We start from the raw sequence: 72089 nt of genomic DNA on the forward strand, positions 1-72089 counted from the left end.
GCCATCGAACTTTGCAGCTCCTCCTGTGGAGGGTCAGACACCCTGAGCCAATGGGCTGCTCCTGGACTTATTTCCATCTGGCATAGTTTGCGTATTGTTGTTTGATTGTTTGTGGTTTTGTATTGAAATATTTATGCTCTATTCTTGGTTGGTGCTGCTGTAACGAAACCCAATTTCCCTCGGGACCAATAAGATATGTCTATTTTATGCTATGGAGCCTTATCATTAACCAAAGGGTCCGTGGACCCCAGCATGAGAACCCCTGACTTGAGAGAAGAAGTTGTTCATACCAAAAGGAGCAGAACAACCTTTAAATGGATAGATTGTTCATGAAGAATTCTTTTTGTTTTCATATACAACATATGTGGTCAAGTGATTGGTCAAATATGCAGAATAACAATAAGGTGAGCTACAATTATCTGCACTAAAACTACAAAGCAATAACCCAATAAAGCATCAACAGGTACATGTGGAGAAGAAAATAACTGCCATATTCTTCTCCATGCCCCTCTTAATATGTTCATTTTCATGTGAAAAAATTACCAGACAGGATACATTTAGATTTTTTATTTTAAAAAAAGGTTCATTTCTGGATCCCGATGGAGTGGATATTGTAAGAAAATTGCAAACTTACTTTTCTATTCCTATTTCCAAGACAGCCAGTGTCTTGTCACATCATAATCAATTCACAAAAACATTCATATAGTGCCACAAATATTTAAAATAGAAGAAATTAAAATGGTTCAATAATAAAATAGACCATGATGTAGGCGAAAACTTTAAAGAAATTCTGCCATCTTTCTAGTTTTCCTGATCTTCCATTTCGATATAGCCATCCAATGAGGTCTGAAACAAAGGGAAGTAGAAGAAATTAGTTTAAGTATCCTTAGAACACCACTGACAAAGCAGGAACACTTGTGGCAATAAGAAGCAAGTGATTAAAGATGTTGGCATGTTACTATAGATCCTCTGGAAAGGTTCAAGCCGCAGCTGAAGTTTGGTCATAAATATTTTGTCCATTTCAATTCTTTATTAAAAACTTAGTTGCAGAATCAGCAAGGAATGTACAAAATCTAATATATTGCAGTCCATTCTTGAACTCTGATTTCTGGTGCTAATGATAAGAGAACTTCTGAATGGCTGGATGAAGAGGACAATACATCACCAGACCATCTAGCTGTCTTTGGTGCCTCATATACATTGAATACAGGTTACACAGAAATCCATTAGCTATTTGCATTCAGTGATAGATTGCAAATGATCGTATGTTCAGACCACAAGACATATGAGCAGAATTAGGCCATTTGGCCCATCAAGTCCGCTCCACCATCCCATCGTGCCTGATTTATCATCCCTCTCAAACTTTATCAACTTCCATTTTAAATATACCCAAGGACATGGCCTCCTCTGTTGTCTGTGGCAATGAATTCCACAGATTCACCACCCTCTGACTAGAGAAATTCCTCATCTCTGTTCTAAAGGGAAATCCCTCTATTCTGAGGCTGTGCCCTCTGGTCCTAGACTCCCCCATCAGAGGAAACATCCTCTCCATATCTATTCAGTTCTAGACATTTCAATATTTGACAGGTTTCAATGAGATAGCCTTCATTCTCCTAAACTCCAGCAAGTACAGGTCCAGAGCCATCATATATTCCTCACACATTTACTCTTTCATTCTCAGAATAGTTATTTTAAACCTCCTTGGACTCTCTCCAATTGGACTCTCTCCAATGCCAACACATCTTTTCTCAGACAAGGAGCCCAAAAATGCTCACGATACTCCAAGTGCGGTTTGCTCAATGCCATATAAAGCCTCAGCTTTACATCCCTGCTTTCACTTCAAGAGCACTGGAATCTAAATGCCTTACACTATATTCCATCTGCTGCTTCTTTGCCCATTCTCCTAATCTGTCTAATTCCTTCTGCAGACTCACTGCTTCCTCAACACCAATTGCTCCTCCACTCATCTTTGTATCGTCTGCAAGCTTGGTCACAAAGCCATCAATTTCATCATACGAATATAACAAAAACAAGTGGTCCCAACACTGGCTCCTGTGGAACACCACGTATCATCAGCAGCCAACCAAAAAAGACCAACTTTATTCCCATTCTTTGCACCTGCCAGTCAGACGATCTTCTACCCTTGCTAGTCTCTCCTGTAATACCAAAGGCTTTTACCTTGTTAAGCAGCCTCATGTGTGGCATCTTGTCAAAGGCCTTCTGAAAATCCAAGTAAACTACGTCAACTGACCCTCACAAACAAGAGAAAACCTGCAGATGCTGGAAATCCAAGCAGCATAAACACAAAATGCTGGAGGAACTCAGCAGGCCAGGCAACATCTATGGAAAAAGAGCACGGCCAATGTTTCAGGCCAAGGCTCTTCATGGGAAAAAAAACGATGAGGAGTCAGAGTAAGAAAGTGTGACGAGGGGAGGAAGAACCACAAGGTGATAAGTGAAACCAGGAGGGGGAGGGGAAGAGGTGAAGTAAAGAGCTAGGAAGCTGGTTGGTGAAAGGGATACAGGGCTGGAGAAGGGGAAATCTGGTAGGAGAGAACAGAAGGCCATGGAAGAAAGAAAATGGGGATGAGCACCAGAGGGAGGTGATGGGCTAGCATGGAGATCAGGTGAGAGAGGGGAATGGGAATTGGGGAAGGACAGGAAAGAGCATTACCAGAAGTTCAGGAAATCAATGTTCATACCATCAGGTTAGAGGCTACCCAGATGGAATATGTGGTGTTGCTCCTCCAAGCTGAGTATGTTTTCACCATGACAGTAGAGGAGGCCATGGACTGACTTGTCAGAATGGGAAGTGGAATTAAATGGGTGGCCACTGGGAGATCCCACTTTTTCTGACAGATGGAGCGTAGGTGCTCGGCAAAGCGGTCTCCCAATCTGCGTTGGGTCTCACCAATACACAGGAGACCACACCATACCAGGGGCACCGGATAGAGTAGATGGCCCCAATGGACTCACAGGTGAAGTGTTGCCTCACCTAGAAGGACTGTTTGGAGCCCTGGATGGTAGTGAGGGAGGAGATGCAGGTGTAGCACTTGTTCAGCTTGCAAGGATAAATGCCAGAAGGAAGATCAGTGGGGAGGGTCAAACGGATAAAGGATTCGTGTAGGGAGCGATCCCTGTGGAAAGCAGAAAGTTTGGGGGGGGGGGAATGAGGGAAAGATGTGCATTGTGTTGGGATCCCACTAAAGATGGTGGATGTTACGGAGAATTATGTGTTGGACACAGAGGCTGGTGGAGTGGTAGGTGAGGACAATAGGAAGCCTAATCCATGGTAGGGTGGCAGAAGTGTAAGGTGAGAGCAGACATGTGTGAATAGAAGAGATGTGGTTGAGGGCAGCGTTGATGGCGGAGGAAGGGAAGCTACTTTCTTTGAAGGAGGACATCTCCTTAGTTCTCAAATGAAATCCTGAGAGCAGATGCGGTGGAGACTGAGAGAAGATGGCAAATAGCAGAGTGGGATGCAGTATAGTCCAGGTAGCTGTGAGAGTCCTAGGTTTATAATAGACATCAGCAGATAAGCTGTCTCCAGAGATTGAGACAGAGAGATCGAGAAAAGGGAGGGAGGTGTCGGAAATGGAGCAGGTAAACTTGAGGGCAGGGTGGAAGTTGGAGGCAAAGTTGATGAAGTTGACGAGCTCCACAAGGGTGCAGGAAACAGCACCAATGCAGTCGTCAATGTAGCGTAGGAAAAGTTGGGGAGTGATACCGGTTTAGTCTTGGAACGTAGACTGTTCCACGTAGCCGACAAAAAGGCAGGCATAGCTGGGACCCATGCGCATGCCCATGGCTACACCTTTTGTTTGAAGGAAGTGAGAGGAGCCAAAGGAGAAATTATTAAGAGTGAGGACATTCCACCAGATGGAGGAGTGTGGTGCTGGAGTGGAATTGGTTGGATCTGGTGTCCAGAAAGAAATAGAGAGCTTTGAGGCCTTCTGGTGGGTGATAGAGGTGTATAGGGACTGGACATACATAGTGAAAAAATAAGATGATGGGGGCTAGGGAACTTGAAATCACTGAAAAGATCAAGAGCATGTGATTTGTCATGGATGTAGGTAGGAAGGGACTGGACCAGGAGAGATAAAACTGAGTTGAGGTATGCAGATATAAGTTCAGTGGGGCAGGAACAAGCAGAAATAATGGGCCTACCTGTACAGGCAGGTTTGTGGAGCATGGGTAGGAGGTAGAATCGGGAGGTGCAGGGTGAGGTTGGAGGCAGTGGGTAGGAGATCCCCAAAGTTGATAAGGTCGGTGATGGTGTGGGAGACAATGGCCTGGTGCTCATTAGTGAGGTCCTGTTTGAGGGGTAAATAAGAGGTGGTGTCTGACAGTTGTCGTCAGGCCTTAGCAAGGTGGTACAGGCCAGTTCACCAGACTACTACAGCACCCCCTTTATCTGCTGCTTTGATGGTGAGGCTCAGATTGATGCAGAGAGAATGGAGAGCAGTGTCTTCAGAAGAAGTGAGGTTGGAATTGGAGAGAGGAGCGGTGAAGTCAAGACTGTTGATGTCCCATCAGCAGTTAGCAATGAAAGATCCAGAGCAGGGTTGAAGATGGGAGAAGAGGTCATTGGTGCTGAATGGAGAGTTCTTGCCAAAGAGGTAGGCCAGAAGCTGACTATCCTATTAATTCTGCTTGTCATTTCTTCCAAAAAATTCACAACGAATTTCTCAGGCAAGATTTCTCTTCAAGGAAGCTATGCTGACATTGGCTTATTTTATCAATGTGCCTCCAAAGATGCCAAAACTGCAATCCTTAATAACAGACTCCAACACCTTCCCAACCACTGAAGTCAAGCTAATTGGCCTATAATTTCATTTCTTCTGCCTCCCTCCCTTCTTAAAGAGTGGAGTGACATTTTCAATTTTTCATTTGTCCGGAACCATTCCAGAATAGAGTGATTCTTGAAAGATCATTACCAACAACTCCACAGTCTTTCGGCTACCCTGGTCCAGATGACTTACCAACCTTCAGACCTTTCAGTTTCCCAAGCACCTTCTCCTTATTAATAATAACACCGCTCTCTTCTGCCCCGTGACACTCTCGAATTCCTGGCATACTGCTAGTGCCTTCCATAATGAAGATTGATGCAAAATTCTTAAAAATTCCTTTGGTATCCTCTTTTATATTATTGCCTAACTTCCCCTTGTATTTCATCTTTTCTCTCATCATCGCTTTTTTTTTTGTTGCCTTCTGTTGGTTTTTAAAAGCTTCCTAATCCTCTAACTTGCTGCTAATGGTTGCTGTATTACATGCCCTCTTTTGCTTTTATGCTGCCTTTGACTTCCCTCATCAGCCATGGTTTCCTCATCCTCCCTTTAGAATACTTCTGAGATGTATCTACCCTGCACCTTCAAATTCCCCAGAGAAACTCCAGCCGTTGCTGTTCCACCATCATTCCTGCTGGTGTCCCCTTCCAATCAATTTTGGCCAGCTCCTCTCTCATACCTCTAATTCTCTTTTCTCCATGGTAACACTGATACATCTGATTTTAGCCTTACCATCTAAAAGTGCAGGTGAATTCCATTGTATTATGACCACTGTCTCCCAAGAGTTCCCTAATCAAATCTGGATCAAGTCAAGATGCTGAAATGTGGATGTCACCAGGACAATTTAAACTCTGCTCCCTCCTTTGAATGGTGCCCCACGCTCATTAACGTCCACCCAAATGAACAAATTGGATCAGTGTTTTGCATCGTTTCCAAAAAATCATATACTTTCAATAATACCGCACTGGAATGTCCACCAACCTATCAGCTAAAAGTTCTTCTGCAAACTCAAAAACTGTATTTTTGATCAATAGCTACCAATTTTACCACCGTATATCCTGGTACAATTTATCAACATCCACAATGAGGAAAAAGTAATGGAATAAATCAAGTCACAATTATCAGAATGATGTTCTCTGCTGGGTTCACCTTAATTCCCAAAGCCAATCCAGAAATATTCTTGTTTCTTAAGTCAGACTGATGTGTGCTGATTTAACCTTTAATATTAGGCAGTTTTCCCAGTGAACTGGTTAACTCTAGGTTCCTTGACATCATTTTGTAGCACATTCCGTACTGTAATCTTCTCACCAGGATAGGTTGATTGAGATTTTCTTTATCCTATTGCTTTAGCCTGGATTCTAAGTGAAGCCAGAGAAGTGAAAAAACCATATCACATCAGTAGCATTTTGTAATGCACAAATGCACACAAGTGTTCACAAGAATAACACTACTAATAAAAATTCTGTTCCAATTCATCAGATGAATCTGTTAAACAATGGCAAAACTCAAATAACCAGTCATAAAATGTCACTTGACAGGGAAATTTTAATTGCTTTGATTGCCAAAAAAACTGCAAGCATCTATTAAAATAGAACAGCTCCATTTCCCACTCCTTTGCACAAACATCTTTGTTCAACTAGTTAAAAGTTGCTGTGCCTTCAACTCATATGCCCCTGCCTGAGTAATTTTTTTTGTTTTATAAGTTTAGATTAATCCCTGGTTTCTGAGCATAAAAAAAAAGAGTTCTGTGTGAAGATTGTGCTGGGGATCCATGGAAAAGTGATTTCAGGGATAACTAGTAATATAAAACATGTAAAAATTAGGCATTGTTAATATTAGAGCTGTTCCCTCTTCTCCTTCTGAAGGTATGCTGCTTGTTTCTGCAACAGATTATCTAATTCAGTAAACTGGAAAAAAGGTCTGAAATAAACTCCATTCCATCCTACTTACCTGCATCAGCATCTGTTGTTTTTTCAATCTGGAGTAAAAGTGCAAGACATCATGATTGGCATGGACTACTCTTCTGTCAAAATCCAACACTCGGAGCCCTTCCAGGTTTCGTGCACGAGAGAGAGCCACATACGCCTGACCACTTTCAAAGACTCGTGCCAGTGAAATTTCCACACAGTCTAATGTCATACCCTGAGAGAGAAGGAATGAAAGAATAGAAAATTAAATACACACACAAACGCCCTAAAGCAACCAAGTGCAAATTCTCATGAATAGACAAATATTAAAATTGAGAATGACAATGCAGCTCTTTAGAGACAGTGTTAAGGAATGACCTTATGACCTTAGCCTCATTTGGGATAATGGGGAGGTGATAGATAGGAGTTACAGGGAGGTAGTCACCTCTAAGTTTCAGGAGGCGGGTACCTGGGTGACTGTCAGGAGAGGGAAACAGAATAAGCCATGAGGACAGAAAAGATAAATTATGAAGGGAAGCTAGTCAATAATATAAAAGAGGACACCAAATGCTTTTTCAAATATATAAAGAGTAAAATGCGAGTGTAAATATTGTACCTCTGGAAAATGACACGTCAGGAGGTAGTAATGGTAGACAAAGAAATAGCAAAGGAACTTTACAAGTTTTTTGTGTCAGTCTTCACCATGGAAAACACTAGCAGTATGCCAGAAATTCAAGGGTATCAGGGGGCAGAAGTGAGTGTTGTTGTTATTAATACGGAGAAGGTACATGGGTTGCTGAAAGGTCTGAAGGTAGATAAATCACCTGGACCAGATGGACTACACCCAGGGCTCTGAAAGTAGTAGCTGAAGAGATTGTGAAGACATTAGTAATGACCTTTCAAGAATCACTCGATTCTGGAATGGTTCTGGAGGACAGGAAAATAGCAAAAATTACTCCACACTTTAAGGGAGAGAGACAGAAGAAAGGACATTATAGGTTAGTTAGCCTGACTTCAGTAGTTGGGAAGATGTTGGAGTTTATATTTAAGGATGAGTTTGAGTTTTTGGGGTACTTGGAGATGCATGATAAAATAGGCCAAAGTCAGCGTGACTTTCATTGATCCTGTTACAATTACTATTCTATAGATAGAGTATGGCCACAAAGAAAATAATCTCAGGGTTGCTTTATGATGACATACATGTACTTTGATAATAAAATTTAGTTAGAACCTTTGGATGTTGAAACACAAGATGGTGTTCTTTCAGTCCAAAGTAATTCATGGACGTTAGTAAAATAGAGGGATATGGGTAAGCCTAGGTAGTTCTAAGGTAAGGACATGTTCGGACATGTTGTGGGCCAAAGGGTTTGTATTGTGCTGTAGGTTTTCTATGTTTCTAATTCACCATCTGGAGTAATTCAGCCTGCTTAATTGGCATCCCATCAATTTATACCCTCTATTATCTTGAGTAGCTTGTATCATTACAAAATATACTGCAGTTATAGACCTTAGTTAGACCCAACTTGGTGTTCACCTCACTACAGGAAGGATGTGGATACTATAGAGAGAGTGCAGAAGAGATTTCAAGAATGTTACCTGGATTGGAAAGCATGCCTTATGAGTATAGGTTGAGTGAATCTGGCCTTTTCTCCTTTGAGTGACAGGGGATGAGAGGTGACCTGATAGAGGTGTACAAGATGATGAGAGGCATTGATCATTTGGATAGGCAGAGGCTTTTTCTTAGGGCTGAAATGGCTAACACAAGTAGCATAGTTTTAAGGTGCTTGGAAGTAGGTACAAGGGGGATATCAGAGGCAAGTTTTTCCACATAGAGAGTGTCATCAATGGTGGTGGAGGCAGACACAATAGGGCTCTTTTAGAGAATCTTTAATAGCTACATGGAGCTTAGAAAACTAGAGGGCTATGCGATAGGGAAATTCTAGGCAGTTTCTAGAGTAGGTTACATGGTCAGCACAACATTGTGGGCCAAAGGGCCTGTAATGTGCTGTAGATTTCTATGTTCTGTTATATTTTTCCCCTTCTTTTCCAGCCCTACTAAAGAGTCTCAGCCCAAAATATTGACTGTCTATTCCTTTCCATAGATGCTGCCTGAGCTGCTGAGTTCTTCCAGTATTTTGTGCATGTTGTTCTAGATTTCTGGAATCTCTTGTGTTTAGTTTGCCTAGGCTGCTCAAACAGTATCTTATAAAACTGTGTAGCGAGTGCGCAAGCACATCAGCACCCATAGATTCTCCTATCCAAGCTGATTTGAAAACACATTGCTTCTCATTTGCCAATGCTGCTTTCACATAGAGTTTCCTAATCAGCAGTATTTTGGGAGTGGGAATACATTTTGTAGAAATGATTGCAGCAATGTAATTCTGACTCACCGCTATCTTCTTAAGGACAACTAGGAATAAGCAATGACTGCTGGCTTTGATAGCAATATCTTTTTTTTTTGTAAACTTCCACTTCAAGGAAGCTCTACAGCCAAACTTGCAAGGTCATTATCAGAATATACTAGATGTTTGCACGCATTTTTCACTAACTTTTTCCAACTTTAAATTCTGGTAAGCAGAAGCTGATGTGAAGCACGTTAAACACCTCAAAAGTTTCAAGTTTACACATAAACATTGTTGAAAATACTTCCCAGTACAAGTGCCTCAGTTTGCTATGTTCCTTTCCGGTAGTGGAGAAACTTCCACAATGATCAGACCCAGTTAGAATCAGAGAGCAATATAGCAGACATACAGGCCTTTCGGCCCAACAAGTACATGCTGACCAGTTAGTCCCAATATTCTGCATTCAGCCCATGTCCCTCTAAGCCCTGCTCCTCCATGTACCTATCCAAATGCTTCTTAAATAATACTGCTGTACCACCCTCAGCCACTTCGTATGGCAGTTTGTTCCATGTACTCTCTGCATGGAGGAAAGAAAAGTTGCCCCTCGAAATCCCCTTTAAATTTTTCCCCTCATATCCTAAATCTGTGCCCCCAGTTTTGGGCTCCCCTAAACTGGGGAAATTACTTCATCAGTCACGTGCAATGAAGCAGATATCTCCAGGAGGGTCTGCATAATTTCCTATTCACCTCCCAGTCTGAGGATGTACATTGGTAGGCCCTGGGGGATTTATTCATCTGAATGTACTGGATGTCTGCAAACATCTCTTCCCTGGTAATGTTAACGTCCTTTAAACCATCTGCAACCATCTGCACTTACATCCTTTCAGAAATTACTCAGTTAATCTTGAGCAACCATTATTTTCCCTTTAGTAAACAGAAGTATTTGTTAAAAACCTACCCACCTCCTACAGCTCATAGAAACATAGAAAATAGGTGCAGGAGTAGGCCATTCAGCCCTTTGAGCCTGCACCGCCATTCAGTACGATCATGGCTGATCATCCAAATCAGAACCCTGTACCTGCCTTCTCTCCATACCCCCTGATCCCTTTAGCCACAAGGGCTATATCTAACTCCCTCTTAAATATAACCAATAAACTGGCCTCAACAGTTTCCTGTGGCAGAGAATTCCACAGATTCACCACTCTCTGTGTGAAGAAGTTTTTCCTCATCTTGGTCCTAAAAGGCTTCCCCTTTATCCTTAAACTGTGACCCCTCGTTCTGGACTTCCCCAACATTGGGAACAATCTTCCTACATCTAGCCTGTCCAATCCCTTTAGGATTTTATACGTTTCAATAAGATTCCCCCCTCACTACCTAGCTCAAGACATAAGCAGTGCTGCCAATCTCAGATTTACCTTTCACACTAACAGGAACAGGCTGCTCCTAGACACTTGCCTTCTTACTGTTAAGTGCCCCCCACTTGCTCTTCTTTCCGTGGCTTTCAAACAAGCTCACCCTTCTGCTAGATCATATCCAATTCCCTCAAAATTAGCCCTGCAGTAATTTAGGATCCTAACCGGTGGACCTGACCCATCTTCCTCTATCAGTTGAAGTAGATTTGTAACAAGAAAATATAAAAACATTAAATAATAATAGTATCATTCAAAATAGGCATACTTGGAAGAAACTTTGCGTTTCATTCCACTAAGAAGCAAAATAAAGAATAAACTAGCTCAAAGTCAATTGTTTTCTTTAAAATTCATAGGCATGGCTTTGGAGACAGGAGAGTTAGGGATCAGGTTAGGGTTTAATTTGAGGTCTGCCTTTTGCTCGTGTTCGAAGGCCAGTGGGACATAGGACATTAGCAGTTCGTATTGGGTTAGCAGACCAGCAAGGATGAAGGCTGGCGGCTCACCAACACCCCACTCCCCCCTCAGTCAGCGAGTCATTGGCAGCTTCCAGAATCAGATTCCCTTGTGGACAGAAGGCATGAGTGATGGTGAATCCCCCCCCCCCAACCCCCTCCGGTTTACAAACGGGTGAGACTGAAGTCCGAGGCCTAGTATTTGGGATTCCATCATTGGCGTGTCTGCAATTGAGATATAGTGTTCAGGGTTTCATTCATTGCCATCAGCAAATCCTGGGCTCAATACCAATGACTGAAGCCCAAAGGTCGATTAGAAGTCTGGAATTTGAGGCCTGTTGGCTGGAGTCCTGAGTCTAGTGGGTAAGTAAATGGCGTGGTGTCTGTGAATTCACGGCTCTGCTGGAAGCCTGTCCTGGTGTTGGAGGACTGTGTGCGCGCGGGAGTAAAGAATGCAGCTTGCTTTGCTGCTACTTTGTTGCTTGTTGTGTTCTGCCGAGCATTGTGGGCGTGACAGTTTGACTCTGGAATGTGAGGCAACTGTAGCAGCTGACATCACCACATCTCTAGGTATGTTGGTTGTTAAGGCAAACAATGCATTTCGCTGTATGTTTTTATGTACATGTGATAAATAAGAATGAAACTGAACCTGATCTGTGCACACATAAAGGCTGAAAATCTACCAAGCATAACTGAAATCAAGATTCAAATTTGCAATATCAATTTAAAGACAATTGAGTAAAATTTGAAAAAGCCCAATGACCTCAGTCAAATGAGACTGCATACCTGGCTCTTGTGAATGGAGATGGCCCAGGCTAACTTCAGAGGCAGCTGCTGTCTGGTCAGGTAGGTCCCACCAAGGGCTTTAACCAACCATCGTTCTGGCTTTATTGTCACCGTTACACCAGATATAAAACGGACTTGGGGCAATGCTGTGAAGAATGAAACAAATCGCTAAATATAAACACAAAATAATCTGCAGATGCTGGGGCTAAAGCAACACTCACAACAAGCTGGAGGAACTCAGCAGGTCGGGCAGCATCCGTGGAAAAGATCGGTCGACGTTTCGGGCCGGAACCCTTCATCAGGACACTGCTGAGTTCCTCCAGCTTGTTGTGAGTGTTGCAAATCACTAAATATGTTTTATAGTTCAATTATCACGATGTGATGACTATATGTTAAACATCCAATAGTATCAAGACTCAAAATGTACAGGCGTGTGCCTGCTGGGAGGTGGAGAACACAAGAAATGGGTTATACAAGCAACCACAATAAAAGTAATCAATCCCTCACACTATCTGTAGCCTGTGAACACGAAATCTGCTTCGAACATCTCTTCACCATCACTCATCTAGGTGAGAAGACATTTCTGGTTCTATTTCCCCCAGGTAGTTTTTCCCAAAGACCACCTTCTGCAGCTTCCCGTCCCATTCTCTGATCAGTGTATTCACAACATGCACTGATCTACACCACATTCTGGTGAATTTTGAAGCTGTAACTATCATATTTCTTCAGTCTTCCCTCAATGCCTTGAAATAAGGAATCTTTCTCCAGCCTTCAAAACTTCACTTTGATATTGGAATGGTAAGAACTGGGACCACAGAAAAAAATACTTTGTCTACTGCATTGTAAATTTTAAGTGAGATTTCCTGTTAATCAAACAGAATACAGAGCATTAACAACAATGGTGTATAGAGGGATCTTGGGGTCCAACTCACTTTGCAGCAATATCAAACTTTGGTTAGGCTGCACTCGGTGTGCAATTCTGGCCATTAGAGGATGTGGAAGCTTTGGAAAGGGCATGGAAGGGGAGGCTGCCTGGATTAGAGGGGCTGAGCGATATAGAAAGTTGGATGAATTTGGGTTGTTTTCTCTGGAGTGAGAGAGACCACAGGGAGACCAGATGAAAGTTTATAAAATTGTGGGAACAGTAGATAGGGTGAACCTTTCTCCCCCAGGGTAGAAATATCAAATACATCTTGGGGTACAAGTCGATACCCCTCCAGAGGACATGCACTTGATGTGAGAGGTAAAATGTTTAGGGGAGATGTAGGGAATAAGTTTTTTTTTGAGATGAGGGATAATGTATTTTTGAATTAAGATGAAATAACAGTCATTTGTAAAAAGAGTAAAGGGTGAATAAAAGTAAACTTTCCACAGGACAGGGGTTTCAACCTGCGATCCACAGACCCTTTGCTTAATGGTATTGGTTCATGGCATAAAAAAGGTTGTGAACCCCTGACTTAAGTCCTCGAAACATAATCAAAAACTTTGATCAAGCCAAATTTTTCTTCAAAACAGGGTTGACTTACTTAGTAGATTATGACTAAAAATAACTTGTTCAATCAACAAATGCAAATTTCTTATGTGTAAAATAAGTTCTTTCTCAAAACCTTCCTACTTTCACATTTTATTACTTTCAGTCCCCTGATCATCTAAGCAACACACACAAGATGCTGGAGGAACTCGGCAGGCCAGGCAGCATCTATGGGGAAAAAAAATACAGTCAACACTTCGGGCTGAAACCCTTCAGCACAACTGGAGAAAGAAAGTGAGGATTAGATTTAAAAGTTAGGGGGAGGGGAGAGAGAAACACTAAGCAATAGGTGAAACCTGGAGGGGGAGGGATGAAGTAAAGAGCTGGGAAGTTGATTGGTGAAAGAGACAGAAGGCCATGGAAGAAAGAAAGAGGGAGGAGCACCAGAAGGAGGCAATGGGTGGGCAAGAAGATAAGGTGAGGGAGGGAAAAGATATGGCAAATGGTGAGGGGGTGGGTGGGGGGGGGGTATTACCAGAAGTTTGAGAAATCGATGTTCATGCTATCAGTTTGGAGGCTCCCCAAACAAAATAAGGTGGTCCTCCAATCTAAGTGTGGCCTCATCATGACAGTGCAGGAGGCCATGGATGGACATATTGGAATAGGAATGGGAAGTGGAATTAAAATGGGTGGCCAGGCGATCCCACTTGTTCTGGCAGATGGAGCGTAGATGCTCAGCAAAGCGGTCTCCCAATCTACATTGGGTCTCAATGATATACAGGAGGCCACATCAGGAGCACCAAACACAGTAAATGACCCCAACAAACTTGCAGGTGAAATGTCGCCTCACCTGGAAGGACTGTTTAGGACCCTGAATGGTACTGAGGGAGGATGTATAGGGCAGGTGTAGCAGTTGTTCCACTTGCAAGGATAAGCGCCATCAGATTTCTTATTGCGCTGCTTGGCTAGGTTTATGTAAGTACATATTCCCAGTCTCTTTTTCTTGAAATAATTAACCACTTTCAGCTACCTTACATCTGCATTTCATTGCATGTGTTTGAACACTTACGTTTGTTTCCAGGTTCAAAGCCTACAACAACACCTCGGGCACCATTTACCATCCCTCGCTGTACGTCCAGGTTTTTGGTCAGCATCACCTGCAAACAGAAGAGCCTGGTTAAGTGGATTCCTGCACTTAGCAGTTTTTACAGCTCAAAGTCGAATTATTATCAAAGTACATACAATACATGTTACCATATAATACTCTGAGATTCATTTCCTTACAGGCACACACAGGGAAAGAGAAATACAATAGAATTTTACAAAAAAAAATATGCACAGACAAATACCTCTGTGCAAACAGAAGACAACGCATACAAATAAAAATAGTACTGAAAACACAAATTGTAAAAAAAGTTCTAAAGAGTCCTTGAAAGTGATCCTGTATGTCATAGCATTAGTTCAAAGTCGAGATGAATGAAGTTATTCAAGTCAATGTTTGGACACTGACATACAAAATCTTCCGGACATCACTGGCCATTTGCAGTTAAACAAATCTTCAACCGAGTAATTCTGTGCAGCATTGTGTTCACCACATAACATGTCAGTAATGCACATCTTCAGCGAAGACAAACCAGGGATTCATTCTGTGCTTTGTAAAATGTACCATTTGCTCATCAGGTTTTGGTGAGAACCAGCTTGGGGAAGGCAAGTATCTGGTAAGCTTCTTGACTCTTCCTCTGTTTGTGCAGAGTTAGAGCAGTGAGGAGGACTCCAGAGGATGTGTTGTGTACTTTGTGTGCGATGTGCGAATTCTGGGGGACCTCCTGCCTGGCAGGTAACCATATCAGCAACAGGTGCACTGAGGTGCAGCTCCTCAGAGAATGTGTTGAGGAACTGGAGCTGCAGCTTGATGACCTTTGGTTCAATTGGGAAACTGAGGTGATAGATAGGGGCTACAGGGATTTAGTCACCCCCAAGTTGCAGGATGCAGGTACCTGGTGACCATCAGGAGAGGGAAGGGAAATTGGGCAGCCAGTGCAGAGTACACCTGTGGCTGCTCCCCTCAATAATAAGTACACCATTTTGGATACTGCTGGTGGGGGGAACCTACCAGGGGGGAGCCGCAGTGATGGGTCTCTGACACCGAGTCTGGCAGAGTGGCTCAGAAGAGGAGTGCAGTAGTGATAGAGGATTCCATAGTTCGAGGAGCAGCCGCAAGATTCAGTGGACGCGACACAGACACCTGGATGGTATGTTGCCTCCCAGGTGCTAGGATCAGGGACGTCGCCAATTAGACCCACAACATTCTAAAAAGGGGCGAGGATGAGCATCCAGAAGTTTTGATACCTATTGGCTTCAATGACATAGGTAGGAGCCCCCCAAGAGAATTTAGGGAGCTAGATAGAAAGCTAAAAGCAGGACCTCCAGGGTAGTAACCTCTGAATTGCTCCCTGTGTCACATGCCTGTGAGGGCAAGAATAGGACGATTTGGCAGATGAATGTGTGGCTGAAGAATTGGTGCAGAGGGCTGGGCTTTAGGCTTCTGAATCATTGGGATCTCTTCCGGGGAAGGTAATGACTTGTACAAAAGGGATGGATTATACCCAAACTCAAGGGGGACAAGTATCCCTCTGGGCAGGCTTGCAAGGACTGTTGGGGAAGGTTTAAGTTTATTTGGGGAGATGGAAAAGTGGGTGATAGGGCTGAGGATGGGCCAGTTACTATTCAAGCAGAGGCAGAGTGTAGTGAGACTGTCAGGAAGGACAGACAGACAAATAGGGCAAAATGGGATGAGTTGCAGTGTAACAGGGGGACAAAATCAAAGAAGGTGATGAATAAAGGACTGAAGGTGTTATATTTGAATGCAAACAGTGTACAGAGTAAGGTAGGTGATCTAGTAGCACAGTTAGAGTTCGGCAGTATGACATTGCAGGCATCACAGATGTGGCTGAAAGAAAATTATAGTTTAGAGTTTAACATCCAAGGATACACATTGTATGGAAAGGACAGGTAGGAGGCAAATGGGTGGCGTGACTCTTGGTAAAAAATGAAATCAAATCCATGGAAAGAGGTGACATAGGATTGGAAGATGTAGAATCCTTGTGTACAGGGTTCAGAAACTGCAAGGGTAAAAAGACCCTGATGGGAGTTATATACAGGCCTCTGAACAGTAGCCAGGATGTGGCTACAAATTACAATAGGCAATAGAAAAGACATGTCAAAAGGACAATCTTATCATAGTCATGGGGAATTTCAAAATGCAGCTAGATTGAGAAAATTAGGTCGGTGCTGGATCCTGAGAGAGAATTTATAGAATGCTTACAAGATGGCTTTTGAGAGCAGCTCATGATTGAGCACACTAGAGGATCAGCTATTCTGGATTGGGTGGTATGTAATGAACCAGATTTGATTAGTGAGTAACACACACATCTGCAGCATCCTCCAGTATCTGCAGATTTTCTTTTGCTTTTTTGATTAGTGAGAAACCCTGAGGAGACAGTGTCCAAAATATGATGGAATTCACCCTGCAATTTGTGAGGGAGAAGCTAAAGTCAAATGTATTAGTATTACAGAGGCATGAGAGAGGAGTTGACCAAAGCTGATTGAAAGGGAAGTCTAGCAAGGATGACGACAAAGCAGCAATGACCGGAGTTTCTAGGGGCAATTCAGAAGGCGCAGGATAGATACGTCCCAAAGTAGTATTCTGAAGGTGGGATGATGCAATTGTGGTTAACAACATAACAGAAAAAGGGAATTCAAAGACAGTATTAAAACAAAAGAGGACTATAGCAAAAGAGGACTATAGCAAAAACTAGTGGGAAGCTAGAGGATTGGGAAGCTTTTAAAAGCAACAGAAGGCAAATAAAAAAAGCAATAAGAATAAGGAGAGAAAAGATTAAATTATGAAGGTAAGCTAGACAATAAAATAAAAGGATACAAAATGTTTTTTTTTAATAAAAGAGTTGGGAAAAAGAGACAAGAGTGGTTTACGGACCACTGGAGAAATAGTAACAAGAGACAAAGAAATGGCAGGTGAATACAAGTAATTTGCATTAGTCTTCACTGTGAAAGGCACTTAGCAGTACTCCAGAAATTTGAGTGTCAGGGGGCAGATTTGAGTATAGTTGGTATTAATAAGGAGAAGGGGCTTGGGAAGCTGAAAGGTCTTATGTGTAGGCAAGTCAGCTGGACCAGAATGACTACATTGCAGGGTTCTGAATGAAGTAGCTGAAGAGCGAGTAATGATCTTTCAAGAATCACTACATTTTGGCATGGTCTCAGAGGACTGAAAAATTGCAAATGTCACTCTTTAGAAGAGTGAAGCCGAAGAAAGGAAATTATAGGTCACATACTTAAGGGGTTGGGAAGAAGTTAGAGTCCATTGTTAAGGATATTGTTTGGGGATACTTGGAGGCGCATGATAAAATATGCTAAAGTCAGCATGGCTTTCTTAAGGAGAAATCATACCTGACATATCTGTTGGAATTCTTTAAGGAAGTAACCAGCAGGATAGACAAAAGAGAATTGGAGGATTTTGTGCACTTGGATTGTCAGAAGACCTTTGACAAAGTGCCATACATGGGGCCACTTAGCAAGACAAGAGCCCCTGGTATTACAGAACAGATACTAGCATGGATAAAGTCTTACCTGATTGGCAGGAGGCAAAGGGTGGGAGTAAAGGAAGCCTTTTCAGATTGGCTGCCGGTGACTAGTGGTGTTCCACAGGGATTGGTGTTGGGACTGCTTCTTTTTATATTGTACATCAGTGATTTGGATGATGGAATTGATGGCTTTGTGGCCAAGTTTGCAGATGATACGAAGATAGGTGGAGGGGCAGTTAGTTCTGAGGAAGCAGGGAGTCTGCAGAAGGACTTGAGAATGAGCAAAGAAATGACAGATGGAATACTGAATCGGGAAGTGTACAGTCATGCACTTTGGTAGAAGGAATAAAAGCAGAGCATTTTGTTTTTAAATGGGGAGGAAAAGCAGAAAAATCTGAGGTGCAAAGGCACTTGAGAGTCCTCATGCAGGATTCCCCAAAGGTTAATTTGCAGGTGGAGTCTGTGGTGAGAAAGGGAAATGTGATGTTAGCATTCATTTCAGGAGGACTAGAATATACAAGGATGTAATGTTGAGACTTTATAAGGACTGTTTGATGGCTCTGGGCCTATACTCGCTGCAATTTAGAAGAATGGGGGTGGGAGGAAATCACATTAAAACATCTCGAATGTTGAAAGTGGTTGTGCAGAGGATATTTCCTATAGTGGAGAAGACTGAGACCAGAGGGCACCACCTCAGAATAGAGGGACATCTACTTAGAGAGGACAGGAGGAATTTCTTTAGGCAGAGGATGCTGAGTCTATAAAATCAATTGCCACAAGAGACTGAAGACCTAGTCATTGGGTGTATTTAAGCATAGATTTATATGTCCTTGATTGATCGGGCGTGAAAGGTTGAGAGGAAAATGAATCGGCCATGATGAAATAGTGGAGCAGACTCGGTGGGGTGAATGGCCCAATTCTGCTCTTACATCTTATGGTCTTATTTTCCTTCACATGTTCCCCTTGCATTCAATGCACCAATGGTAGAGACATCCAGGAATACAAAGTGCAGTGTCCTTGGACACTAGTTCCATGTGTGGTTTGCAGGTGGCCTCCATAGCACGCAAAACATGCTATGTCATAAGTTAACTGAGAAACACATGTGGAGTTCTGGCGTGAGATACCCATCTTGGGTCATTGGTCAGTCTGTTAAGTATTCAACCCCTCATAATGGCTCACCCTCAGAGCATTTCCCATCCAATCTTAATACCCATTTCCAATCTAATCACAACCCCACAATGCAACAGTAACAATCTGCTGGAGGAGCTCAATGAGTCTCTAGGGGAAATGAGTTGTCAAAACTTTGAGTCAAACACTGCAGCAGGACTGAAACCCCTATACATTTCCCAGCAGCTGATAGTGATACCGTCAAGATTTGGCCATATCATATGAAGTGTTAATCTCTGCTGCTTGGAACTGATGCCCTGAGGCCAACCATCACCACTGTGACCAAGGTTACCCATTTTCCTTTGGGTACTTGACAAATGCTGGAAAACCATACTTTGCATGCTCAGTTTACCAACAGCACAATAACTCACCACAGAAGGTTGCCACAGTAGGTACAGAAAGGAGCATTCATTCAAATTCTGCTACCTGCCTCCAATTTCACACACATTATCCGACCAACTTCTAAGACTGGAGTTAAAGTCTCCCAGCCGGTAGAAGATACAAATGCTGGAAAATATGCACCTGATATAAGGCTCAAGGACAGCTTTTATATTAATATTGAATGGCTCCAATGGCAAGGTGGACCCTTGATCTCAATCTACCTCATTGTGACCTTGCACTTATTGTCTACCTGCACTGCATTTTCTCTGTAGTTGTCACACTTGTCAGTATTCTGCTTTTGTTTTACCTTGTACTACCCCATTGCACTATTGTGAGGAATACATGGTTAGTTTGCAAGACAAGTTTTTCCACTGTACCTCAGTATGTGAGATAGTAAGCCAATGGGTCTAGCATCAACATGAAACAATAAGAGGGGAAACAAAAATGATAAAATGCTCGACTACAAAAACTAACCAGATCCAGTTCAGAAACACTACTAACCTGAGCCCCTTTCTTCAACTGCAACTTTTGACCTGCAGGGCATTGTGCATTTAACATTTCTACCATCATGGGATCACTGTCAACAGCCTCAAATGTGAGCATCTCCCCTGTAACATAGAGATATGGATGAGCAGGAAAACAACTGTATAAAATAGATTTTTCCAGAGCAACTCAGCTTGAGCTTATTTCAACTTAAATGCTAGGAAGCAAGAAAAAGGACAACAGAAAACAAAAGAGCTCCAGCACACTGTAGAACGTAACAACAAGATATCAAAATCCTGATCTGATGACATCTGAAGTACTGTGAACAGTTCCACTTGTTACAAAGGATGTATTAGCTGAAAGAGGAATGCACCAAAGTATAACAGAAAAATACATTTTCCTAAATGTTAAATTACCTGGAAGAATTCTATAAAATTGGGGTAAATCTCTGGAATTAAACAGTTCGTAACAGGTACTTTGCATTCCCAATTTTAGGGCAAGAAAGATCACTGAAGGCAAGGAGAACATCCAAAAACATGGACCAATGTCATGGGTAGAACAGGTACCTGAAAACAGCCAGGCAAAGATGCAAAAGAAAAAAAAAATGCTCTCCTAAAGTAGCAACCATTGTTGTGCCTGAACAGAACTGAAACCAACATTCTCAGAGCCAATAAGGCAAATTGTACGTTAGCTTTTATTACAAGAGGATTTAAATAAAGAAATCTTACCGCAATTATGCAGTGCCTTGAGAGCACATTCCTTACTAAGAAATTCGCCTTTGTGGGAGTGCAGCAAAGATTCACCAGATAGTTTGTAAGGATTGGAGGGGTATTTTACTCCAGTAATTGAGCACACCTATCATGTGTTCTCTAGAGCTGAGAGGAGATTTTGCAGGGCTTGATGGGCTTGGACGCAGGAACAATGTTATCCCCGACTAAGGATCTCACTCTTATTCTGAGAGTGGAAATTCTTCTCTGCCCCAGTGGGCTGTGGTGGCTCATTTGTTCAAATCAGTGTCAGTGGATTTCTGGAGATTAGAGGGAATCAAATGAAAAGAGGCCAGTTTAAGAAGTTTTTAAAGCCTTGTTTGAAGAACAAGCATGGCTTTGAACACAAGTCAGGGAAATGGTTGCTGAAGGATCTGTTTCTGTGCTATATGCTTCAGCATAAATGCTTTTTTGAATGATGCAGCATAGTTACAAGTGTCTGAAGGAGGTCCTTCTGTGATATTTTTCCAGATTTCCAAGACTAGGCTGTGCCTTCACCTATCTCAACCCCTTCTCCCTCTCTAAACTAATGCACTTCTGTAGAAGATTAAAATGTTCTTTAAGATCTCCAGCTTGACCAAGCTGTTGGTAATCTGTTAGAATATATCCTGTTACACATTGTTATTGATTGTTTCCTGAACCCTCTTTAAATATCTAGGAACATTTCACTGTCCAAAAAAAAAGTTTCAAGTGCAAATTAGTGTTGTACAGTATTAGCCTTTTCTAGGCTAATACTGAAATGGTGCGAAATTCTGCTATCAGACTGTTTCATTAACAAGCCAATGCAGCTAGATTGGTTCAGCTGGAAATACGTTTACAGGAAACTTCTGCACAAATTGGGAAATTTGACAAGCACTTGATCATGTGAATCATCTTTGTGTCCTGACTCGATTTCCATACCAGGGCCACACGAGATGATATCATTCCCCATACATTACTTCTTTCTGAAGATGACAAGACAACTTAATTCAGTTTGTCTCAGAGCAGCATCTTTACACACTCTTGGAACAAAGGGTTTTAATATCAAAAACCTTGATGAGGACTCCCGACAACAGGTCAACAACTAACCTAACATCCTGTAGTTCCCATACTTCCTGAACCACTCCTCACCCTCTCACACCACTGACTCTACCCAGCAAGCTCCAGTCTCCTGCCAGACTCCCCTAGGGTCCCCTAGCCCCAGTTCTCCTTCCCTCAGTACCCTTACTCCACCATCTAAATTTATAAAATTGATTCCACTACCCCACCATCAGCCTTTCAGTCTCTGTTCCCAATCCTTCTCACCACAACCAACTTCCTTTCCATTACCATTCATTTTACCAACCCCACCGTCATTCAAACTACAGCCCTGAATCCAAGGAGAAAGATTGCTTTTATTTGTTGCATGTACATTGAAACAATGAAATCAAATCAGCAAGGATTGTGCTTGAGATGCCTGCAAGAATCGTTACACCTATGGTACTAACGTAGCATGCCCACAACCTACCATCCCTAATTTTTACATCTTTGAAATGTGGGAGGAAACCGGAGCACCCAGAAGAAGGTCACAGGGAAAACACACAAACTCTTCAGACAGCAGCAGGAGTCGAACCCCGATATTACAGCTGGTACTGTAATACTATTACCATGACCTCTACGCTAACAAGCCACTAGCCGTACTGAATCTATCCCATCTCAATTCTCAGTGCAGGAGTCAACTGTAGCCTTCCAGTACACCAACTTCCATGTTCTTGTGTATGAAGTTTCTGAATAGAAAGCAGGTTACACAACAACTTCAGTCTGATGATTACACGGAGGCAAATTCCACCCAGACTAGAGAATCAGCAGAGAATTGTTCTTATCCATGTGTTATGTATTTATACAAAGACATGAATGCATTTACACCTCAATTTACCTTGCATTTTGCTGAAAAAAAGTGGACAGCATATATACCAAATTCAAATCAATCTGAAACACTCAAATTCACCTGAGTATTGTAAAAACTCCCTCAGAAGAAATCACACTGTTGATCATCTCCTAGATTCTATTGACAAGTTGGTTTCTATTAATACCACCTCTATAAAGGCAAGGATTAGGAAGGAGTGGAAATTTAATACTCTAGTACAGCCGTCCCCAACCACCGGGCCGCAAGTCATGCGCTACCGGGCCGTGTGGAAACGATACGAGTCAGCTGCACCTTTCCTCATTCCCTGTCACGCACTGTTGAACTTGAACATAGGGTTGCCAACTGTCCCATATTTGCCGAGACATCCCATATATTGGACTAAATTGGTTTGTCCCGTACGGGACCGTCCTTGTTCCGTATTTCCCCCGCTAAGGTAGAGCGTTTCTATGAAACCTTCCTCGCCAAAATGGCATAAAGCGAAGAAGCAATTACCATTAACTTATATGGGAAAAATTTTTGAGTGTTCCCAGACCCAAAAAATAACCTACCAAATAACACATAACACCTAAAATAAGTCTAACATAAAGTAAAAGCAGGAATGATATGATAAATACACAGCCTATATAAAGTAGAAGTAATGTATGTACAGTGTAATTGGGAAGATTAAGCCAAAACCAATATGTGGGAAAGAAATAAAAAACGGCACGTACACGCATGCACACGCCACATATGTGCACGTCACGCATGCACGGTGCCTGCGCAAGGCTTCATGGTCATGGTAGTTTTTCTCGGGGTAAACACAAGTGTCCCGTCAACACACACAAAAAATGCTGGTGGAATGCAGCAGGCCAGGCAGCATCTATAGGAAGAAGTACAGTCGACGTTTCGGGCCGGGACCCTTCGTCAGGATTTGACTGCTACTTTTGTCCCTTATTTGGGAGTGAGAAAGTTGGCAACCCTAACTGTAAAAGACATCATGTTGTTGAGGTGAGTTTAACCCTACTTGAACACCATCCACCGCCCCCCCCCCCGCCGTCAGCTGGTCCGCAAAAATATTGTCAATATTAAACCGGTCCGCGGTGCAAAAAAGGTTGGGGACCCCTGCTCTAGTATTCCTTGATGACAACACTTAAACGATTATTTCATTCTCTTTTACCCTTGCATTTAGGAAATGACTAAACAACCTTGAATCTTGCATCTAAAACTGCAAACTACTACCATGTCATACGACCAAGCAAATCACATTTAATTTTGGGGCTTCACAGTTGTGTAGCACCTATCTCAATGCTATTACAGCTCAAGGGCATCAGAATTCAGAGTTCAATTTCACCACTGTCTGTTATGAGTTTGTACGTTCTCTCTATGGCCTCGTAGGTTTCCTCTGGGTTTCCTTCCACGGTCCAAAGACATAATGGCTAATAGGTTAATTGGATTCTGCCTGAAAACATTCCATCCTTCATGAAGGAAAACAAACTGGAAGCTGCACTCTGAAAGCAATTGATTTTTAACACGGATTTTCCATAGCCTCAGTTTAAGAATTTTTATAGTCATGGATTATGTGCTGATTCAGATTTTTACAATGACTCCTTTAATATGACCACAAGAACAATAAACTTCACAAAGCACAACAGTCTTGCATCATATTGTGCAATAACAGCTCAGTCCACAGAACAACACACAAGAATTAAGGGATTAGAAGTTCTTTCATCTTCTCTGTAGTTGGCTCCCAGATCATAAAAGGACCCACATTAGAGATTTTCTGAATAAGTCAACTAGATTCAAATTCAAACTTACTGTTCCATAAATGGAAAATTACTGGATTTAGTCAAAAAGGAATTGTTTAAAAAATAACAAGATGTATAATCTGGGTGGAACAGTTGATTGCCACTAAAGTTTTGAATATACTTATTGGACATTCATGAGAGACTTGTACTTGAACAATCATAGAAATCTACCCTGGACCTTCACTTTTTACCTGGTAACTGCTGGAGCCTTTTCTCATTGGTGAATTCCACATCATCTTTATGCGTGCAAAGCCGTGTAGCTAGAATTCCATCTCGATCTATCTTCTGGATGGCAGTCTTGATCAGTTGGGTTGCAACTTCATCTGGACATCTGATCAAAAAGGATTGGAAATTAATGGTGTTTGTATATAAAAAAAAACACCAACAACAGATTAGTCTCCACGAAATAATCGATTGCATAGTTACTCACTCCCTTCCAGTTAGTGTTTAGTAATTGCACATTTGGCAGCAATTACAGCCTTGAGTCTGTGTAGGTAGGCCTCTATCAGCTTTGCACACCTGGACACTGCAATTTTCCTCCATTCTTCTTTATAAAACTGCTCAAACTCTGCCACATTGAGTGAACAGCCCGTTTCAAGTCCAGCCATGAATTCTCAATTGGATTGGGGTCTGGACTATGACTTGGCCACTCTAGAACATTAACTTTGTTGCTATTAAGCCATTCCTATGTAGCTTTGGCTTGATGCTTGGGGTCATTGTCCAAGCATTTTTCTCCCAAGTTTCAGTTCTCTTGCAGACTGCATCAGGTTTTCCTTCAGGACTTCCCTGTATTTTGCTGCATTCATTTACCTTCACTAGCCTTCCAGGGCCTGCTTCAGTGAAGCATCCCTACAGCATGATGCAACCACCACCATATTTTTGATTACATGCAGTGTTTGGCTTACTCCAAACATAGCATTTAGTCTGATGGTCAAAAAGCTCAATGTTTGGTTTCATCAGACCATAGAACCTTCTCCCAGCTGACTTCAGAGTCTCTTACATACCTTCTGGCAAACTCTAGCTGAGATTCCATGTGAGTTTTTGTTTCCCCGCTCCAACAGTGGCTTTCTCTTTGCCACTCTCCCATAAAGCTGCGTCTGGTGAAGCACCCCGGCAACAGTTGTCGTATGCGCAGTCTCTCCCATCTCAGCCACTGAAACTTGTAACTCCTCCAGAGTTGTCACAAGTCTCTTGGTGGCCTCCCTCACAAGTCCCCTTCTTTCATGGTCACTCAGTTTTTGAGGACAGCCTGCTCTAGGCAGATTTACAGCTATGCCATATTCTTTCAATTTCTTGATGATTGACTTAATTGTACTCCTAGGGATATTCAGTGACTTGGAAATTTTCTTGTATCCAAATTCTGACTTGTGCTTTTCAATAACCTTTTCTTGGAGTGTTCTTTTCTCTACATAGTGTCTCTTTGCCAGGATACTGACTCACTAGCAGCCAGACCTGTCTGTATCTTGTTTTACGGCGGTTGGCATCCAGCTTAATGGTGCATTACCGCCAAGCGGCCAGACCTTCCGGATACAGGTGTATTTCTACTACAATGAATTAGAGCATCTTGACTGCACACAGGTGATTCTCCATTCAACTAATTACGTGACTTCTAAAACCAATTGGCTGCACCAGTGATGATTTGGTATGTCATATCAAGGGGGATGAATACTTTTGCAATCAATTATCTTGTGTTTTATATTTATAATTAATTTAGATCACTTTGTAGAGACTTGATTTCATTTTGACATGAAAGAGTCTTTTTCTGTTGATCGGTATCCAAAAAAGCCAAATTAAATCCACTGTGATTAAATGTTGTAAAACGATAAAACATGAAACCTTCCAAGGGGGATGAATACTTCTTAAAATAGGCACAGTATATTAGTTGAGATTTATACAATTACAAGAGAACCTGCTTTTAAGGTGAATGATGTAAAGTTTAGAGGAAATGTCAGAAGAAGGTTGTAATGTACAGAGAGTGGTGGATGTGTGGGATGTTGATATGATACTAACATTTTAAGGATTCTTAACTGACGTGGAACTTTTAAAAATGTAGAGTTACGATTGTGTAGGAGAGAAAGGTTAGACCGATTATGTAACATGTTTATATGGGTCAGCACAATATCCTGGGCCGAAGGGCCCATACTGTGCTGTTCATTCTCCAAATGCGATTGCTCATTTTCTCAATATGTCAAAGGCAAATTGTATCTCATGCCTTTTGGAGCTTGCTTTGTTATAAATTTATGATTTTGATTTCAGATTGAACTAAATCAGTCATTTGTTTTTAAATTCTGTCATTATATGATCACACTTCCTGGCGGCTTTGTAACTAACAGATGATTTATTAATTTATTATTATTGCATTATACTAGATGTAAAATATCTTCTCCATTTCTTAAAATAGAGTACTATTGGCAAAGCTACTTTTTGAGACACCTGTGCTTAGTAATCTCAAATGCAAGTGCATCCCAATTTGAAAAACAGTCCATTCCTCCACCAGTGATCAACAGTGATTCTTAATCCCACAGTGTTTGACAATGAGGCAAGAGTGCTCCCTGCAGGTCCAAGACTGCCACTGCTGCTTCGCATCCAGACAGTCTCTGACTTACAGATCTAAATAATAGTGGAGTTAAACGCCAAACGTCTCTAGTGGAGAATTTATAACTATGGTGTAAAATCTCTGCCATTGGTACTGATAAATGTAAATTTCTTCACTCAAAAGTAGTGTCAGAGGGCTGTGGATTCTCAGTTGTGTATATGCTCCAAGATCAGGATTAATGTACATTTTTAGGAAATAGAGGGAATATGGTGATTGAGAAGGAAGCTAGCCTTGAGGTAGAAAGTCAGCTATAATAATGAATATATCAGAACAATTTCAAGAAGCTGTATTCTTTCACCTTCTCAAAATTATGGGTTTTTAAAAAATTTTGATCACAACCCTGCTCCTTTAATAAAGAGTACAGAAATAATCATGGCCTGCCGTTTCCTAATCTGGAATGAGAGAAGGAGCTAATTCCTTTCTTGGTCCAATTCAGTGGCCCTATTTCTTATAATGCTGTAATTTGCTAACCTTTATTGGACTCTTTAGTAAGAACTACAACAACAGGAAATGTTAGGAATAGGTAAAGGCTATTGTTTGCAAAGTCTAATTTTTGAAAGTCAATTCATGCACTGCACATCTTTGAACACTATCAGATTCATCATCCATACCTGTCCTGCCTTTATCTATTTCAGTGAAAGCTTTCATTGTACATCCACACACACATGCTCACAAAGCCATATCTAATTACTGAAAATTAAAAGTACAAGGCTTTTTTATTGCTGTAAATACGAAGATTATTAGTACTTGCCTCCCAAGCCGTATAGCCTGCAACATTGCAATGAACGTTTTATCGGTTTGCCTTCGCACCTCTGTCAGTTCCATGTTCACCTTGATACATTTGTACCAGCTCTTTGCCTAAAGAAATCGCAAGGTACATTTCACTTTATTGTGCAGAGACTCCCAAAACCAGAGTAATGGAACAAATAGGAATATTATTTCCTCCAAATTCTTCCCACTTGTTCAATTAATGATGTACTATGGTATGTGGACACGCCCTGGTGCTCGTGAACCAGATCCCCAGCTAAGAGTAAATAGCCCCACTGCTCTGTGGGTAGCCTCGGGAGAGACGAAGGCTACGGGAGTAAACCCAGGCAGCAAATTCAGAGAGGAGCCCTTAAGGCGGCTGGACACCATTGAACATCCTTCTGGCAGCTCCTGCAGCCAAGCTGGTGCCAAGCATATTGCTTCAGAGTTTTTCTTTGGACTATACTGGTGAGGTCGAGAGGGGGAGCTTAACAACTGGGCATCTCAGGATCTCCATACCTTCCACCCAGGCTTGTGATGATGATCATCACCCATTATCCTTCGAGACAGATGGTTGCCAACCACCACAACTATGATTGCAGTTCCTACATCTGTTCTATCTTCTACTTTTCTTTGTCTGTCCTCTCATCATGGAAGGCAATAAATTATTTTAGAACTTTCAGCTCTAAATAACCAGGTGTTATTTTAATATCCTACCTCATCCAAAATCCTAATAAATCAGAACACCCCCCCCCCAATTTTCGTTAGAGCAAACAACACACACTCTCCCACTTCCATCAAGTAGTTGTTTTATTTCTACATTTCAGAGTCTTAATCTGGGTCACAGACAAAAATCAATAAGCAGCAAGTATCCTCGCAACTTCATTGGTTAAAGGAGTGACTATTTTGCAGACAGCTGATGCTGGCCATTTAGATAAACTTAAAAATAGTGTCTTGTTAAAAGTTGATCAGATTGTGACAATAGCAATGATATATTTACTCAAGTAGTAAAACGTGTTTTGTACTGCACATCGATAATTTTGGATCCAGGCCATTAAAGGAAAAGAAATCCTCTCAGTAACTATTAACCATTTTGCATCTAGGACATGCACTGTGACTGATGCCCAATCCTAAATACATTCAATTACATTGGGAACTGCAGGGAAAACATGAAGACGATGAATTTCTTTCCTTCTACCCTACCTCAAAGTTACTGGGTTGCCTCAAAATTAATGTTTAACATTTTCAACTTCTTACCTGGAAACAAAACTTATATTTTTCCTTGCCGTGAGTCACAGGAGGAAGCTGTAGAAAATCTCCACAAATTATCAACTGGATTCCACCAAAAGGCTCATTGCACTTTCGAACAATCCTGCAAAAGGAAAAGGGAACAGTGATATCGGTTTAGGTACTGAGCGACTGCCTGAGAATAGGAAGGAGGGGGAACGTTGACTCTGACCATGAGAGGCCTGCATCGGGCATTTTCATGTCTTACAAGGCGCAGATTGGAACTCCTCGCACAGACACCAGAGCAATGTCATCCAAAATATTTCAGGAAGAACTTAATCATTATTACACCAATTTATGAACATTGGATTAAGTTAACTCAGGATGTTGAGACACTCTGTGGCCACTTTTTTTAAATTAAAAAAATGGTACCTCCTATTTGTGGTCTTCTGCTGCTGTAGCCCATCCACTTCAAGGTTTGATGTGTCGTGTATTCAGAGATGCTGTTCTGCACCACCACTGTTGTAATGCATGGTTATTTGAATTACCTTCCCCTTCTTGTCAGCATGAACCCATCTGGCCACTCTCCTCTAACCTCTCTCATTAACAAAGTGTTTTCACCTACAGAACTGCCCCTTGCTGGATTTTTTTAAGTTTTCTGCCAAGCTCTGAGCAAGGTTTCCCAACCTGGGATTCATGACATTAAAAATGGTTGGAAACTCCTGCCTTAGCAACTGTTCTGTGTAAAAATCCCAGGAGTCAGCAGTTTCTGAAATACTCAAGTCACTTTGTCTGACACCAACAATCATTCCATGGTCAAAGCCACTTAGATCACATTTCTTCTCCATTCTGATGTTTGGTCTGAACATCAACTGAAACTCTTAACCATGTCTGCGTGCTTTTATGCATTGAGTTGCTGCCACATGATCTGCTGATTCGATATTTGCATTAACAAACAACGTACCTAATGGCTGCTGAGTGTATGTAGCTACATAATATTCTTTTTTAAAAATCACCACTAAAAATAAGTGGTTGACAGTACAAGTCAAGATTATGGAGTTATTACTATATTTTACAGCACTATTGTCCATAAGTAATCAGCAACAATCAACAATTTCCATTTGTTACCGATTGGTGACAAGCCATCACAGAAAGCATAGTTTATTTCATATTATATCATAAATGTCATTCATTTATAAAGCCTTTGATAATCACATATATTTTAATTTTATACATGAACAGCAAGAAGTGAAACAGAGGCAGAGTCAAAACAAAAGCCTGGCACCAGCCAAAGAAATTAAATTAGGATGGGATAAATAAGAGCAAAGTTAAAGTGAGTAACAAAACAGAAAAGGGACCTTGGAAATAAAACAGACATCCCACCCTGCAAAAACTCATTTCAGGGAGGCAGCACCATCAATTTGCAGGAGACTCCCAGAACTTCCAGGAGGGGTGGGATGTCTGCAATAGAGTAGCTCCTTAGCAGCTAGCCAGCTAGTTTAAATAACGTTCGCTATGCTAATGAACGAATGACACCTGTTAAACTCACCTCAACATGTCTTTTACAGTCTTAACCCACCATGGGCAATAGAAAAGTCACTGTTTCAAACAGTGCAGCGAGCAACACTGTCATTATTTTTGACCCCTATTAGGCAGGGGTACACTTTAGTGTAGTCTGGAGTGACGTACATTTCATATATTTTTTGGAACACTCTGCCACTCTGACTTTTCTTGGATCTCTCTCTCTCTCTCTCTCTCACACAATGTCTCTTCCAGGACATTGTATATAATTTACAGACATCAGGGAGCCCCTATTAATATGCGGGAGACTCTTGGAACTTCCAGGAGAGGTGGGATGTCTGATAAAAGGAAGGAATTTTGGAATGCACACTCCAGGAGACTGGTGCTACAACCACCAATACCAGACCAAAGAGCAGAAGCTGCAGTCGGGGACAGGAAGGGAAAAATATTTTCTTTTTGTTACAGAGAAAAGGCGGCCCATGGTCACGCCTGGAGGATAATTTCAAATTGAAAGTGGTTAGAGGGTTGGAAGTAAAGGCATATAACAAACGATAAAAATGATGAATGAAGTAGACTTTGTTGTACGGGGGAGGACATGGGTACCTGAGACTTCTGGAAAAACTGAACTTGAATGGTTGGTGAAGGAAACCAACAAGGAGAGAACTGCAAAAAGTCAAATCTGGAAGAGGCAGAAGAATAGTTTTGACAGTAGATGAGTTACAGCAAGGTGCAGTCTGTTATGCCGAGGATTTTGGATCAAATGTTCATCTCTAGGGGAAACAGAATGCCAAGGTTATTAAATCTTAGTCAGTCTAAGACAGCAAAGGAGCAGAATTAAAATCAGTAGCAAGGGTATTTATATGATCTTTAGTATGTCTTAATGAAGCAGTGCTTGAAATTGCCAGTGCATGTTTGAAAGACAACTTATATTTTTGGTGACATCACCAAATTAGGCCTTTTATAATGCTTGTAGGATAAATTGCATAACCATCATGTACTTGGACAGAAAGAAGTTGAGAAACTAATATCTCATCCTAGGCAACAGTGACCCCTGCATATATTTGAAAGAGCACAGATATTATTACTAACACATAATAGTAGTCAGAAACTAAGCAAATTATATACATAACAAGCACCTTGGTGTGATGATTAACAAGTAAAATAATAAAGTGTAATGGGGGCATTATTAGTGAACATCCAACTGATATGTAAAATTGATCTCCTGTGCTACTGTGCGAAAGTACAATGAAAGGCTGGATACTTTCTCACAAGGAAGGTGGACAATATTTATCAGTCAGATGTTCACACACCTTTGAACGGTCACCATTACAGATCAGTATCCTTTTTACAAGACCAGAGAGAAATGAGAGGCACATAGCATGCCCTTTTAACTGTATGATGTACCTTGCCACAGCTTCAAGCTTGTCAAAGAATTCTCCTTCTATCATTGAAATTTCATCTATGATGAGGTGCCTGCAGTTTAGCCAGTGACTGAGGATCCCGGGTCTTTGTGCCAACTCCACACATTGTTGCAGAGAAGCTTTTCCTGATCCAATTCCTGTAGACACAATAGATCCAAAATCTGTTGTATACCTCGGGAAGCATGGTATTGAATGCTGCCTTTTCAATACCTCAATCTCAAATCGGTAAGTAAATATCTTCCACTTAGCTAGTACGAACAATTTGAAATATAACAGAAAACACGTGAAATCCTGAATGATTCAAATCGATGACCACTCTTCATCTGACATTGGCACCTTGGTTCATTCGGATTGTTACTTTTTATTATGTAACACCATTGAAATGTTTAGGAAATTTCCAGTTGCCTCAGCAATTCCCTTCATCATTAAACTAGTAAAAGTGTCTGATCATGTGGTAATCTCCAAACCCTCATGAGCCCATAACAGGAAGGCCTTCCCATTAACTTCTTGTAACTAATTGAAAAACAAAAAAATATAGTTTAATCAAATCACAATTCATCGTAAGGGAAGAGTGTTGAAAACTTAACTAAAGGCCAATAGAGATATTAGAATACTTAGATCTGCAGAGTTACTCACACTAAGCTATTAACTATAGCCTCTGCTGAAAATGGTAAAATATTGCAGGGGTAGAGTGAATATATATAACTTTGCAATGGGCAAGAGGGATGTGCATATATACGTACATACTGAGCAGTGTGAATTTGTTCCATTTACTGAATCCAGTGATTTGATTTAGTTTCTAAGTACAGTACATTGGTAAATTATCAGTATTTTATCCTCCCTCATCTGTGATTTTCTTAGATGGTCTTCTCAGAAAGACCATCTGAATCCATTCAGTCCAGAGTCAATACTGGCTCATACAACAGTATCCATTCCTCCATTGTCTTCCCAGAGTCTATCTCTTTCTATCACTTATTGCACCTGCCTGCACAATTCCCCCTGATAACATATTCTAGACCCAGACAATGCAAACACACACAAAAAAAAACAACTTACTAATTTCTGGTTCCCTGTTAGTTACTTTCATTCTAGATCCTCCAGTTTTTGAACTTTCTGCCAGGGATCATCTTTCAAATCCTGGTCATTAATTTCTTTCCTAACTTCTTACAATCAGTCTTTAGGATCACAATCTTTTATTACTTGTGTCATTAGTGCTGATGTGGATGATAACCTCTGATTATCGATCCCCTTCCCCCAAGGCAAAATTTGATACATTTGAACTTACTGCCAATAGAAATGCAATGAAATGAACAGTAACAGCTGGAACAAAGTGGAGGTTACGGTTGGAATGATATCAAAGACAGCCATGCCTGTTTCAGTTCTTCTACTGTAGTAAACTAATTAGTCTATTCCCAAGTCTTCACCTGTAGGTTTCTTGTTTTCGAGTATTTTTCCAATTTTCTTTTCTAAAGGTTACCCCCGAATGTGTAGCCAGGATCATTTACAAACAGGCCACTGCTCTGGAAAATAAATGTTCTGCTCGTGCTGGCTAAGATTCCTTTGTCAGTTAGCTTAAATTGGTGTCTTCTTGTTCTGACCGTTTACAGTGAAATTAAGTCAGCACAATTATTCTCCACGGGCGTTCATGATTTGAACATGAGAATGGCACCAATAATCAGGATTTTCAGTTCTCTGAAGAGACTAGAGAAGTGTGGTTGCTTCTCCTTAGAATAAAGAATGTTAACCAATCTCCTTTTTATATTCTCTACCTCGAGAAAGGCTCCAAGGGGATCACAACCTCGTCGTGACTTGGAGGCTTGAGTGCGTCAGTGACCTGGAGAGCTATGTTGGCTAGAGTCGGAGCTTCCTGCTTTGGCTCTCTGTAGGGTCACCCACACCAAACAGGTCAAAGGTTGGAGGCCAGACTAACAGTGGTCCACTGGTCCTCCAGGTTTGGGGGTTCAGCTCAGGGCCAACAACCCTGACTGGTAAAACAAAATTGCGTTGGAAACTGCAATGAAGATCCTTCTATATCTGAGTGTGATGGTATTCCTGAGTCTCCTCCCAGGACTTGCATGACTGACAGTAGTGAAAACCGGAAGGAAGTTACTGACATGATGAAGGTAGCTCTGACAACCGTCAGAGATGGAGGACCTTCATTGCTGCCCTAAATGCCAACAGCATAATGGGCAATAGGTACCCCAAGAAAGAGTACTCAAACTTCTTCAGAGAACTGAAATTGCTAATCCCTAGTAAAATAATAAATTAATCAGGATTCAACCCAGAATCTTGACATCTGTCCCAAAGTTTGTTGCCCAGAACTGAATACAATAGGTTAACTGAGGCCCAAGGATTATCTGGACTTCCTTATTCATTTACGATTAATATACCAATATCTTTCAAATAAGTCAAAGAGCCCATTTTTTTGCATGCAGAATCTTGCCACATTGAAAGTTTAGCATTCCTGTTGTTCCTGCACGGCTTTTAATATTATACTAGTTATTTCATAATGATTCTGCCCATTTTTCCTATTGTAACATAACCACTTTATACTTCTACTAAATTTTATTCACCAATTGCCAGCTGCCGTGGAACTACAATTATATCAGTTTTGGGGAATAATAAGGAAATGCCACATTGGTCATTTCACTTTTAGCTGGAGCTCCCATTCATTTGGAGAAGATTGAACAGACTTACTTTCAAGTGGATAAGTGTTTGAAACACGGTAATAACTGGAGTGATGGGAAGAGTGATAATGAAAATTTGAAGATACAAGAAAAAACCAAATAAATGAGGACTCTAAACCTTTCCAGATGATGAAAATTTATTTCAGTGGACCAAAAAAAGTCAAAAAAAATTATGCTTATTAAAACAATGAGCACTAACTTATTCATAGGGTGTGACAGAGGAAAGTTCCTGTGTAATTTTTCTTTTTTATGAAATGTATTCCTGTGGCAAAGTTTTCAACGTATAGTTCCTCAGTCCTGATCCTTCACTTGTTTACCACATACGATGGTGCACAACTGACCTGCAAATGCATGAAGAGTTGTGCCTCCGATATGACAGGCAGCCACCCCAGTACTGGCAGTGGTATACGTACACTTCGGTGGCAATGCTCCCACAATCCTCTTCAGTAAGAAAGATTTCCCAGTACCTTGAACAAAATTTTTTTAAAAATGATTGGAAAAGTACAAATTCATATACATTCTGTGGGATGAAACAGTGAAATTTTATCCAAGATGTAAAAAGAGTTAGGAAACCGTGTCAGTTCTGATTTTTGCCCGAGATCCAACCTTACAAGAAAGAGGTGACCAGTGGTGTGCCTCAGGGATCTGTTCTGGGACCCCTACTCTTTGCGATTTTTATAAATGACCTGGATGAGGAAGTGGAGGGATGGGTTAGTAAATTTGCTGAATGCACAAAGGTTGGGGGTGTTGTGGATAGTGTGGAGGACTGTCAGAGGTTACAATGGGTCATTAATAGGATGCAAAACTGGGCTGAGAAGTGGCAGATGGATTTCAACCCAGATAAGTGAGGTGGTTCATTTGGTAGGTCAAATATGATGGCAGAATATAGCATTAATGTTAAGACTTTTGGCAGTGTGGAGGATCAGAGGGATCTTGGGGTCCGAGTCCACAGGACACTCAAAGCTGCGACGCAGTTTGACTCTGTGGTTAAGAAGGCATTCGGTGCATTGGCCTTCATCAGTCGTGGGATTGAGTTTAAGAGCCAAGAGGTAATGTTGCAGCTATATAGGACCCTGGTCAGACCCCACTTGGAGTACTGTGCTCAATTCTAGTTGCCTCACTATAGGAAGGATGTGGAAACCATAGAAAGGATGCAGAGGAGATTTACAAGGATGTTGCCTGGATTGGAGAGCATGCCTTATGAGAATAGGTTGAGTGAACTCGGCCTTTTCTCCTTGAAGTGACGGAGGATGAGAGGTGACCTGATAGAGGGGTACAAGATAATGACAGGCATTAATCGTGTGGATAATCAAAGGCTTTTCCTAGGGCTGAAATGGCTAGCATGAGGGGAATTAGTTTTAAAGCGCTTGGAAGCGGGTACAGAGGAGATGTCAGGGTAAGTTTTTTAAAAAATATACGCAGAGAGTGAGGAGTGCATGGAATTGGCTGCCGGCAGCGGTGGTGGGGGCGGAAATGATAGGGTCTTTTAAGAGAGTCCTGGATGGCTACATGGAGCTTAGAAAAATAGAGGGCTATGGGTAAAGCCTAGGTAGTTCTAAGGTAGGGACATGTTCGGCACAGCTTTGCGGGCCGAAGGGCCTGTATTGTGTCGTATGTTTTCTATGTTTCTAATCAGCTATCTTAATTTCTGTGCAGCACTTCCATTTACAGAGCTTCACTTGTTGAAATTAATCAAGTATAAAATATTTGGACCGTAGATTTGTAATGACAACATTTCATATTTCTTTAAGATAGGAGGCTATTGAGCATCAAATCTACATTGGTTCTCAGTGCAATCCCCATTCCCCCATTAGATGTTGCTGCACCCCACTTTCCCTGCATTTCCATCAACTCACTCCAGATTTTATTTCCCACCTGTTTACTAGGGGCAATACTGACTTATTAATCTACCGATGTGCACATTCTCGTGGTCACAAGAAAGTTTGCTAACTCCGCACAGAGAACACAGGAAGTCAGAAATGAATCCAGTCACTGTGGCTATGAGGCAGCTCAGCACAAGACAAAACCTGTAATTAATTTTGCAATCCTTCCTCACAGACAACAGGGAAAGGATAAGCCTAGCCTGGATTTCAGATCTCTGACAATGACACTCTCCCACCCCAGACTAGTCTATGCTATTCTTCATTTGACAGATTCCTGTCAGGAAAATGCTAATTCAGCTAGAGAGAGCAAGAGATAAGATTTGAGACTAGAAGAGGGAATAAAATGATCTTCAGAAATGCATTGGATGATATTTGCACTCTGAATAACCTCAATATTTCCAGGCTCTCTATCCCCAGCCCTAGAAGAAGTTAATTCTTTATATTTCATTTATTCAGACTCACAACCCTGACTTGAAAAATCACAATATTTTTTGTAAAGAAAAGGTCTGCCTCTACACCCATTAAATTACCAGCACTTCCAGTGAAGAAGACATTCTTTCCTTTAAGGACCATGGCAAGGACGTGTGATTGTTCCTTTGAGAGCCTCCTTCCCACTGGCATTGACAAGATGGGCTTTTTGGTGGGTTTCAGTTCCGTACTCTGCAACAGAACAGTATACAACATTTAAAGGATTTTTGGAATTCTCTAGCCCCATCGTCTCTTCACTGACTCACCAAATATAGTAAGCTCAAGTTATCCAGGTATTTGTCTGCAGACACTTAGAGACAGCAAATGCTTTATCAGCTTGCAATTCTAATACACATCATATAACTTTGCATTGCAAAGAGGGAGAGTGGAGATGTTATGCTGACAAGGAAGGGTTCATGGCCAAGAAATGATCTTTAAATATTTTGCTTGAAGGACCAGCATTAAGCATTTCCACTTCAGACATGGGAAAAATCAGAGCTCTCGTTCTTTCTACATTTTACATTAAAATTAATATACTGATAAAAAAAACAATTTTGTGCTTTTCAAAATGGTAAACCACTTAACCGCAATGACTAAATTGTGCTGCTAGAGCAACTTTGCTTGTTTGTAAATGGCATGGAATGGCAACACTTAAAAGATAGAGAGCAATGATTTACTTATTATGGAGCCATCTATTATTAACACTAAAACAATAGGGCTAGAAATTTCTTATAGTGTTAAAGCATTATTGGCAGTACTCCAACATTGTTTTTAGTGGCATCAAGCAGCTTAGCCTTCAACCATGTGGCTCACACTGAGTTTCTCTGTGTAACATTATACTGTGTCAGTTTGTGAGGTGCTGCTACGTGGACCTATTGCAAAATATTGTAACTGTCAGAATTTAAACTAGCAGTTTCAATGTTAGCAAGCAGCTGTTAAATGGGTGTACCTAAAGCAGCTACTGAGATGTCTGATTCTGCAGTAACAGGAGGAGAGCAAGAGGATGCTCATAGATATTCTGAAAGACCTTGAAAAGCTGAGGAATGGTACCCACAGAAGGTACTTCTATTGAATACAGAGCTCACAAAGGCACTCAGGAATACAGCTCCTGGAAATCGCCGGGGAGGTCTCTACAGGAATAATACAACGTGGCTGCAATTTATGAAAGTCAGCAGTTCAGTGGAGCCTACAAATCGGGTGGTTGCCCTGCCCACCCTGTCTGCTCCAGATGAAAACATAGATGAAATATCTTCTCATCGTGTGTGGAGTTTATGTGAGCTCTTCAAAGCACAAGAAGCAAACTGGGAGAGGTGACCAGAGATCAGTAGCAGCAGACTGCACCAATTCCAAGGCTAGGAAGTGGGAGGTGTCCAGGACCTGACCTATAAGGTCAATGTGGTCCAGGCACTGCAGTAACAGTGGTCCTGCAACATCAGATTTGCAGAGCAATAATTGATACCGCAGGAGATCCCTGGTCATGCTGACAAAAAAAGAATGCAGTTTGAATATTAGTCCCTTAAATATCACTGTTAAAAGGAAAGCAAGGTTAATAAAAGTTAATTAGTCTGTAAGCATATGTCATGTTTCAGACAGGCAAAGTCAAAGAATGAGATTGGTAATTTACTTTGGTATTACAGAATTGATATCACTTGCAGTTTTCTCAGGGAAAAAAATGGTGAAACTGCAAAGAAAATCCAACTCTCAATGAAAGCAACATTTACTGTGTGATCATCTGTTGCAAGAACTAATATAAATTTCCCCATTAGGTGCTAAAGCACCTAGAAATGTGTACAATATTGTTCTACAGATTAAGCAGATGTACAACTGTGTGAAGAAGTTTCCTGCCCGTTGAGTCTGGATAAACTGTAGGCCAGCCAGCAACACCATAAGATTTTACCTGTCAATGACCCCTGTCTCTGATACACTCCAATATTTAAGACAATCCATCTAATACTAGGTATTCACTTAACTACCAGCTCAACGTGGGCCACACAGAGTCAACTGAGTTTGTAGCAGAGGAAGATGCTGAGTCCAACCCCCAGGCCAAAATGGGCATATTCATTGGATAAAGGGACATTATACAGTAATTTTCTTCCAAATGGTAAGTATTAACTGCTCTGAAAAGTAGGATCAGCAAGCTTTTCAAAAATCACACTTGATAGATTCATGTTTGTTATAAGCATCAAAGCGTATGCTGGGTAAAGTGAATTCTTATGTAGAAGAACATAGAAACATAGAAAACCTACAGCACAATACAGGCCCTTTGGCCCACAAAGTTGTGCCAAACATGTCCCTACCTTAGAAATTACTAGGCTTATCTATAGCCCTCAATTTTACTAAGCTCCATGTACCTATCTAAACGTCTCTTAGAAGACCCTATCATATCTGCCTCCACCACCGTTGCCGGCAGCCCACTCCACGCACTTACCACTCTGAGTAAAAAAACTTGCCCCTGACATCTCCTCTGTACCTATTCCCCTGCACCTTAAACCTGTGTCCTCTTGTGGCAACCATTTCAGCCCTGGGAAAAAGCCTTTGACTATCCACACAATCAATTCCTCTCATCATCTTATACACCTCTATCCAGTCACCTCTCATCCTCTGTTGCTCCAAGGAGAAAAGGCCGAGTTCACTCAACCTATTCTCATAAGGCATGCTCTCCAATCCAGGCAACATCCTTGTAAATCTTCTCTGCACCCTTTCTATGGCTTCCACATCCTTCCTGTAGTGAGGCGACCAGAACTGAGCACAGTACTCCAAGTGGGATCTGACCAGGGTCCTATATAGCTGCAACATTACCTCTCAGCTCCTAAATTCAATTCCATGATTGATGAAGGCCAATACACTGTACGCCTCCTTAACCACAGAGTCAACCTGCACAGTTGCTTTGAGCATTCTATGGACTCAGACCCCAAGATCTCTCTGATCCTCCACACTGCCAAGAGTCTTACCATTATTACTATATTCTCCCATCATATTTACCTACCAAAATGAACCACCTCACACTTACTGTGGCATACAAAAGTTTGGGCACTCCTGGTCAAAATTTCTGTTACTGTGAATAGCTAAGTGAGTAAAAGATGAACTGATTTCCAAAAGGCATAAAGTTAAAGATGACACATTTCTTTAATATTTCAAACCTTTTTTATTTCCATCTTTTACAGTTTCAAAATAACAAAAAAGGAAAAGGGCCCGAAGCAAACGTTTGGGCACCCAGCATGGCAGTACTTAGTAACACCCCCTTTGGCAAGTATCACAGCTTGTAAACGCTTTTTGTAGCCAGCTAAGAGTCTTTCAGTTCTTGTTTGGGGGGGATTTTCGCCCATTCTTCCTGGCAAAAGGATTCTAGTTCTGTGAGGTACTTGGGCCGTCTTGCATGCACTGCTCTTTTGAGGTCTATCCACAGATTTTCAATGATGTTTAGGTCGGGGGACTGTGAGAGCCATGGCAAAACCTTCAGTTTGCACCTCTTGAGGTAGTCCATTATGGATTTTGAGGTGTGTTTAGGTTCATTATCCTGTTGTAGAAGCCATCCTCTTTTCATCTTTGGACACACACACACACACACACACACACACACACACACACACACACACACACACACACACACACACACACACACACACACACACACTTACTTCCAGAATTTGCTGGTATTTAATTGAATTCATTCTTTCCTCTACCAAATGTTCCCCGTGCCACTGACTGCAACACAAGCCCAAAGCATGATCGATCCACCCCCGTGCTTAACAGTTGGAGAGGGGTTCTTTTCATGAAATTCTTCACCCTTTTTTCTCCAAACATACCTTTGCTCATTGCAGCCAAAAAGTTCTACTCAAAAGGTTCAAAGGGACATCTAAACAAGCCTGATGCATTTTGGAAGCAAGTCCTGTGGACTGATGAAGTTAAAATAGAACTTTTTGGCTGCAATGAGCAAAGGTATGTTTGGAGAAAAAAGGGTGCAGAATTTCATGAAAAGAACCCCTCTCCAACTGTTAAGCACGGGGGTGGATCGATCATGCTTTAGGCTTGTGTTGCAGCCAGTGGCATGGGGAACATTTGGTAGAGGAAAGAATGAATTCAATTAAATACCAGCAAATTCTGGAAGCAAACATCACACCGTCTGTAAAAAAGCCGAAGATGAAAAGAGGATGGCTTCTACAACAGGATAATGATCCTAAACACACCTCAAAATCCACAATGGACTACCTCAAGAGGTGCAAGCTGAAGGTTTTGCCATGGCCCTCACAGTCCCCTGACCTAAACATCATCGAGAATCTGTGGACAGACCTCAAAAGAGCAGTGCATGCAAGACAGCCCAAGAATCTCACAGAACTAGAATCCTTTTGCCAGGAAGAATGGGTGAAAATCCCCCAAACAAGAATTGAAAGACTCTTAGCTGGCTACAAAAAGCATTTACAAGCTGTGATACCTGCCAAAGGGGGCGTTACTAAGTACTGACCATGCAGGGTGCCCAAACTTTTGCTTTGGGCCCTTTTCCTTTTTTGATATTTTGAAACTGTAAAAGATGGAAATAAAAACACTTTCTTGTTTAAAATATTAAAGAAATGTGTCATCTTTAACTTTATGCCTTTTGGAAATTAGTTCATCTTTCACTCGCTTAGCTATTCACAGCAACAGAAATTTTGACCAGGGGTACCCAAACTTTTGCATGCCACTGTATCTGGGTTGAACTCCATCTGCCACTTCTCAGCCCAGTTTTGCATCCTATCAATGTCCCGCTGTAACCTCTGACAGCCCTCCACACTATCCACAACACCTCCAACTTTTGTGTCATCAGCAAACTTACTAACCCATCCTTCAGTTAGTCCTGACGAAGGGTCTCAGCCCGAAACGTCGACTGTACCCCTTCCTAGAGATGCTGCCTGGCCTGCTGCGTTCACCAGCAACTTTGATGTGTGTTACTAACCCATCCCTCCACTTCCTCATCCAGGTCATTTATAAAAAAGAAAATCACAAAGAGTAATGTCCCAGAACAGATCCCCGAGGCACCCCACTGGTGACTGACCTCCATGCAGAATATGACCTGTCTACAACCACTCTTTGCCTTCTGTGGGCAAGCCAGTTCTGAATCCACAAAGCAATGTCCCCTTGGATCCCATGCCTTCTTACTTTCTCAATAAGCCTTGCATGGGGTACCTTATCAAATGCCTTGCTGAAATCCATATACACTACATCTACTGCTCTTCCTTCATCAATGTGTTTAGTCACATCCTCAAAAAATTCAATTAGGCTCGTAAGGCACGACCTGCCCTTGGCAAAGCCATGCTGACTACTGCTAATCATATTATGCCTCTCCAAATGTTCATATATCCTGCCTTTCAGGATCTTGTCCATCAACTTACCATCCACTGTGGTAAGACTCACTGCTCTACAATTTCCTGGGCTATCTCTACTCCCTTTCTTGAACAAAGGAACAACATTGACAACCCTCCAATCCTCCGGAACCTCTCCCGACCTATTGATGATGCAAAGATCATCGCCAGAGGATCAGCAATCTCTTCCCTCGCCTCCCACAGTAGCCTGGAGCACATCTCATCCGGTCCCGGTAACTTATCCAATTTGATGCTTTTACGTTGGAGAAGAAGTAGTTATAGGGCTGATCTGGTTCCTGGCCATTCCAGCACACTTCAATCGGAATGATTATACGAGTAAGAGAAAAAAAAAAGTGTTTTTTTTTAAAAACCTACTTTTCTCTCAGTACATGTGAAAAAGCCTCAGCTTTTAAATATTCAATAGTGGCTATATAAGTTGAATTTAAATGCAGTCAAAACTGGTATGATCAGTCCACATTAGGGCCTCCTGGCTAATCATCAAAAGATGAACAGCCTTTCTATTAAAGAATAAAACATCCCTGCAATTAAGTTTTAAAAGTTGTTTCCCATCTATATGCGGTTCCAGAATGAATAATTTATAAAACTTTATGTAGCCCCCCTGGCCACCCTCAGGGTCGCTCGGCTCGCTGTCGTCTAGGGAAACAGCCTCGGCCCCGGCAAACTGGGTAATTAGTTTGTGTGGATGCTGTGTGAGGTACCCCAACCCACCCAAATAACAGACAATACACCAGATGCAATTAAATGATATACAGTTTATAGATATTACTGGAACTATATAATTAAAAGAGAATAAAATATAAAAGGAAAATAAAAGGCGCCACACTTATCAAAGTTCAATCTCTTCATGCACAAACACCGTTGGAGCTCAAGGACCTTCTTCTTCACCCTGCAACCCCCTCGGACCACCTCGACCGGCCGCCTGGGACCAACAACGGTGGTCAACCAGACGCTCCACACGAATCCGTCTCCGTCTCCTTGCCGAACGTCCCGCTTGGGGTCCGACCCCGTTAGCGGACTCACAGCACCTCGTCCATCCTCTGTCTCGCTCTCCCGCCTTCTGCCCCCAAAACCCCCTCGCAAACAGTATCTTCAAATACACCAAAACCATAACAACTATCCCAATTGGTTAATAACGTATTTCTTATCACCCTCTAAACCACAACAAGCTGCTAGCGCAAACTTTCTCAGCGTTTAAGACAACAAAACCGCATTCCCCAGATTAACATAACAAAGACGCCATTTTAATTAGCCTCCGCTGTAACATAAAAATCGAAACCCCCTTACATTTATAAAAACAGTCGCAGATGAGTATGTCTCCACAAAATCATTGAGTTTTGCCCAACCAGAAGCCCTGGATGAACCATGAGATCTGCAATCTGCTGAGGGCCAGATCAGTGGGATCCGGTCTGGTGACCAAATCACACTCAAGAAGTCCAGGTACTATCTCCACAGTGCCATCTCATGAGTGAAGTCCATTCCAGACTAGACTTGAATCACTGAAGGTTGCTCAACAGCTGTAGCAGAACTTGAATGCTATTACCTCTTACAAAGTGTAAGCAAATGACATAAGTGTCAACAGGGCTTCACTCTCAGATTAGCTCAGCGCCTTCTACACTTGCTTTGACTGTCAAAACAAGGAGGATCCTTCCTGAACTCCCACAGCCCCTGGTGATCCTGTGATTTCAGTCTGAGGCAGACATGAGAGCAGCCTTTAGGAGGGTGAACTTACAGAAAGCATCTGACCCAGGCAGGGTACCTGGCTGAGTCTGAAGACCTCTATTGATCAATTAGCTGGAGTGTTCCCCAATATCCTTAACCTCTTTGAGATATCCAGCTACTTCAAGCAGACTTCAATTATACTGATGCCCAAGAAGAAAACTATCCTGCCTCAGATAACTATCCTGCAGTATCGCTTACATCCACTGTGATGAAGTGTTTTGAGAGGTTGCACTATGGCCCGGTATGGAAACACCATTGCCCTTGAAAGGAAAATCCTACAAACAGTCATGGATACAGCCCAGTCCATCAGAGGTAAAGCCCACCCCACCACTGAGCACTGTTGCAGGCAAGCGGCATCCATCATCAAGGTCACCCACCATCCAGGCTATGCTCTCTTCTCACTGTTGCAAGAATAAGATACAGGAGCCTCAGGACCCACACACCATCAGGTTCAGGAACAATTATTACCCCTCTACCATCAGGCTCTTGAATCAGTGGGGATAACTTCACTTGCCCCATCACTGAACTGTTCCCACAGCCTATTAACTTAATTTCAAGGTTTCTTCATCTTATGTTCTTAACATTTAATGCTCATTTATTATTACTACATTTTTCTTCTCTTTTGTATTTGCAGTTTGTTGTCTTTTGCATATTGCATATGTGTGGCCTTTCACTGATTCTATTACATTTCTTGGACTTACTGTGTATGCCCACAAGAAATCAAATCGCTGGGTTGTATATGGTGACATGTGTACTTTGACAATAAATTTACTTTGAACAAGATAGATGGGCAAACCGTCAACGCGGCCCCACTTACAATTACAAGGAGACAGATATATGGGAGCCACAAAGGGAGACTATACAAATACTTTCTCCTCAGTAAAAGAAACATTCAGTTTGATTAAAACCCATTTGTTGACAATCTACCTGGCATGAGAAAGCACTATAATATACCACAGCTCCCGCATCACTCATCCAGTCAACCATCTGTTGTATTCCTAATGGCATTTTGTCCTGAAATCAAAAACTAAGTAGAAAACATAGAAATGTATTGCACAACCACAGGCTCTTTGGCCCACAGTGACATGTCAACTTATCTGCCTGCACATGACCCATATCATTCCATTCCCTGTATGTTCTTTTGCCTGTCTAAATGCCTCTTAATCGACACCACTTCACCACCACCCCTGGTAGCATGCTCTAGGCACCTATTATTCTGTGTGTAAAAGAAATGAGGAGGAAAAGATTACAAACCAGGCAGTTTTCTGATGAATTTGTCCTTGACCGCTTGATCTGCTTGTTTGGACCAGTGTTACCCATTTGATTCTTCAGTCCTTTCGTAGAAGTTGGTGACTGCACATTGCCCTGCAATGGACGCTTATTCGCTCTTTCAACGTCCTGCACCTGCACAGGGCTAATTGTGTCAAAAGTGCGTGGAAGGGTGGAGAGCAGTCGAGTTCGATCACTGACTGGCTTGCTGATCTTCTTCTCTGCAGCATATTTAATGGATAACGTTTTGAAAAGTATTTTCAGTTTGTCCGGTGGGCAGTTCGAAATTAGTATCTGAATATTTTCAGGCATCAGTTTGACAGTACTTTTCCCATCCCGAATGAAGCGGGTAAAAAGCTGGATTTCACGCAAGACAAAAGTTTGTGACAATTTCCCATCATTCACAAGAAGAACAAGCTCTCGAAATTCATTGCGCCCAAGGGTGACACTGGCATTATGGATATTTTTGCGTTTGGTAGCTTGACCAGCCTGATTGAGGTATTCCACTGTGACACTGCACTGGACCTCCACACCTGAAGCAGGGAACATGCTACCCCAGAGACAAAAGCTGCAGAAATTAGAAATAAAACTTAGTTACCAGATCATAGAGAGTTACAGCATGAAAACAGGTTCTTTGCCTACTGGGTGTACAAAACTGTATTTGAGCCATTTACACTAATCCTGTGTTATACTCTTCACATCCTCATGAACACCCACCAGATTCTACACACTAGTGACAATTCATAGTGATTATTTAACCAGCCAACCCACGTACATTTGAGATGTGGAAGGAAAACAGGAACACAGAGGTGTGATGGTATTGGGTATGCTGGCATTTGCTGAAGGCTCTAAACTCAAAGATCTTAAGCCTTACCGGATATAAATAGCCACAAATACTCTAACCAAGGGAGATAATACTGTAACTACCTAATCTTCAAAGACTAGTTTACTTCCCTGTTTATTCTCCATGGCAAGTTTTAGCTGCCAATACCCACCGTTTGAGCAGTGGGTCCCTCCTGCTTACTAAGGAGACAATATTTCCAGCTAACAAAATGTTTAAAACAGTTCATTTATTTTCAGTGATACACATTTGAATTCAAACATTCTCAAAGCACGTTTAAAACTCAAAAGGACATCTATCTTAAAAGTTTGTTTCCCAATTAGAAACTGTTTCTAAAACACAAAGCATTTCTTAAACTCAAAGGATTTCAAAAGCACAGGTACAATTCCTACAAATTAAAAATACTAGCAAGTCATCTGTTACTGAAACCAAAGCCAGAGGAATGGATTCTTCTTGATGAACTTCAACCACTCCTAATAAACCTGAATCGCTCACCATACTTATACCCTTTCTCTACCACTTCAGTAACTTCATAGGCATATGATGTTTCCTCAGATGTCCTTTCAACACGGTCTAAAAGCATTTTGGAGACAAGGTTCTTCAGCTACCTACATTTATACTGTAAAGCTATGAAGCTAACTTCCTTGAGAACATAAAACCTCCCAAATGTAAACACAAATTTATTGATATGCTAAATATCATCTATCTGTTGTGCAAGCTTCTTTGAACCAAATAACTTAAAAGTCAGTTTGTCTGTTTGAATCAACCCAAATTAAGGAACCCTTTGTCTTGTACTGCGCAGAAGGACTAATAAAGCAAGTGTAGTAAGCTAAACTTTACTTCTCCCAAACAGATTGTCTACTACCCACAAAGCTTGTTTGCAAAGTTGGACTTTAGACAACCCTTTTTTTAACTAAAGGTGATTAGTGCTGACTAATTCTGAAGACCGACTTCCCTTTGCGACCAGAAGTCAAACAACTGATAGCTGGAAGTTTACTTAAATCTGTTTGTGATCCTAGAAGTGGCAGGTACTGTGTTTAGAAAGCAAGATTAGCTAACAAACAAGAGAAAGGAGTCTACTGGCCAAGAAGTGAATATCCATCACCGAGGAAAGCCACATAGTAAGTGGGGGTACGTGGAAACTCCACAGCGCGCACCCAGCGTCAGGAAGGAGCTATAGTCTCCGACGCTGCCAGACAGCCCAAACTACACATTATTCCTGTAACATTTATTGTTAGAGTAGATCAAACCACATTTCACATTTTCCATACAAGAACGGAAAATATCCTAATAACACTAGTACAACGAGAATTACAATGGCGAAAACGGACGGGGGAAAGTCTAAGATTGATAGAGTAAGGGTGAACGAGTGTTTAAACAACTAAATGGTTGATAAGGGAAGCTTGAGCAAGGGAATGGAAGTAATTAACGTAATAGACATCCTACCGACTGAAATTTACTTCCTGGATCTGAATTGGTTTCTAAGTTTCATTCCTATTTCTAGTTCACCTGCAGTCTGTAGATTTAGGTGACTGTATACACGCCGGGTAGTTTCTTCTGTTCTTTCTCCATCCTCACAGACTCATGTCAGCTTCCAGCGTTACCCCAGTACAGCTTCACTCCATCAACCAGCGGATCTTTGCCGGTGCAACATAGAAAGCTTCAACTTTATTGACGCACTGAGAATAAAGGACAATTCACTTACCTTCTCCCTACCCTAACTTTTTACAATACACCCCACTATGGATATGCATTTATTTGTCCCCACGACATCCGCTGTAATTTTCAAATTGCCCGGCGTGAATTGAGCCAATCAAAGCAAGGCGCTTTAAACTTCAAACCAATCACATTTGTGTCCACCGGGTCAAAGGTTGAAATCGCTGTTATGACGTTACTGCGCTGGGTTCTGCTGTAATTCATTGGGGCAAAGAGTGAAATGTACTGAGGGTTGGAAATCGACGTTTTAACTGTTGTAACGCGGCTCTCGTTTAGAGTTTATACTTTTATCAGATGCATTTTTAAAAAAAAAAATCTATATCTCACTTTCTGGTGTCTTCCCTCTTCTTTTTCAATCCTGAAGAAGGGTCTCGGCTCGAAACGTTCCCTGTTTATTCATTTCCATATGTGTTGTCTGACCTGCTGAGTTCCTCTAGCATTTTGTGTATCTTCCTTTGGGTTTCCAGTATCTGTAGACATTCTCGTGTCCATCTCTCGGTTTTCACAACAGGGACGAACTAGAGAAATGGTGAAACTTTCGAAAGTTTGGAGCATGGTATTTGTATTCGCTGGATTAACTTTATGTAATAAACAGGGTAGATGATAAGAAACCGTTACATTGTTATTCAGTACGTTTTTTAAAAAGCTGCAATGTTTTACCTGCGTTTTAATTAAAGTCTTTAGTAAGACCATTAAGCAAAAAAGGGGAGGGGCGCACAATCATTGTCGAGGTGACTTATTACTTTGTATGCAGCCTTTAACTGTGCGTCGATTTTCCGGTGCTTTTCACTTCAGTATTATTGGATGTGTTTTACTGTTAAATGTGAGGCATTTAGCTAGGATATCTAATAGAGGAAAAAAGCAAATACCGTTGCTGGAAAGCCAAAGCATAGTAGGAAGTTATATCTGGTGTGAAAATAGACAATGCTTGAAATACTGTGGATTGTCTGTAAAAAGAGAGCTAGAGTGTCAGGTCAATGTCTCCAAATCTAGTTCACTTCAACTACATGTATGCCCTTTCGCTGGAAACCTGTCTTCTTTCACTTTTGCCCCTTTTTCAAATAATAATGAGGCCGCCTACAGAGAGGAAGTCATCAACCTGACACAGTGGTATCAAGAAAACAACCTCTCCCTTCATGTCTTAAAAACAAAGGAGCCGCTTGAGAACTACAGTAGGAATGGAGGCAGGCTAGCCCCTATTGACATCAATGGATCTAGTGTTGAGAGGGTGAACGGCTTGAATTTCCTCGGCATTAACATCACCGAGGATCTCTGGTTTGTACATACCGGCACATCAGCGCCTCTTTCACCTCAGACGGTTGAAGAAGTTTGGTATGGGTCCCCAAATCCCAAGAGCTTTCTGCAGGGGCACAATTGAGAGCATCCTGACTGGCTGGATAACTGCCTGGTATGGGAACTGTATTTCTCTCAATTGCAGGACTCTGCAGAGAGTGGTGCAGACAGCCCAGCACAACTGTAGATGTGAACTTCCCACTATTCAGGACATTTACAAAGACAGGAGTGTAAAAAGGGCCCGAAGGATCATTGGGGACCCGAGTCACCCCAACCACAAATTGTTCCAGCTGCTACCATCCAGAAAATGGTACCGCAGCATAAAAGCCAGAACCAACAGGCTCCTGGACTGCTTCTTCCACCAGGCCATCGGATTGCTTAATTCATGCTGATGCAACTGTATTTCTATGTTATATTGACTATCCTGTTGTGCATACTATTTATTATAAATTGCACATTGCGCATTTAGATGGAGATGTAACGTAAAGAATTTTACTTATGTATATGAAGGATGTAAATAATAAAGTCAATTCAATTTTGGAAATCGCTTGTATGAACTTGATTTGCCGGAAAAATTATTCAAGATTGTTTAGTGTCATTTCCAGTGAACAAGTATAGAGGAGAATGAAATAATTGAACAAAATATCCTGCTTAATTTACCATTAGTAATTGGCTTGCCACCGCCAGTCTGTTTCAGTCCTCAAATCTAAATGTGTTGAAAATTCCGGGCACCTTGCAGATTGTTGAGTTCTAACTTGTTTTTGGTACTTTTGTAAAAGGGAGAAGCAACAGATACTCAAATTAGTCCCCATGATGGCCCTGGTACATCGTTTAAATATTTTCAGATACTCAGCAATTTCTGTTTGTTCTGCCCTCCTACTTCCTCTTGTAATTCATATCATCTAGAACCTAATCTATAATTTTTAATTATGTGTAGTTATTGTATGCCATGCTTGTTCAGAAGTGTGATGATTTCAGAGATTGCTAACTAGTGCAACACACACAAAATGCTGGTGGAACGCAGCAGGCCAGGCAGCATCTATAGAAAGAAGTACAGTCGACGTTGCGGGTCGGGACCCTTCATCAGAACTAACGGAAAAAAGAGATAGTATGAGATTTGAAAGTGGGAGGGGGAGGGGGAGGGGGGGCGAAATGATAGGGGAAGACAGGAGGAGGAGGGATGAAGCCAAGAGCTGGGAAGTTGATTGGCAAAAGGGATACAAGGCTGGAGAAGGGGGAGTATCATCGGACAGAAGGCCTTGGAAGAAAGACAGGGGGAGGGGAGCACCAGAGGAAGATGGAGAACAGGCAAGGAGTTATTGTGAGAGGGAAAGAGAGAAAAATAAATAATTAGGGATGGGGTACAAGGGGGAGGAGGGGCATTAACGGAATTTAGAGAACTCAATGTTCATGCCATCAGGTTGGACGCTACCCAGATGGAATACAAGGTGTTGTTCCTCTAACCTGAGTGTGGCTTCATCTCGACAGTAGAGGAGGCTATGCCAGCATTTTGTGTGTGTTGCTTGAATTTCCAGCATCTGCAGGTTTTCTCATGTTTGCGTTGATAACTAGTGATTTGGTTGTGAAGTTGATGGAAGAGCTGTGATAAGGGTCATTAATGCTCACTTAAAAAGGAGAGATGGGATCTTTAAATTTTAATGTCACATCTGAAACAGATATAAACTATCAGGAAAGATTATGTGCTCATTTCTTGGAGTAGAGTTTAAACCTAAAACATTATGTGAAAAATAATAAACATTGTTGGTGATATAATTGTGTTGTCACATTAAATCATTTGCTCTTAATCAGAGAAATTATATTGCCTTAGCTTTATGCAACTCCATCCCCATCTTCCCAAATAAGGAAAACTAACTTGTTTCTCCCTTTTCTCTGGTCAGATGAAGGGTTCCAAATTTGAACTTCAAATATTCACTATTACTCTTTTCATGATTTCTACAGGATTGCCAACAGTCTCCAGAATTTTCTGTTTTTATTTTAAACACAAAGCATTCTGACTAGAACAGAGATGAACTATAACTCAAGAAACAAAATCTTTTCTGATTTCTTTAGTAAGAATTCAAATCCCTTTCCCACTGGTGCAAGGAATCTGTGTTAATCAGTGCAAGCTTTGAGTTCCAAGCATTACTCACCAATCTAATATCATTGCTAATCGCAATGTCAGTGTGGATGTATATGTGCAAAGCACTTGAATGCAAAGAATCCTGTAAATCTACTGCTGCAGTACCAGTTCCAGACTGAATATTGTACAACAGATCTGACAAATCAAATCTCAGCATTCTTGAGATGCTGCAAATCCCTAACCTTAACAACCCAGGGATTCATAGAAACATAGGAGACCTACAGCAGAAAACCTACCTTAGAAATTACTAGGCTTACCTTTAGCCCTCTATTTTTCTAAGCTCCATGTACCTATCCGAAAGTCTCTTAAAAGACCCTATCGTATCCACCTCCACCACCATTGCTGGCAGCCCATTCCACGCACTCACCACTCTCTGAGTAATAAAATTTACCCCTGACATCTCCTCTGTACCTACTCCCCAGCACCTTAAACCTATGTCCTCTTGTGGCAACCATTTCAGCCCTGGGTAAAAGCCTCTGACTATCCACACAATCAATGCCTCTCATCATTTTATGCACCTCTGTCAGGTGACCTCTCATCCTCTGTCGCTCCAAGGAGAAAAGGCTGAGTTCACTCAACCAATTCTCATAAGGCATGCTCCCTAATTGAATCCGGAATGACATGCCAAGAGCTGCACTAAGTGTAATGAAGCTACAACACAGTGTAACAAAATACCATCGTTTGATAGATAGAATTAAGGAATCTCCCAGCCTATGCACCACCTTGAGGTCCTGTCGTCCAACCACATCTAACGATGGATAGTGATAGACAATTGAACAACTATTGAGAGGATGAGGTTCTAAGATTATTACTTACTCAATGATAATGGAGTACAGCACATGTTCAACGTACATTTATTATCAAAATATGTACACATTATAAAACCTTGAGGTTTGTCTCCTTATAGGCAGCCACGAAGCAAAAAAATCCGAATAGAACCCATTAAAACAAAAGAAGACCGTCAAACACCCAATGTGAAGAGAGAAAAAATAACACATTGTGCAAACAATAAAAGTAAGCAATAACATTCAGAATGAAAGTGAATCCATAGACACGAAGCCCTGAGCAGTCCACAACCTCAGTGCAGAGCCGAGTTAAACGTCGCAGAGCAGCGAGCAGTACTGGCCCGACCCTCGCCTCGTTCTGACCCCCACCCTTTCAATCTATCTGGCCCAGTTTTTAAATCATTCAACCATCGGGTCATTCCTTGCAGTAGGATACAGACCCTGTTGCATTGATACGCTCTGGGCCTGGACCCTACCGCCACCTGTCAGCCCATGTCCAACCTTCCCAAATCGGCCTGGCACCTAGATCAATCAAACCTCCCTCTTGGTTTAGGTGGACAGGCCTTGAATCTGCCTCTCCTCCTCTCAGCTCACCTCAACTTTGCCTTGTACCAGCACGGTTTGACCCTCAACTCAGCCTCACCTTTACTGGCCTCTCCATTGTTTGCGGTGATCAATTACCATAAATTTTACAATAAAACATGTTATTAATAAAGCATTTAGTTGTATTCTTTGTTTGCTGCCAGCAATAGTCACTGAACTTCCATCAGTGCCAGCTTCAACTGGAATATGAGTGTTAGAGACAAGACAGAAGCATTCACAACACTGTTCAACCAGAAGCATGATATAAGTGATACATTCCACAGAACATCAAACATTACAGCCCAGGACAGGAGCTTCAACCCATGCTGCTGTGCCGACCTTTTAACCTAGTCTAACATAAATCTAATCCATCCCTCCTGCGTAGCCCTCCATTTTTCTATCATCCATGTGCCTATCTAAGAGTTTCCTAAATGCCCTAATGCATCTGGCTCCACCACCACTCCTGACAGAGCTTTCCACTCACCCACCACTTCCTACGTAAAGAACTTACCTCTGACATCCCCTCTGTTTTCCTCCAGTCACATTAAGATTATGGCCCCTTGATTTCGTTTTTACCACCCTGGGGGAAAGGTCTCCATTTATGCCTCTTATCATCATGTACACCTCTATCTCATTCTCCTTCACTCTGAATGGAAGAGCCATAAATTGCTCTCTAATCCAGGCAGCCTTCTGGTAAATCTCCGCACCACGTCTCTGCACCTTCTCTAAAGCTTCCACATCCTTTCTATAATGAGACGAGTGGAACTGAACACAATATTGCAAGTGACCACAATATTCTAATCTTATATTGGAAGGGAAACTCAAATGATCAGATGGTATAAACTGTGGTCATTTAGAAGCTCTGCTTCATTTCAAACCTAATTATTTTTCCTGTATAGGTCCGTATCAGATGACATGCCCATCCCTTTGCAAGCATCTCATCTATTTGATCTATTAGAAAACTTCAATATGTTTTTGTAGCAATGTTCAAATGCTGAATTGGTTTATATTGCCAGAACTTTAAAATGATGTGCACATCACATTATGAGTGCCAACTTTATTAATTCCCAACAGATTAATGATGAGCTTTTGCTGCAATAATGTTAAGCTTCTAGCATCTCTCATTCAACACTTTATTACCCTCTACTATCATATCATCCAGAGATCTTTGCAATAACTCAGTTTAAAAGAATTTGGATACGAGCAAATTCGGGCATTTAAGGAAGGAATTGGAATTAAATAAAGTGACAAAAAGCATTTTAAAATGTTCCATTGAAACATCTGTGATGTAGCTGCAGAATTTTTCTGGGACGTTCTTACAATCCTTCTTTGAGGCTTTGCTTGCTTTTTTGTATTACTGTGTATGCTAGAGTGAATGTTCATACAAATGGCCTCATATACTGACTTTTTGTTTTTATCTTGTGCATTTAGGTAGCATCAGAAATGATCCCATTGAAACCAAAAATTAATTTATCTTGGAAGGATTACAAATATACAGACAAATGAGAGGTGTTGCACTTTGGGAGGACAAACTTTGATAAAGTCCCACATAGGAGATTAGTGGGCAAAATTAGGGCACATGGTATTGGGGGCAGAGTACTAACATGGATTGAAAATTGGCTGGCTGACAGAAAACAAAGAGTAGCGATTAACGGGTCCCTTTCGGAATGGCAGGCGGTGACCAGTGGGGTACCGCAGGGTTCAGTGCTAGGACCGCAGCTGTTTACAATATATATTAATGATTTAGATGAGGGAATTAAAAGTAACATTAGCAAATTTGCCAATGACACAAAGCTGGGAGGCAGTGTGAAATGTGAGGAGGATGTTATGAGAATGCAGGGTGACTTGGACAGGCTGGGTGAGTGGGCAGATGCATGGCAGATGCAGTTTAATGTGGATAAATGTGAGGTTATCCACTTTGGTGGTAAGAACGGGAAGGCAGATTATTATCTAAATGGAGTCAAGTTAGGAAAAGGGGAAGCACAATGAGATCTAGGTTTTCTTGTACATCAGTCACTGAAAGCAAGCATGCAAGTACAGCAGGCAGTGAAAAAAGCTAATGGCATGCTGGCCTTCATAACAAGGGGAATTGAGTATAAGTGCAAAGAGGTCCTTCTGCAGCTGTACAGGGCCCTAGTGAGACCACACCTGGAGTACTGTGTGCAGTTTTGGTCTCCAAATTTGAGGAAGGACATTCTTGCTATTGAGGGAGTGCAGCGTAGGTTCACAAGGTTAATTCCCGGGATGGCGGGACTGTCATATGTCGAAAGATTGGAGCGACTGGGCTTGTATACTCTGGAATTTAGAAGGCTGAGAGGGGATCTTATTGAAACATATAAGATTATTAAGGGATTGGACACTCTGCAGGCAGGAAGCATGTTCCTGCTGATGGGTGAGTCCAGAACCAGAGGCCACAGTTTAAGAATTAGGGGTAGGCCATTTAGAACGGAGTTGAGGAAAAACTTTTTCACCCAGAGAGTGGTGGATATATGGAATGCTGTGCCTCAGAAGGCTGTGGAGGCCAAGTCTCTGGATGCTTTCAAAAAAGAGATGGATAGAGCTCTTAAAGATAGTGGAATCAAAGGTTATGGGGATAAGGCAGGAACTGGATACTGATAGTAGATGATCAGCCATGATCACAGTGAATGGCGGTGCCGGCTCAAAGGGCCGAATGGCCTACTCCTGCACCTATTGTCTATTGTGTAAACCAGGGGAGGGCTTACACTGCGAGAGGTAGAGCACTGAGGAATGCAGTGGAACCGAGGGATCTGGCACATTGGCCTTCATAAATCTTGGTCACTGATGGTATCAATATGATAGAAAGAGTGCAGAGATAATTTACAAGGATGTCACCAGGACTTGAGGACCTGAGAAATAGGGAAAGGCTGACTAGACCATAAGACATGGGAGCAGAAATAGGCCAATTGGCCCATCAAGTTTGCTCCGCCATTCAACCATGGATGACCCTTTTTTCCTCTCTTCAGCCCCACCTGCCGGCCTTCTCCCTGTAACCTTTGATGCCGTGCCCAACCAAGAACCTATCAATCTCCGCTTATCTTGCTAAAGAAATTTCTCTGCACCTCTGTTTTAAATGGACACCCTGAATCCTCAGGTTGTTCCCCCTTGCCCTATGCTCCCTCACCATGTCTAATCTGTCTAGGGCTTTCAACATTCAAAAGGTTTCAATCCCTGCTCTTATATTCTAGACCTCTTGAAATGAATGCTCACATTGCATGTCCTTTCGTCAGCACTGACTCAACCTGTAAGTTAACCTTTAGTTTGTTCTGCACAAGGACTCCCAAGTCCCTTTGCATCTCAGATTTTTGGATATTCTCCCTGCTTAGAAAATAGTCCACACATTTATTTCTACTATCAAAGTGCATTGCCATGCATCTTCCAACATTATATTTCATTTGCCACTTTTTTTGCCCACTCTCCTAATCTGTCTAAGTCCTTCTGCATCCTACCTGTTTCCTCAACTGTATCTGCCCCTCCACCAATCTTTGTATCATCGGCAAACTTGGCAACAAAGCCATCTATTTCATCATCTAAATCATTTATATACAGAATAAAAAGAAGTGGTCCTGTGGAACATCACTAGCAACTGCAGCCAAGCAGACAAGAATCCTTTTATTCCCACTCGCTGCCTCTTTCCAATCAGCCAATGCTCTAACCATGTTGGCAACTTTCCTGTAATACCACGGGCTCTTACCTTGGTAAGCAGCCTCATGTGAGGCACCTTGTCAAAGGCCTTTTAAAAGTCCAAATATTCAACATCCACTGCATCCCCTTTATCTATCCTACTTTAAATCTCCTCAAAGAATTATGACAGGTCGTCAGGAAAGATTTTTCCTTAAGGAAACCATGCTGACTTTGTCCTATCTTGTCCTGTGTCATCAGGTACTCCGTAATCTCATCCTTAAAAATCGACATCAACATCTTCCCAACCACTGAGGTCAGGCTAACTGGACTATAATTTCCTTTCTGCTGCCTTCTTCCTTTCTTAAAGAGTGGAGGGCCTATAGGTTAGGACTTTATTTCCTAGAGCACAGGAGAATGAGAAGAGATTTTACAGGTGTATACAAAATTATGAGGGGTAAGGATAGGGTAAATGTAAGCTGCTTTTTCCAGTGAGGTTGAGTGAGACTAGATTGAGAGGTCATGAGTTTAGGGTGAAAGGGAATCATATGGAGAAGCTTCTTCACTCAGAGGGTGGCAAGAGTGTGGACCGACCTGTGAGTCGAAGAGGAGGATGCATGTTTGATTTCATCATTTAAAAGAAATTTGGATAGGTAAATGGATGGGAGGGGTGTGAGGGATATGGTCGGGATGCAGATCGATGGGACTTGGCATATTAATAGTTTGGCATGGACTTGATGGGTCGAAGGGTCTGTTTCTGTGCTATTAGAGTGATATAAAAATATATTGTATTGAAGTGTACACAACTCCTTTTATTGCCCTTAATTCCTGATAATGTGATTCTGATCCTGGGTGTTTTGTTCAATCGTCTACGTAGCCTGTTGCAGCATAAACCCCTGATAATCCCCAAGTCTATTGTCCATTCCTAAAAGTAAATTGGTTTGACACCACAGAATCAAGTGCCTCTTTCAGTAAAAAAAATCCTATTTATGGCTGCATTGTGTGAATGAATATAAATAAAAAGCTGTACAAAGGTAGGATTACACAGATTGAGGGTATGCTGAGGTAACATTTGCAATAGCTTCTGCTTTCAGTAGCTTGCTGAGAGGTGAGGATGGATAACCACACATCAATCAGACATGTGAATTTGTTTTTTTACCTCTGTTAAATGTTGCTTATCCTGGTGATTATTTTCTAATAAAATAAATGTAGCTAGGCATTTCTGTGTCCAACTCTTTATTAAAGACCACATGAGCATGGTCAATTAAAAAAGTGTGCATTTTAAGTGTTTAACCTTGAAGTACCAACATGCTTTCGATAATAAATAGTCGTCTGAATTTTAAAAATGCTAAATTAAGCACTGTCCTGTTTAAATTGATTTTCTGTATATAAATGTGCCTGGCAAGGGAAGGTGATGCTTTGAATTATAGAATGACTTGCTGGCCTAAGAAACACATACAGGTCATCAGAATGAATAAGAGATGCAGGTTTACTACTCTAAGACAGTCATAAATTAAAATAATACAACAGCTGTATGGTCAGTTCTAATTATACTAAACTTCTGGGTTTTAAAACACTTTTTTACAAATAGGCATGCTGAGGTCTAAGTTCACTGGCCCAGAAAAACAATGGCAGGTGCACATCTGAATGAGAGTGGAAATTTGTAAGCAGTTCCAAACATGGACAATGCACAATAGAAAATTAACTTGCACATTTCTGTGGATGTGACACACTAATGCAGAGGCTATCATGCATGCAGATGTGATATCAATCAGCAAAGTATTCTGCAGTGCATTTGTGGAGCAAATCCATCCATGTTCCTTTGAGAGAAGTGATCTAATTCCTCCAATCCTTGCCCCAGGTGCCGATATCATGATCAAATGGCAGTGAGGTTGGACTGTTCTGTCACCCCTTCTATAAGACAAGCTTCTATAGATGCACAGTGGAGAGTGTCCTGACTGGTTGTAACATGGCTTGGTGTGGAAACACCAAAGGCCGTGAATTGAAAAGCTTACACAAAGTAGTAAATACAGCCAATCCCCCACTGAGCACTTCTACAGGACCACTGCCGCAAGAAAGAAGCATCCATCATCAAAGACCCCACTGTACAGGCCATGTTCTCTTCTCACTGCAGCCATCAGGAAGGAGTCCCAGGAACCTTAGATCCCACACCACCAGGCTCAAGAACAGTTATTCCCCTTCAGCCAGGCTTCTGAACCAATGTGGATAACTGCATTCACCTCAACATGAACTGACTCCATAGCCTATGGGCTCACTTTCAAAGGCTCTACAAATTTAGTTCTCAATATTTATTATTATTATTAGTTTTGCATTTGCTTGGTTTGTCTTATGTTGTACATTGGTTGTTCGTCCATCTTTGTGTGTAGTTTTCACTGAATCTATTGTGATTCTTTGTACCTACTGTGAATGCCTACTAGAAAGTGAATCTCAAGATAGCATACGGTTACATATATATGCTTTGATAATAAATTTCCTTTGAATTTTGAATTAATATAAGGACAGTAAAAGCAGCACCTCCGCTTGCATCAATGGTTACTACTGAGAATCGCTGCTTTACAAGATCCTGTGGTAGGAGTTCACATCCTCTTTTGCATGGCTCCTGAGACTGCATATGTTTGCTGAAAATACCTGCTGAAACACGCCACATACATGCATAATGCATTGCATGTTAAACCAATGGAAAGATGACTTGTGGAAACAGAATAAACTACTACTGCCTCCCTCCATGGTGTAAGTTTAGCATCAGGGCCTGTGCGTAATTTTAGCCTATTTTCTCTCCAGTATTACCTCAATGATATAACTGCAGCAATATCTAGTCCCTATATTACACTGGACAACAAAGATCTTGCTTCCTGAATACCATTAGGTGTATCTTATGAATTTTGGGCTACTGATCATGAAAATCACCATGAAATTTCCCTATCACGCACCTTTTATATTTATTATTTCAATTCATAATTCAAGTCAATTGAAATGTTGCCTACAATGTAAACTGAAATGTTTCTTATCTTGTCCAGGCATGCTTGGCCATGCTTAGACTGCGCGGCTGCTGCACGGCAGGACAGGTGGTGGTGGTGGTGGTGTTGTTATTGTTGTTGTTCTTCTTCTTCTTCTTCTTCTTCTTCTTCTTCCTGTTTAGACGCATCTAGGTGTATTACAGCCCTCCGCAGGATGTATAATTAATTATACAACTTCAAGGAACTCTAATTCTTGAATACAACCTAGTCTCACGTATAAACTGAATAACAGACTCTTCAATCAGATGTTGATTCTCTTGATGGCCAAACAAAGATTTAATAGAAAACCAAAATAAATTTAAGCCAGATAGCCTCTTGAACAACATGCTTCTTTCAATTTTGTATCGATTACAGCTCAGCAAAACATGCTGGACTGTCTCTAGACTACCACAGTCACGTAATCCAGTAGGATGTTTTCCTATTATCTTTGAATAATAGTTTAACCCACAATTCCCCAACCTAAGTCTTGTAAATTTCACCATATCTCTACGACTTAAAAGGTCACAGTCTGAGACCTTTTTAGCTAGTGGGTGACTAGAAAAATAATGCCTGCCCCTTAATTCATTTTTCCAATCCTCCTGCCACTTCTTCTCTATACCTTTTTTAATCCTACTTCTCAGTTCTGCTCTGCTTAGGGGAATTCTAATTTCTACTTGCCTGCTCTGTAAGGAAGACTTTGCAATGCCATCCACAATTTCATTTCCCTCCACCCCAGCATGCCCAGGTATCCATGAAAATCTAACTACACAACCCATCTTCCCTACTCTAAACAACACTAAGAGAATCTCAATAACTATGTCAGGACAAGCTTTTGAGTTATTCCCTTTTATAGCCTCTAAGGCAGCAGCAGAATCCAAACAGATGATAACTCAACATGGTCGAGAGTCTTCTATCTACCATAAGGCCCAGAGGATTGCTAACAATTCCGTTGCAAAGACAGAAATACCATCTGAAACTGACCAATCTTAACTCCAAGTTGAGACACATACATCCCAAATTCTGCCTTACTGCTCTCTGGGTCCACTGAGTCATCAGTAAAAATCTTCAGTATAGATCCCCATTTATTATTTAAATATTCATTTGTGATCAACGCTGATGAAATTGCACTGCTTCCTTGCAGCTGAAAAAGGAGGAATAGGTCTACTTCTGGTTCTGGAAGGAGCCAAAAATGGACGGGTGGCAAGCAAATTTGGTCAACTATGTCTTCCTCAATCAGTTTCAATTTCACAGCCCAGTTATTAACCAAATCTAAAAATGGGTATCTTTTAATTTTACTTTGGCACTCCGACTTCCCCTGCAAAGGACACTTTGGACAACTGTGATTGAATGCATTTAGTTTTACCCAATACTGCAGGCCCAGCTGAATTCGTCTTAAATGCAGAGGCACTTCTCCCATCTCCACACGTAATGCCGGGACTGATGTTGTTCTAAATCTCCACAACAGAGTCTAAGTGCTTTGGACTGTACAGTGTCTAGTTTTCCAAGCACTGCTGTAGCAGCGGAACCATAAGCAATACAACCATAATCTATAACTGATCTAATCATAGCTAGATATATTAAGTACATAGTTTCCTGCCCTGCTCCCCAGTCGCATCCAGCAATACTTTTCATAACATTTAAAACTTTCTCACACTTTCCAATTGTTTTATCTATATGAACCCTCCAAGTAAGTCTTTCATCAAACCAGACACCTAAGAACTTGAGTACCTTGACTTTTTCTAGTGGAGAATCATGTAGACACAATTCACAATCAGGAATCTTTCTTCTAAAGCCAAAAATCATATATTTGGACTTAGAAGCAGAAATCCTGAAACCCCATTTATTAGCCCAGTTTTCAACTGATCTTAAAGCCTTTTGTACCTGACTTAATATATACTTGATGTTTCTTCCTCTTTTCCAGATTGCACCATCGTCTGCAAACAATGATTTGCCAAATCCTGTCCCTACCTGATCAAAGATATAATTTATCATGACATTAAAAAGAACTGGACTAATGACACTTCCTTGATCAGCCATGATCATACTGAATGGCGGTGCAGGCTCGAAGGGCCGAATGGCCTACTCCTGCACCTATTTTCTATGTTTCTATATTGAGGGGTACAATTACCTATTGTAACCAACTTGGAGCTTGTTCCGTCTATTCTTACTTGAATTGTCCTTTCCCTAAGGAAATCTTTGATCCAATTAAACATTCTACCTCTAATTCCCGCATCATAGAGTTTAATTAATAAGCCATCCTTCCATAGTGAGCCATAAACTCTTTCAATATCTAGAAATAAACTTACCATTACTTCTGTATTTTGAAATGCTTTTTTAATATCATGATCTAAAAGGGCAACAGATTCCATTGTTGATCTTCCAGTTCTAAAACCATTTTGATAGGCAGCAAAATGTCCCTTATTTTCCAAAAAATAAACAAGTCCATTAGTGACCATTCGTTCCATAATTTTACAAAGCACTGAAGTTAAAGTAATAGGCTGATACGAACTAGGACTAGACGCGTCCTTACCTGGTTTTAAAACTGGAACTACCACTGCATGCTTCCATTCTACTGGTAATTTTCCTTCTTTCCACACTGAATTAAACAATGCTAGAATTTCTATTAATACAGAGTCATCTAAATGCTTAAGCAATTCATAACACGGTCCATCCCCACCAGGAGAAGTGTTTGAACCTGATTGGACAGCTTCCTGCAATTCCTGAAGGGAGAAAAACAAATTTATGGAGCTATTATTTCAGATGGTCTCAGCCTGAGTACACACCCTTCAGCATCAGTGGCTCCACAGTGGAGAGAGTGGAAAACATCAAGTTCCTTGGGGTGCAGATCTCGACAATCTCACCTGGTCCAGGAACACCACTGGGATTGTGAAACGGGCCCAGCAGAGATTACACTTTCTGAGGAAGCTTAAACAAGCATCACTCCCCACTAACATCTTAACTACGTTCTACAGAGGCGTGGGTGAGAGTGTGCTGACCTTTTGCATCACAACCTGGTGCTCCAGCTGCAGTGCTGTCGACAAAAAAGCCTTGCAGAGGGTGGTTAGGGGAGCAGAGAAGGTTATTGGGGTCTCCCTACATTCTGTCCAAGACCTTTTTCAGAGTCGATGCCTCCAGAAGACACGGTACATCATTAAAGACCCCTCACACCCTCTCCATGAACTGTTTGTTCTTCTGCCATCAGGCAGACGTTACAGGAGCATTAAAACTAAAACCACAAGGCTACTAAACAGCTTCCTCCCACAGGCAGTCAGACTGCTAAATAGCTGCTCCACCTGACTCTGCTTTGGACACTTTTACCTTGCACTGGACACTTATAACTGATTTTAACTGACATGTGGCTGTTGTGTTTTACTATTTATTGTTATGTTTATTATTTAGTGTTGCGTTTGTTATGTTATGATTGCACTGCCCCTGAGAAACACTGTCTCAGTCTGCCCTGCAGAGCTGGTGTATGGTGAGAATGACAATAAAGTTTTTTGAATCTTGAATCTTGAATCTTGAATCTATTATCATCCAAACTCCTGTCCAGTTTCCAACTTTCCTTTAACATACATAAAAGTTGCTGGTGAACGCAGCAGGCCAGGCAGCATCTCTAGGAAGAGGTACAGTCGAAGTTTCGGGCCGAGACCCTTCGTCAGGATTAACTGAAAGAAGAGCTAGTAAGAGATTTGAAAGTGGGAGGGGGAGGGGAGATCTGAAATGATAGGAGAAGACAGGAGGGAGAGGGGTGGAGCCAAGAGCTAGACAGTTATTATCTATATACACACATTCTTTTTCTCTCTCTCCTTTTTCTCCCTCTATCCCCCTCACTATACCCCTTGCCCATCCTCTGGCTTTTCCCCCCTCCCCCTTTTCTTTCTCCCTAGGCCTCCTGTCCCATGAAAAAAATCCTCTCATATCACTTTTGCCAATCACCTGTCCAGCTCTTGGCTCCATCCCTCCCCCTCCTGTCTTCTCCTATCATTTCCGATCTCCCCCTCTCCCTCCCACTTTCAAATCTCTTACTAGCTCTTCTTTCAGTTAGTCCTGACGAAGGGTCTCGGCCCAAAACGTCAACTGTACCTCTTCCTAGAGATTCTGCCTGGCCTGCTGCGTTCACCAGCAACTTTGATGTGTGTTGCCTGAAATTCCAGCATCTGCAGATTTCCTTGTGTTTGTGTTTCCTTTAACATAATTTCCTTTCTCAAATCACCTAACTCTCCAGAACTGTGTAATGCTTGGAATACCTCTACAAACATATCAGCCTTTTCCTTATTGGTTACAGCTTCAATATCTTCTTCCAGCAAAGGTGGGATAGATGGTTTCCTAGATATCCTTGACATTCTGTAAATGATCATCCATAGCTGCTTTATAGGTGTCTCAGGGCTCAGATTTCCACAAAATCTTCTCCAACTGTCCCTCTTTGCATTTTTAATTACTCTCCTTGCTACTGCTCTTTCCTTTTTATTCTCCATAACATTATCTAACACTGGGTACTTTCTTAATTTCCTGTAAGCTCTATTTCTGTTTCTTACTGCTATATCACAATTTTTATTCCACCACGCAACTAGTGCTTGAGCCTTAAGTACATTCCGTAGCGGAATAGTCAACTGAGCAACTTTATGAATTATAGAACAGGTTTTAGTAATAATTATTGGGTTCAGGACTGTAAGGATGGAATTTGCTATCACCAGGCACACAAACTTCTATGAAGGATTTTGATATTTGAGATAGATGCTTGCCAGAATAACTGATGCTAAGATTAAGGAAAGCATTTTTGTTGGTCCATAAATCAAACAGGTCATCAATGACTGGCAATTTGAAGAATTTCTAGTGGGACCGCAAAAAATCACATGGAAGCCATTCAAGGAAGTTGTTGAATTTTTTTCTCGGCGACTACAGAGCACCAAACTACATGCAGCTGGTTGAAAGCATGCTTCAAGCATATAAAACCATGAAATGCAACATGTCACTAAAGATTCATTTTATGCATTCCCATTTAGACTTCTTCCCTGCAAATCTTGGTGCTGTTAGTGACGAGCATGGTGAAAGGTTTCACCAGGACATTGCGGTCATGGAGATAAGATACCAGGGCAACTGGAATCCATTAATGCTGGTGAATTTTGTTGGACACTTAAGCGAGAAGCCTCAGACACTGAGTACAAATGAAAATCAGTAACAAAATATTTTTAACTTAGTTGAACTATTGCACAGCATCAGCACCATTATGCAATTAAATGTATTATATTCAATAAAAGTTAATTTGTTGTTTCTCCAAATTCCTACATGATACAAGTAGTCTGAAATTATATCTGTGTTCACCTTCAAGCAGTCTATCATAAACAAAAAAAAATTCTGAGGAAGCAGCACTTTTGAAAAAATTTGTTGTCCAATGTTATTAGACAATATAGGGAGCATTCTTGTGTTCACTGATACCAAGAAGGAAAGAAGAAACAAACAGTGGAGAGTCATGGGAAAATAATTTATTAGCATATTTCAAAAAGTCTGGAATAAAGATGAAGTTCTTTTTTATAGCATGTCGCACCAGACAGTCAGCCATTCTTGTCTGGCGCGTGGTGTCAGGATTGGTCTCCTTTCGGATTAACCGGGTCACGATATGAACGTCCCTGACTCAACCCCTTTTTTTTCACGAGGCCGAGTGGCTAGCTCGATGCTCAACCCGGCTCGGATGGAAAGCGTGCTTGGCCCGACTTGGATTCAAACTCGGGAGCCTTTGCTCCAGAGCCACTGCGCCACCAGCCGGCCATGAAGTTGGTTGTATTTGATTACACAAAACAATTAAAATGAAATTGGAGAATTAAAGCATTAATAACTATAGAGGGATCCAGTGAAGTGGGTTTCAAAGAAACAGATTTAGTTGGATATGAAAATGTAATAGGGACTGTTTTAACATCAAGAGGCGAGGTAGGGAGAGAAAAGACAAGGGTTGAGACATGCTATATATGAAATTCTAGCACATTGCTAGAAACAATGAGGATTGTGTTAAAACAAGAATCTGTACAACAAGTTAGAAAATGGGGAGGGTAATGGAATCAGTTTTGAAAGGCAAGCAAATAGTGGAAATGGAACACAGATTTAGTTAGTTCTACAGCAAATTTTAGGAGTTTCTAAATTAGCTAAAATAGTGTTTGATTTTCAGCTGATTGACTGGAACAGAGGAAGTGTATGTTATCAAATTCCATCCAGGTCTGTTAAGTCTATGAGTTTGTTTCCTGTCCAGAATGATTTGTTGCTGGGATATCTATTGGAGCAAATTAATGATATGGACATGGAACAGATGGGGGAAAGCAATAACGTGGCTTGATTATAATGAAGGGTCAAAGATGAGGGTACTGAACCGAAAACCTGAAGCAAAATTAGAAAAGAAGCAACTAAAATAATTGTGCAGAAACTTGGACTGTTTGGCTAATGGCTTCAAACTGTTCAAATTTCAAAGTATATTTATTATCAAAGCATATATATTCTTTACAAACTTGAGGTTTGCCTATTTATAGGCAACCACGAAACAAAGAAACCTCAAGAGAGCCCAACCAAAAAAAAGACCATCAAACACCCAATGTACAGAGAGAAAAAAAACATGAAGCCAGGCATCACCATAGCTGGCGCTGGCAACAGCTACAGATCTTTCCAAAGCTGAGTAAATGTTGCCAGACCACAGACATGAAGCCAGGCATCACTGCAGTCCAGCATAGAGCTGAGCAAACATCGTGGGCAGCGAGCAGAACTGGCCCGTCTCTTGCCTCCAGTCCCAACATCCCGACCTTTCCAATCTGGCCCAGTGCACGCATAAATCGTCCAAACATTGGGTCATTCCTCACTCTTGGACTGCTTTGGGGCCTGGACCCCATTGCCGCGATTCACAATTTACCCGACCTTTCCAATTCAGCCAGATGCTAAAATCGATTAGACATCAGGACTTCCCATGCACTTGGAGATGCCACAACTCTGCCTTGACTTGGCTTGAAATGGATGGAACAGAATATAAATAAGCTCCCATGAAGTGAAAAAAGGAAAAATGAAAAAAATAAAGTCTTATACCTTGATAAAGAGATAAAAATTAAGTCAAGAAAGAGAGGTAAATAATAAGGGGTAATAAAGTCCTAAAGCATAATACAAAGTTACAAAATTTCATAAATCATGAAATATTGAGATGGACCAGCAATTTCTTCATTAGGGTTAAAGAGGTGCCTTGATAGGAAGAGGGCGAGACGGAAGGTACATTGAGGAGGGAATTCCAGAGGTTAATTCTCAGATGACTGAGATCTCAGCAATTAACAGTATGACTTAAAGAAGTTGGAATGAAGGTTAGGTGACGGGAAGAAAAAACTGCAGAAGGCAGAGTTTGAGGAAAACAGACGATTTGAAAACAATGATTCTTAGTGTGATTAATTCTTAATTAACATGACGTGCATTGCCAATGGAATATTCATCACGGAGATAAAGTTAACATAATTTCTCTACCAGTTATTATATTTTTAAATATAATTTATTGTTAGTTATGTAGTAGTTCAATGCTGTTGACACATGGCCAATTAATCAAACTTGCAGCTAGATCATTTAATTGAAAATATTTTAAAATTAAAAGAGAAAAAAAAGTTCTAGATGACTGACGTTGGCTCCCTGTAAATGCTGCAGTGAACTCAAGTCAAACACTTTAACGTTAGCAGATGTACAGATGTATCCTTATGACATTCTATTCACACAAGTGGCGCAGAAGACTGAAATAAGGAGGCCAATGTCCTGAAGTTTTGATTAATACTTAATGGAGTGGGCAAGGAGGGCAGAGTTAATGCAGGGACATTGGGGAGGCAGCAGATGTAGAATATAGAGACAAAATAAGCTATGGTGGAATTCTAAACACAAGTGATTCTGTGGATGCTGGAAATTCAGAGTAGCACATGCAAAATACCGGAGGAACTCAGCAGGACAGGCAGCATCTATGAAAAGGAATAAACCGTCCACATTTTGGGCTGAGACCCTTCATCAGGACTGGAAAAGAATTGGAAAATAAGCCAGAATAAGAAGTTAGGAGGAGGAAAAGCAGTACAAGCTAGAAGGTGATAGGTGAAGCCAGGTGGCTGGGGGATGGGTCTTGAAGTGAGCAGTTGGAGCTGATAGGTGGAAAAGGTAAAGGGCTGAAGAGAAAGGAATCTGGTGGGAGAAGAGTGGACATTGGGAGAAAGAGAAGGAAGGGGAGCACTGGGTAGTAGGCAGGTGAGGAGAAGAGAAGAGATGATAGATACCGGAGCTGAGTGGAGCAAAGGACTGAGCCTGCTCTGCTGTTGGGAGTTGCTCTCAGGTAGGAAAGGGGATACAGATGGCACAAAGTGACATAGAAGCTGGAGATACTGAATGGGAAATGCTATTGGGTGATATAAGTTATATGGAGGAATATGAATGCCTGGTTTCTGGAAAACAGAAAAACTAGCTGCAAATTGAGTATTGCAATGGCTTATCATCTAGTAGACAGGATTTATATAAAACAAGGAAGGAAGAGTTTAAGGTATTGCTGAGTTTTGAATGTGGACCTGTTTCCAATATCAATCCAATTAGATGAACTAAGGATTTGAACAAAGCGTTAGGAGATATTGTGGGCACAAGACCTTTCAGAGACCTTTAGTGTTTTGTAAAGATAGCAAGCAAAGTGAGAAACCTTTAGGGTGAAAAGCTGCAAGAGGAAGGAAAATAACACTAAGGAATTATATTGAATGACAGTGGCTTTGGGGAATAATCACAGGAGTGTCTCTAGAAAAGTTGCCAATGCTAAACCTTTAAAAGGGTTTTGTGGTGGAGTAAGAACAGCTGATTTATCAGCGGTGAATAAATTTGATGGAAAAAAAAGTTGCTGGATAGGGTTAAACTGAGCTGTTTAGTTTTATGGTTTGAGTCTAGGTACTGCCCCCTCTGAGATGAGCACAAACTAAAAGTAGGACAGAAAAAAATTAAAATTATATTAAAAGCTGCAGAGAAAGTAACTAGAGATAAAATTAACTTAAATTGCTGAAGGATCCTGATATGTGTTGGATTATTTCTGTTTTTTTCTTGGCTTTTTCAGCATTTATCATCTTGAATTTACTGGTCTTTTATTATGTATATTGATCATTTTTTGTATTGTCTGTCTCATCCTGTATTGGCACAGGAAGAGGTCTCTAACTCTGAGCCGGGCGTTTCATGCTTCCTTGTCAACATCTAGTTTGCTCAGATCATGGGAATGTCTTCCATGGAGGGCCATGCTCTTCAAATGGTTAATTTTTTCTTCAATTGTAATAATTCCTTCATTTTTCTGGGTTGTGCTTTTATTTAAGTTTAGAGGTACTTCTTACCAGAATTGCATATGCTCATATGGAGTGCTAAATCCTGTTTTTGTTGATGAAAATATATCCTTAGAAGTTTTATCTGACTGTTGTGTAAATTTTTACTATCTGTTATTCCTCCTCCTCCTGTCCTAGATAGTTTTGATCTAAGTGAGTTTGAGTGTACATAGTTTTCTTCTTCCCAACTTAAGGTAGAATATCATCACCTACCGAGCATCATTCAAGCACACCAAATACTTTTATTCCAGAAAGTCTCCCATCATCACTCCTTTCACATTTGTATTACTACCACCCCACATAGTACAGAGCTTTAATATCCCCTGACCATTAGCTAACAAACTTCCAACATTCCATTGTAAAAGACAGAAAAAAGAAATATAAAAAAAATTAACAACTCTTTGTTGAAAGCTATATACTATTTACCCTTCCTTATCCTCCAAACTGACAATACAAACATAAATTTCTTCACTTTCTGGTAATTTTCCCCCCTCCCCCTTCCTACTGCTTCCATTCTCCATTTTGGCTCCCCTCTTACCTCTTCTCCTCACCTGCCTATCACCTGGTGCCCCTCCTCCTTCCCTTTCTCCCATGGTCCACTCTCCTCTCCTATCAGATTCCTTCTTCTTCAGCCCTTTACCTTTTCCACCTATCACCTCTCAGCATCTCACTTTATTTTCCCTCCTCCATCCACCTGGCTTCACCTATCATCTTCTGCCTTGTCTCCTTCTCTCTCCGCACCTTTTTATTCTGGATTCTCCCTTCTTTTCCAGTCCTGATGAAGGATCTCAGCCTGAAATGTCAACTGTTTATTTCTTTCCATAGATGCTGCCTGGCCTGCTGAGTTCCTCCAGTGTTTTGTATGTGTGATGATGGTGGAATTCTGCTCCATTTGCACTTTACTTATTGAACTGTTTGGGACTGCGTGAATTATAGGACATATAAGCTTAGGCTACACAGGCTACTGAAGAAGACAGATCAACATATAATTGAAAATAAGGGTGCAAACCTAGATGCAATGTCTTGAATTTGGAGAGCCCACTTAGAGATTATATCAGCAGTTTTTGCAGAAACAAGAAAATAATTCCAACACTGAATAAGTGAATGGTTACCCAGTATAACAGGAGTACCTATTGTCTTCAAGCCTCTTTCAACAATCCTCTTGAGTTTTAGGGCCACTGTTCCCATGATATTCCATCAAGTTAATAGACAATAGACAATAGGTGCGGGAGTAGGCCATTCAGCCCTTCAAGCCAGCACCGCCAATCACTGTGATCATGGCTGATCATCCACAATCAGTACCCTTTTCCTGCCTTCTCCCCATATCCCTTGACTCCACTATCTTTAAGAGCTCTATCTAACTCTTTCTTGAAAAAATCCAGAGAATTGGCCTCCACTGCCTTCTGAGGCAGAGCATTCCACAGAACCACAACCGTCTGTGTGAAAAAGTTTTTCCTCAACTCCATTCTAAATGGTCTATCCCTTATTCTTAAACTGTGGCCTCTGGTTCTGGACTCCCCCAACATTGGGAACATGTTTTCTGCCTCTAGCGTGTCCAATCCCTTAATAATCTTACATGTTTCAATCAGATCCCCTCTCATCCTTCTAAATTCCAGTGTATACAAGCCCAGTTGCTCCAATCTTTCAACATATGACAGTCCCGTCGTCCTGGGAATTAACCTCGTGAACCTATGCTGCACTCCCTCAATAGCAAGAATGTCCTTCCTCAAATTTGGAGACCAAAACTGTACACAATACTCCAGGTGTGGTCTCACCAGGACCCTGTACAACTGCAGAAGGACCTCTTTGCTCCTATACTCAACTCCACTTGTTATGAAGGCCAACATGCCATTAGCTTTCTTCACTGCCTGCTGTACCTGCACGCTTACTTTCAGTGACTGATGAACAAGGACACCTAGATCTCATTGTACTTCCCCTTTTCCTAACTTGACACCATTCAGTTAGTAATCTGCCTTCCTTTTCTTGCCACCAAAGTGGATAACCTCACATTTATCCACATTAAACTGCATCTGCCATGCATCTGCCCACTCACTCAACCTGTCCAATGGTACCAATGGTGGTTAAGGTACCAATGGATATGAATGGAAATGACAAAAGGGACTGGAGGCATTGAGTTATTGGGTTCCTGCTCAATTTTAAAACTTGCTCAGAGGCTGGCTGGTTTATTCTTAATTATAATAGGATGGCATGGTCACGTAATCGTTAATATATTGCTTTGCAGCACCAGCTTTCACCAATCATGGTTCAAATCCCACTGCTGCCTGTAAGTAGTTTGTACGTTCCCTCTGTGACTGTGTGGATTTCCTCTGAGTGCTCTGGTTTCCTTCCACATTCCAAAGACAATAAGACCATAAGACATAGAAGCAGAATCATGCCATTCAGCCCATCAAGCCCACTCCACCATTCCATCATGTCTGAATTATTATCCCTCTCTACCCTATTCTCTTTCTTTCTCTCCATAATCTTCGACACCCTCGCTAATCAAGAACCTATCAATCTCTGCTTTAGATGTACCCAATGATGAGACTTCCATAGCTATCTGGGGCAATGAATTCCACAGATTCACCTCCCTCTGGCTAAAGAAATTCCTCATCTCTGTTCTAAAGGATATCGTTGTTTTCTGAGTCTGTGCGCTTTGGTCCCAGTTCTTCCACTACAGGAAATAGAAAACTGTACTATATAGATGCACAATTCGGGTTAATAAGTTATGGGCATGCTATGTTAGTTCCAGAAGCGTGACATTCCATTAGAAGCAGCATCTTCATCTGAGTGGCACCCATTAAATGATCCTGATGTTATCCCTCAAATTATGTGCTGGACTGGAGTTTGAACCCACGATCTTCTGACTCGGAAATTAATGCACCACAACTGATTCATTTTTGACATGGTAAATAAGGAGCTCATTTCCAGTTCTGTCTGCTGTAAAATGGTTCCTGTCTTCCTCTGCTGGAAGTATATTTACCTGTTCAAACATTTCAATTTACTGCTGATGATATTCCAACAATTTTTCACCTTTGAAATGTGAAAAACTACCGGAGATTTGGAAAAAAGAGCTGTCTGGGTCAACAATGAAGAATAGTAAACGTGGTATGGATTCATATGCTTAATGTCTTACTCATTGAGAATCTACAGTGGTGAAAGACAACGGCCAATTGTTTCACTGGTAATGAGTGCCTATTTCCAAAAAGTAAGGTGTGAAACAGACAACTATTTGTAGAATCCTCTTGCTGAGCTGTGACTATGAGTGGTTTCCCTTTTGGGAAATCGATGAATGCCAAATGAACCTATTGGAAAATTCTCCCAGTGGCTTCTTAGATCAACACAGGCAGAACAGGATTGCTAATGATGTCAGGCATGTCTAGACCAGGAAACTCCAGCATACTTTTATGATGAATATTCTGGAGTGAGCCTCTGAGTCAATACCCTGGAATGCACTGCCTCTAACGGTGCTGGACTTATTCAAAAATTTCAAACAAAATAAAGACAGAAAAATTGCTAGTGTATGTGGAAAGGACAAGGGATGATCTTGAAGAGGTGCTACAGACATAAGGGAATGATTGAACTCGTTCTGTATTGTATCATTTCTAGAAGACACATAGA

The 72089-nt window shown here is 41.3% G+C and overlaps 1 protein-coding gene across 2 annotated transcripts; it reads right to left on the bottom strand.

Annotated features, from left to right (window-relative positions):
• Positions 1–594: 594 nt before the first annotated feature.
• Positions 595–47731, bottom strand: pif1 (PIF1 5'-to-3' DNA helicase homolog (S. cerevisiae)). 2 transcript variants are annotated; one of them, XM_063065017.1, is made up of 13 exons: positions 47670–47731; positions 45109–45691; positions 36841–36970; positions 34769–34894; positions 31724–31877; positions 28829–28943; positions 27576–27682; positions 24420–24559; positions 19811–19917; positions 14227–14314; positions 11687–11832; positions 6738–6929; positions 595–846 (listed from the first exon to the last, which is right to left on the bottom strand). In XM_063065017.1, exons 2-13 carry the CDS (start codon positions 45670–45672, stop codon positions 802–804), a joined length of 1914 nt encoding a protein of 637 aa, XP_062921087.1. In that variant the 5' UTR covers positions 45673–45691; positions 47670–47731; the 3' UTR covers positions 595–801. The 2 variants fall into 2 exon arrangements, with proteins under 2 accessions (XP_062921087.1, XP_062921088.1); XM_063065018.1 differs by having other exon boundaries at positions 47474–47725.
• Positions 47732–72089: the final 24358 nt, after the last annotated feature.

This window comes from Mobula hypostoma, chromosome 12 (assembly GCF_963921235.1).
Source record: "Mobula hypostoma chromosome 12, sMobHyp1.1, whole genome shotgun sequence".
NCBI lineage: Eukaryota > Metazoa > Chordata > Chondrichthyes > Myliobatiformes > Myliobatidae > Mobula > Mobula hypostoma.

Coding starts and splice junctions, on each gene's coding strand:
- pif1 (XM_063065017.1), bottom strand. CDS start 45,672: ATGTTCCCTGCTTCAGGTGTGGAGGTCCAGTGCAGTGTCACAGTGGAA. Junction 31,878..34,768: donor AACTCTTCATGCATTTGCAG/GTCAGTTGTGCA, acceptor TTGTGTCTACAG/GAATTGGATCAGGAAAAGCT. Junction 28,944..31,723: donor AAGCTTGAAGCTGTGGCAAG/GTACATCATACA, acceptor TTCCTTTTGCAG/GATTGTTCGAAAGTGCAATG.